This window comes from Littorina saxatilis, linkage group LG17 (assembly GCF_037325665.1).
Source record: "Littorina saxatilis isolate snail1 linkage group LG17, US_GU_Lsax_2.0, whole genome shotgun sequence".
Lineage (NCBI taxonomy): Eukaryota > Metazoa > Mollusca > Gastropoda > Littorinimorpha > Littorinidae > Littorina > Littorina saxatilis.
Window position 1 is genome coordinate 48463719 of NC_090261.1, and position 72089 is coordinate 48535807.

Here is a 72089-nt window from a genome sequence, read left to right on the forward strand (position 1 = left end):
CCCAGAAGAAAGCTAGCAGCAACAAGGGTCGCGCTAATCAGCCATGCGTTGCTCAGAATCACAATAGCCCGCTCAGAGAAAAGTCGCTCTGGATTGGTCTATGCAACGGGCTCACAACGAGGCAAATCGCTTCACGATGGCGACGAAGAAAGCACGATTGCTGCAAGATATTAAAAAAGTTGTACTTCTTAAACTAGTAGACGATTCGGTCAGTGAAATCGTCAGAGAGAATGTAGTTATGATGGGAAATTTAGCTGGGGTAGTCCCTGAACCTTGAAAAGCGGTGGATTCCTCGGGTCACCTCGAAAACCACGCCGAGAAGATCGAAACACGCTACACAGCATCGCAGTGTAAACACCGCCGCCATCTTGGATAACGCGGCGGGCGGTGGGCGAGCATATATACACCAAAGCCGCTCGCCGAGTGCTTCGCGAGCGCTTTCCTGCACTGCCCTAAGAAACGGCTTTTTGTCATTCGCACCGCGAGCGACCCGTGGCGAACCGCTTTGGGCAACTCGTCTCTGGTATGGTTAGGTGTAATCAGCCACAGGCACGGGGCGGGGACGTAGCTCAGTTGGTAGCGCGCTGGCTTTGTAGCCAGTTGGTCACTATCAGCGTGGGTTCCATCCCCACGTTCGGCGAGAGATTTATTTCTCGGAGTCAACTTTGTGCAGACTCTCTTCGGTGTCCGAACACCCCCGTGTGCACACATGCGCACGAAAAAGATCCCACGTTCACAGCGAAAGTCTCAGGGCTTGGAAAACACGAAGACACGCATGCATCATCTCTCGTCTCTGATTATCATGATCGTATTTCGATACTTTGACGAGACAAACCCAATGCTGGTGTGTCGAAGAAGACAGCCACAGCGGGCTTGTTCGAATCAAAGTATCACACCATATCTTCAGCGTATTACCAATACCTGTCCCAATATAGACCAGTTGGTCTAAGAGGACGTTAAAACCCTAATAGTCAGTCTTAGCCACAGGCACTTCTTCAGAATAACAAATGATTTTTATGGGCTACGGCGGCGACACGGAGTTGAGACATGGTCACTTTCTCTGAGTCGGAACATAACGTTGACCCGTGTCCGTATCAGTCCGACCAGGACTCAAAACTGTGTCCCGAACATGATAAGTCCAGTGCTCTGTCATTTGAGTTACCAGATCTTGTTTTTGTGTGTTACATATTTACATACAACTTCTTCCCATTGTTCAAACGATGATATATGTCTTCAACAACAAGTTGCTCCACCAGGACAGCGCTGTGTTCAATGTAACTTGTTCATTGTGTTGCCATGCGTTCACAGACTGGAGCATTGGGATGTGAATAACGAGATGCTGCACGGTTCATGGTACCAAACAAGGGCTGGAGACCCAAACTACAACATGGAGTTGTTCCGTATCGCCCACCACGCAGATCCCAACGTCAAGCTCTTCCTCAACGACTATAACGTCGTGGTCTCGAGTGCCTCCACCGGAGTGAGTTTTAAAAAGACAAACAAACTGACACAGACTGACACAGACAGGGATAGACAGACAGACAGACAGATATACAGACAGACACAGATAGACACAGGCAGACAGACACAGACAGACATACAGACAGACAGACAGAAAGACAGACAGACACACACACACACACACACACACACACACACACACCCGCACCCCCTACCACCCTTCACACCCCCTCCCTCCCGACACACACGCACACACACACACACACAAACACACACACACACACACACACACACACACACACACACACACACACACACACACACACACACACACACTTTTTCAACGAAAGAAAAGATGACAAACCGAAAAAGACGTTTAATCATCACAACTTGAATATTTTCTATCTTCTTCTTCTTGTTCTTTGCTCATGGGCTGAAACTCCCACGTTCACTCATACTTTTGCCCTGGTGGGTTTTTACGTGTATGATCGTTTTTATCCCGCCATTCAGGCAGACATACGCTGCTGTTGGGGGAATATTGTCGATAATCATAGTTTGTTGTTGTATCTTGCAGAAAACTTACAGCGTGTTTTTGAAATACTGATGAATTGTCTTTGCGGACCTATGCATGCTGTTTTGTGCTGGACCTACAATGTTGTTTGATTTTATCAGGACTACCTGGCACAGGCCAAGAAGTACAAGGCAGCCAACGTGGGTCTGGGAGGTATGGGCGTACAGTGCCACTTCCCGGAAGAGATCATGCCTGACGCTTCGGCCGTCAAGGTACGGATATGTTTCGATCAGCTTCAGCTACTTTTGTTTATAATTATATGTGTAACTTTTTAGTTGTAGATTTCTCTTGGAGGTTTGGCATAATAAAGATTTCTGAAAACCTATGTGGATATAAACCAATAGATAAATGAAAAATGTTGCTTGCACTTCGAGTTGCTTTTCATGTACTACATGTACTTACAGACGATCACAAATTCAAGATCTCCATACCTTCCTAAACGAATTGATTGTTCTCTCCTCGACTAACAATCTAAAACAAAATCTAATAAGTCGATTTTTGTGTTGCTCTCCTAGCTCTCGAGAAAAAAAAATAGTTTGGAGGCACATCAACGATTTCAGAAAACGTTCATGCAATATTGGCCATTATCATTGATCTATAACTCACTTAACTTTCTTGTATTTTCAATCAACTCTCTCGTTACCAGCAACGCCTGGACCTGCTGTCCACGGCCGGGGTGCCCATCTGGGTGACGGAGCTGGACGTGGTGGCTGTGGACGAGAACAAGAGAGCGGACCTGTACGAGGCAGCGCTAAGAGCTCTGTACGGCCACCCCGCTGTGCATGGGATCATCTTCTGGGGCTTCTGGGACCAGACACACTGGAGGGGACCCCACGCCGCTCTCGCTAAGGGGAACAATATGGAGGTATGTATGTCTAGCTCCCATGGCTGGTGCGGAGTATCACAAGTAAAAGTATCCTTCATCTCATCTGATCTTAGATCAATGTGATGTCGATAGTGTGAATGATGCATCTCTGAAATACGCATCTTGCGCTTAACGGTGTTGCAGATAAATGCCGATTTTTTTTTACATTTCTGCGTATTACCATATTATATGAATATCTGGACGACGACTATCTACTGGTGGAAATTTCAGTCATAAATTTGATCACGGCAGACACTTGGGGAAATTGTAAAATTTGTGAATTACTTTGCACGAATATCTAAACAATATACGGCGACGGTATGCACATTTCAGTCATCAATTTGATTGTGAAATATCTTGGAATTGCTATATGTATATCTAGACTATACACGAGGACTGTCTACGCAGTGGTGCGAATATCAGTCATACATTCGAACATGACAGATTGAGATACATGCTGACATGCTACACCGCTGTGTATTATCATCCTTGACTATATGCGATGACGTTCTACTGGTGCACATTTCAGTTATGAATTTCACGTGTCAGTTAATGCTGACATTTTACACTGTGACATCGATGTATTTCCCATGGCCATACATGCATGTCTACACTGTACACAATTGCCTTTCTACTGGTGCAAATTTCAGTAAAAACTTCGACCATATTTTAAAACAGAGACTTTTTACTGGGTCACGTTTAATCTTAAAATTCACTATTTGACAAAAACAGTTGAGGATTCTTTCTTTCTTTCTTTATTTGGTGTTTAACGCCGTTTTCAACCATTCAAGGTTATATCGCGACGGGGAAAGGGGGGAGATGGGATAGGGGAAAGGGGGGAGATGGGATAGAGCCACTTGTTAATTGTTTCTTGTTCACAAAAGCACTAATAAAAAAATTGCTCCAGGGGCTTGCAACGTAGTACAATATATGACCTTACTGGGAGAATGCAAGTTTCCAGTACAAAGGGCTTAACATTTCTTACATACTGCTTGACTAAAATCTTTACAAACATTGACTATATTCTATACAAGAAACACTTAACAAGGGTAAAAGGAGAAACAGAACCGTTAGTCGCCTCTTACGACATGCTGGGTAGCATCGGGTAAATTCTTTCTCGTCCCAACCAATATGGGACTCCCCCTAACCCGCGGGGGGTAGTTGAGGATTAAAGTTGCTTGTTCATGTCAATGCTTGTCATTCTCTCAGGTGCCAGGAGACTGGTTCCGCGTAACTCTCACTTACTCTATTACACTTGTCCTGTGCATTCAGAGCTTACTTCCCTTTGTTTATCAGAGCACTATTTGACCGATTTTCTTCGTTTGTTCGTTACACAGCTCACGGCGGCAGGACGTCGTGTCCTTGACCTATTTGAGAACCAGTGGATGACGGATGAAACGCACGTGCTATCCCATGCAGGGGACAACTTCCACGTGCGTGGTTTCCATGGCGACTACGAGGTGCACGTGATCTACCAAGGGAAAGAACTCTCTAACCTTAAGAAATCGTTCACTTTGAACAAGGGCTCTGACCAGAATGTCAGCATCAATGTTCATACGTAGAGTAAGGGTTGACGTCTGTTGGAATCGATCGTAATAAAATCAACAAGTATTTGCAGTTTTCAAAGTATAATATGTTTAAAACAGTTAATTCGATGATTTTTTGAAAGCAATACAATCGTGGAAAGAACATATGATAACGGTTTGTTCAAAAGCGTATAACTGAACATGGTCTACGTGACTGCAGCAACAACAACAAAAAAACAAAACAAAAAACAAAAAACTGAGCCGGCGATAGGAAGACCGTGCAGATATCATCCAACTTTTCGTGCAAAGCGGCGGGGTAAGCGACGGTCAAACTGACCTAATTCACACGACACAGTCTGCCAACGGGCCTTTCACTGAGTCGGGTTGCACAGTGAGCTTTGCCGTGTGTTTTACATCTCACAAAATAGGCATTCCTAAATGTTCCATTTTCGACAGATATCCGCTTAGTTCAGTGGTATCGCGCTGCGGTGCAGTTCCTGAAGTCGCTGGTTCAAGCCCCACCAATGCTATCATTTTTTTATGAATCATGCGCGCTTTTCCTGTTCAGTTTGTAAAATATGCTTTTTTTTTCTTTTTTTCGGGGGGGGGGGGGGGGGGGGGCAAGTTTTATGTGTGCTCATTAATATAAAACTTTTTTGAGAAATCACTCACTGAAACGGACGCAGCACGCGCGCGTGCTTACACACACACCGCACACTGACACACACACATAAAACACACACACACACGGCACACACACACAAAATTCGTAAGAGAAAAGATCGAGCGATGTAGATAAATTAAGAGCTATATTTTGTCATGCAGATTGCGGACACCTCGCTTGGAAAAAACACCTTTTATTGTCACTTTTATTATTATTTCTTCTAAAACGTGCCTGTCAAGATACCCCGCGTACAATGTTCCATCACTCATGGCTGGTCCAAATGGTATTCGCCTTTCAACACAGGCACCAATGTATATACAGTAATACTGTCGTTTCAAATACTTTGCAACTCGTGTAACCCATGTGTAAAACGTGTGGCCGTACCCGTTTAATTGCACATAACACATCCACAAGGAAACAAACAGCTACCAACAAAAATAAATGTTTTAATTGCGGCAATACAAAAGTCTGCAGGGTTAGCATCGAATTACTTCGACAGAATCTCGTTACACAGGTCTAAGAACGGCATCTCTCGCTACGAGTCACTGAGTCGCTCATCAGTCATGTTGCCTAAATACAAGTCTTTCTGCGTCTAAGCCTGATCTAGGTTGACATTTTTGTTTTATCATATCTGATTAAAATGCAGAAAGAATTGACATAATACCAAGGTACTATGTTTTATACCTCAAAACATTTACACTTAGGGGGTTGCTTCAGTGGTTGGTACAGTGATCAATATCAAATCAGTACCTGGCGAGCGTTGGTCAGTATTGCAATTGATCACCAATAATGCTTTGGAATAAAAATGAATAGAGTAAAATAAAACAAAACAAAGAAGAGTAAAAAACAATCAAATAAAATTAAAAGAATACCGCGCTGACAGGGTTCGAACCCATGACCTGTCGACTCAAAACGCAATACGCTAACCGTTGCGCTACAGAAACAATCTTACCTTTTGGGGAAAAAATAAACTAGTAATTCAAAAGAGGTCAGAGGCATAGGCACCCGATATTGAACTCGGTACATTACAGAAGAGGAACTTTTTTTCGTGTTTCTTTCTAGAGTTTTTTTTTCTTTTTCAGCAAGATATAACGTAACAAAGCAGACACATGTTTGGTTGTCTTTATAGAACCTTTTCTTGAACATATATGGGGGGTAAAGACACTGGTGATTTGTAAGTCTTCAAACCGGTGTCTTGTGCCTTTGCTTGTCCCCCAAGCTGTTTTGCAACTTGGAGGGTCTGACAGTGAATGATTTAGGTCAGTCCCTCGCATGGTTTGATATGCACGAGGAAAACGGGGAATGACTGGGGTTTTCAAAACTTTTTCGTCCGGTAGACACTCGTTTTCATATGACACACACACACACACCCACACACACACATACACACACACACACACACATACACACTGACACACAAACACACACACACACACGCGTGCGCGCACACACACACACACATAAACACACACACACACACACACACACACACACACACACACCAAGACCCTCGTCTCCATTCCCCGTCTATGTTAACACATGTAATCTAAAAGTGACTAAAAGTAAGCAAAATAAGACAACCTAGACTGACAACAAGAACATACAAGCCAGAGCATAGGTGTTTTTCTTGACAGAGCACGACTACAGTTAACCAGTCTCGCTGTCTGGTTTTCGAGGAGCTGATGGATGACACAGTTTGAACACTGGCTGAGATTTAAAAAAAAAAATCTGTGCACCACACCGGGCTGACACGTGTGGGGCGATCGAGGTCACTGGGCATGGACATGATTCACGGACTTCCCCCCCCCCCCCCCCCCACGGACTCCGCTTATTCAGTCAACGCTCGTTTTCATATGAATTGTATGGTGTTTGTGTGTGTGTGTGTGTGTGTGTGTGTTCGTGTTCGTTTGTGCGTGCTTGTGTACTCGCGCGCGCATGTGTGTGTCTGTGTGCGTGTGTGTCCGAGTGCGCGTATACATGTATGCTTCTTTGCCAAATGGGAAAAATGATAGCATGCACATACAAAAGTACTACTGCAACAAAAAGACAATAGAAATGCCCGCATGATAAGAACTCGAAAGGCCTCTGTGTATCTTCCATGGGGACACGTTTCACCTTGACCTTACAGGTATTGGAACAATTCTTTTATCCGGGTCACTTGTCCGAACAAAAACACTACCTTAGGTGGTCGTCTACATTTTTGCTTTTTTTCAATAATCTTATGGTTAGATTTCGCTAAAAAGTTATGTCAGATGATAAATGAACCATGGGGAAAAAAGTTATAGAAAAAAAAAATATGTAAAAAAAGATTTTATTTTTGGGTAGCGTGACTCACGCTTCCAATATTTTGTTTTTTGTTTGCTGAGAACATGTGCTTTGCCTAAAAATACTGACCAATCAAATTCATGTCACTATGCTTATAGCCACGCCCAAACAAGTGCAGCAACAGTTTGACACTGGAGCGCTGTCCACGCTTTTTTTTAAACGCACGAAATGCACGGGATTTGAGAGGAGTTTTGCGCTTGGCATTTTCCAAATAAGGATATCCTACTATGAGTACTACGCTGGAATACTACAATGAATTTTCAAACGGCTTCACTGGCGTCGTCTTTCCTGATCGAAAGGGGGTGTATTGTTGATAATTGTAGATAATAGACTGCATTTTAATGATCAAATGGCGATTTCGGTATAAAAATGTAGACAAGGACCTTTAAGTCTTGTTAAAATATCTAACAGTGTGCTTTTAGGCCGAAAGAGCACATAATAATCTTGTTCGACTGTTGGATTGCCGACCGCGTACTTACACAGAAGGCATGTTTTGCCTTGACCTTATTAGTACTGGAACAATTCCTTCGTGTGGGTTACTTGTCCAAATGCAAACTTTTACCTTATCGTCAACCTTTTCAATCTTTGGGCGAAAGAACTTAATATGACGTAATTGACTGTACTGGCATAGAAGACATATTTTGCCTTGACCTTATTAGTACTGGAACAATTTCTTTCTGGTCACCTATCCACAAAAAAACGTTATCTATCGTCAACTTTGACAGGGTTGATAACGGGCGAAAGCTAATATAGCAAACTGATTCGGTTCCAAGTTGTCTTCTTTAAAACTGTTCTTTCTGAGAAAAACACACATCTTTTTGCACACTTCCAACTGTGTATGGAACACTGGGATGATGTGACAATTAAGAAAAATATCCACAAAGAAGAACAATTCACTGGGAAGTTACTCCGCTCTAGCCGTACCGGACCCAAAGTGCTGACAGTATACAAACACAACAACAACCGCAAACAACAACTTGAATTTGGGACACTGTTCTTGAACTTTATCCAAACACCTAACCCTCAAAGGATCGACGACAGAGTGCTTTCAACAAAAACCGTCATGGCGTCTTGGACATCTTGCTTGTTCTCGCTGTTGCTCGTAGGTCTGATTGCCGAGACTGCAGGGGAGCTCTTGAAAAGCGGAGGATTCGAGACTCTAGCCGGCTGGGCGTGTCCACACCCTGCCCAGTGCACACTGACCAACGATAAACACTCTGGACAACACTCGGTTCTGGTCAAGGGACGGTCAGTGAAAGAGAGAGAGAGAGAGAGAGAGAGAGAGAGAGAGAGAGAGAGAGAGAGAGAGAGAGAGAGAGAGAGAGAGAGAGAACTTTTTGAACTTTATTTATTTATCGAGGGTAACAGAATAAGCAAAGTATACATGCTTTTTTTCGTCGGGCCCTCGCCCATTGAGGGTAACTCGATTAATAACAAGAAGAAATAGAAGTTAAGTTAATTACAATACAATTTATATAATTAACATGTCAAAAAATTAAAAAGACATTTCAAAATGCATTATGAATATCAAGCAATGATATATATATAATAAATATCAATTCTACACTTTGGCCTTAAATCAAAGTATTTCCCTTCACAGATATCCCCTTGGGGTTGTCAGATGAGGGTAGTCTCCCATGCCAACAGAAGCTACCATTCAGAGAGTGGTTTGCTTCTTAGTTGGATACCATGGGTTGACAACTCTCGCCATCAGTACCACCTGACCACTGATGAGACACAATAGTGTCGAAACACGTGTCTGGTCTAGGTACAAATACAATGGTTCTCCTCAGGACTAGATTACCTTGCGATACGACTTTTCCTTACTTCTTTCAACTTTAACTATATTATACTGATAACCTCGGCATGTCTTATACATATGCAAACACACATATATACAGGCCGACTCACTGACATACACACTCAGTGACTGAGAGACGGACACACATAATTTTACTCTGGCTACTGTCCTTATATATAGCTTCTCCAAGGCACTTGAGGACAGAAACAGTCAAACAGACAATCCAGTAATAATTAAATGATGTCTCAGCATGCTGGTACCATGCGGCTGCAGATTCATTTTGGTGATGTTTTCTTGACTACTAGTAAGATCTCTCTTGACCCTATGTAGACACGAGACCTACCAGGGACCGTCACAGTTGGTGACACTCCTCCCTGGACATCTGTACAAGATCAACGCCTGGATGAAGTTACTCAACGACCATGCTGACCAGAACTTGCTCATTAATGTCGGTTTCCAGCTTACAGGTATGTCACACGAGAACACGTAGTCTACGTTTTAAAATGTTCTGCACGCATGTTTCTTTTCTGTATGATAATGTAATTGGATTTTCTGTTTTCTTTGTGGTTTTGTTGTTGTTTGGTTCGGTTTGTCTCTGTCCGTCTGTCTCGGTCTATAACTCTGTTTGTCGGTGTATATCTCTCCATACAGACCCACAGGTGCACATGCACGACAAACTCACAAACAGACAGATAAAATACAGACAGACCCACAGGTGCACATAATTATACACCGATACACACACACACACACACACACACACACACACACACACACACACACACACACACACACACACAAACAAACAAACACACAAACACACACACACACACACACATGCAAACTATTCTCTTCCAATAATAGTATTTTCCCTTTTAGATGACTCACACATCTACGTAGCAGCAGCCGGCCATTTTGACGCCAAAGTGTCCGAAGGATGGGTTCATGTCCAGGGCGACTTTGTGGCTCCACACAAACGTAAGTCAAAAGATGATGATGATGATGATGATGATGATGATGGTGACGACGATGACGATGATGTCGACGACGACGACGACGATGATGATGATGATGACGATGACGTTTCCCTTTAGCTGTATTATAAGATGTTTGATGGGTTGTTGACAGACTAGCTTTTTTGTCTGTCCGAGGGGGAGCATATCGTCTTTTGTTTCATATTTATTGACCAAGGCCGAAGGCCGCGGTCAATAAATATGAAACAAAAGTCGATATGCCCCCCCGAGGACCGACAAAAAAGCTGGTCTGTCAACAACCCATCAAACATCGTTTTTGTCATCATTTTGGTAGGGCCTAAAAAAAAAATAGGTGTGGTTACGGTAACCCGACCTACCCTATTTTTTGGGGCCGACCCTATAACTTTTTATTACATTTGTCAAAAAAATACCCCAAAAAACCAAGTAAACGAGTGCAGAAAACGCAATGAAAGCGAAAGCGCCCGAGTCGCACACTTATTTCTCTGTCAAGTAGGTTTAATTTGTACACATTAGAAAAAAAAGTTTAAAAAAAAAAAGTGATTGCCTACCTTCCTACCCTATTTTTTTTGGCTATGTTACCGTAACCACACCTATTATATTTTTTGGCCTAGTGAGAAAACAAGTGCACAATCAACCCAGGACGCCATGCTTTGAAACACGGGTCCCGTGCTGATAACCACACGGGTCCCGGTTTGATAACCACTGGCAATCAAAGATGGCGTGTGAAAGCAACTGTCTGTGTTTTTGAGTTCATTAAATGAGTTGGGATGAATATGTCAGGTTTGAGGATGCACATTTCTGTAGGTTCATCTCGGTATTCCACCCCCTCGGCTTTCTGTTGTAAATACTAAGCTGAGCACGGTGATCGAATGTGGAAGCTACGTTTGGTCAAAGGTCACAGAAGATTTGCGTCGTGCAGCGAAGGAAATAATCGCGATCTTGTTTCCGACTCGGCACCTCTTTGTTTTTCATTAGACCTGTCATTCTGCTTGCTCGGCTTTGTTAGATGTTTGCATATCGTGTTGCTATTTTCTTTGCTTTTATTATTGTTTCTTACTTGTGCTTCGTTTATCGATACAACGTCTTGTGCACGGGTCAAAATGTGTGTGTCAGGTGTCGTTTTACTTGAACTTGACGTTCGTGTTTCTCCGAACGTCTGTGTATCGAAACACAGATACACGCACTCCGTGACTTTGTAAGAAGACATAACATATCGGTAGGTTTCATTTGTTTGTGACGAATTTATTGAAGTAGTTTTGTTTTTGTGTTTACTTTTGCCAGTTTGCCAGTTGGTTTTTGGAACTTTGCAAAGCAGTGTCTTGTCGTCTGTTTAGGTCTGGGGAAACGCCAATGAAAAGAGCCGAAGAATCCTCGAGCGTTTCTATTGGGTTTGCTTTTGATTATCCATGTAATAGGGCTTCCTGCAACTATGGTAACCGGGGATTTATTTCCCGGGGAACATGAGATTTATTTCCCAGGTGCTTGTGAATGAAAAATCGTGAAAATGACTTTCATACCGAAGACTTTCACAACTAATTCCTTCACAGCTCTGAAATCAACACGAATCTACTTTGAAAGCAAACCCTCTGCATCGGTCAGCTTTGAAGTCGATGACGCATCCGTGACGCAAGCGCAACACGTCACGCCTGTAACAACGTCATATCTTAACCAGCAGATTGACCAACACAGGAAGAGCAACATCCACTTCAAGTAAGCTCTGCACATATCTGTGTCCATTGCAGTACACATATGTATGTAGATCACAGTTTCAAAACGTACCAGAGCAGTGAGGATGATGATGATGATGATGATGATGATGATGATGATGATGATGATGATGATGATGATCCTCCTGCTGCTGCTGCTAGTGCTGCTGAATATGATGACGACGATGTCGATGACGACGACGACGACGACGACAAGGACGTCGGTGTCGGTGATGAGATAACGATGACGACGAAGATAGCCTTACATATTGTTCTTCATAATTAACGATCATGCATAACACCACAGGTGTTGACAAGATTCTTCATATGTCCACTAATAAAAGAAAATGTGTTCGATTTTCAGTGTCCAAACAGCCCACGGTGTACACCACAACAACGTCAGAATTCACGTGAGTGACAACTGTACGTCTCCATAAATGGTATAAACATAAGTGTAGTTGAATAGCATCCACTTACAGTCAAAGATTAAATTACCCTGTATATTTTGTTATGAAATGTTCTCGAATCAAGCTCTGGTTGTCAGCCTATGAAGCTTTGCATTGAATAATTGCTACAAAGTGGCTTACAATTATTGATTACAAGCTAACCAGACCACGAAATCTTGCAGTGTTTGCTCGTGAATGCCGCAGAAATACACAAAATTGTCGAAATAATGTTTCTTCGTTTGCTTCAGTTTGTGATGAGATTAATTGATAACAATGACTACATACCGACATTACCTTTGAGTTTTAGTGCTGGCAGGACTAATTATGCCTCAGTTTCATTTCGACCGAATTGTATCAATGGTTTTGGTCAAACAACAGGAAAGGTTAGTTTATGAAACGTTTAAAATGGAGAAAACCCCCACTTTCACAAGCACGGCGACCTGAAGGCCTTTGTAGAAGACAGACATACAAATAACAATGAGACAATCAAAGGAACCAGAACATACTCATTAAAACTGTTTTTGGTCAGGTGCTGCAAACGAAGAAGTCTTTTCCCTTCGGTTCTTCTTTCAACGCCGGAAAGTACAACGCTAACGCCTCTCATGGGAGATACCAAGACTTTATTCACAAACATTTCAACTGGGCCGTGCCCGAAAACGCCCTCCAGTGGTATACCATCGAACATCAGAGGGTAAGCACCACTTCGAATTGTTGCACGACACAAATGCATGAACAGTTTACTGCTAGAGCAAAACAAAAAACTAAAATTATTACAATATAAACAAATAAGGAAAAGAAGACTGTTACCACTGTTACAGGCTCTGTCAGGATATTATCTCCTCAGCTGCATGTCGTTTTCTGTCTGTTCATTATTCAAAATTGCATTGATACCATCGTTTCCTGTTTTCCAACCTGTTTATACTGTGTTTTCGTGCAGAATCACATGAATTACCAGACTGCCCTTGATGCTATCCATGGGGTACGACAGCACGGGTACGTCTCTCTCTCTCTCTCTCTCTCTCTCTCTCTCTCTCTCTCTCTCTCTCTCTCTCTCTCTCTCTCTCTCTCTCTCTCTGGTACTGATTTCAATTTGAAGTAACGCTTTTCCGTGAAGAGCAAAGTGTGAATGTAGACTTGTATTTCATAGAAAGGATATTAATCTAGTAAAGCGATATGCAAGAATTTACCGTTATTATGAAACATCTAACTCCTGTGACAGTGACAACTTGCTGAACGTGCAGGCTGAAGGTCCGCGGTCACAGCCTGGTATGGTCGGCAGAGAAGCACGTGCAGAACTGGCAGAAGAACATCTCGGCCCACGAGCTGCGACACGTCGTGCAGCTTCACATCCAGCAGACCATGCACAAGATGCGAGGACTGTGAGTTGCTCTTTTCTTTTCTTACTTTCTTTTTTCTTTTTCTTTTGTACGACTTTGTTATTCCATTGCTGTGAAATTAGTGTCGTTTCCTTTCAGTGGAAACCTAGCAGCCACAATAGTCACGTTAAACAATTGATTGCGTGTTTTCAGCCTAGCAGAATGACCGAGGTCTTTTACGTGCCATTGTGGAGACAAGGGGTGGGACATGTATATATTGAATTTTAGAAGGGGATGAAGGCTGGCACTACCAATGATACTAGGACGCTGGTATTAAATTCTGTTTTCACTGTGATGTCGTGTGTTGACTGCTAGTGGTAGCAGCCTATTGTTATATCACCTTTTTTGCTTCCATTGCATTGTGTCAACTATGATGTGCTCACAGAGATCAGTTCCCTGTGATGTGTCCACTGTGTTGTAATGTGTTGACAGACTGGAGCACTGGGATGTGAACAACGAGATACTGCACTTCCAATGGTACCAGGACCGTTTCCATGACCCTGACTACAACCTGGAGTTGTTCCGTCTCGCCCACCAGATTGACCCCCACGTCAAGCTCTTCCTCAACGACTTTGACGTCGTGGTCAGAGGCGATGCTACGCTGGTCAGTACACTTTTGATGATTTTGTCGACGGGCGCAGTGGCGTGGTGGTAAGACGTCGGCCTCCTAATCGGGAGGTCGTGAGTTCGAATCCCGGTCGCTGCCGCCTGGTGGGTTAAGAGTGGAGATTTTTCCGATCTCCCAGGTCAACTTATGTGCAGACCTGCTTAGTGACTTTACCCCCTTCGTGTGTACACGCAAGCACAAGACCAAGTGCGCACGGAAAAGATCCTGTAATCCATGTCAGAGTTCGGTGAGTTATGGAAACACGAAAATACCCAGCATGCCTACTCAACGAAAGCGGAGTGAAGCTGACTATGCTCTCAGAGTATAGTGTGGGGAACCCAAATGGGCAAACGAGCTCACACGTAACCAGACAAATTCTGGAACGCTGAAGAAGAAGAAGAAGATGATTTTGTCATCAACATTTAAACAGGAAGATATTTTACGAGGATGACTACAAAATAATTTGATGATGTACGTTTTACACATCTTGATGTTTATTTTATCAGCGAAATTAAATCAGTGAAACTTCCCGCCCATTTCTCTTTTCTTTGTATCCTATTTTCTCATGCCCTTTCAGACAGACCAACATACGCAGAGCGCGACAAATACATTTAAAGAAAGGGACAGACGAACGCAGAAAGAGAGAGAGAGAGAGAGAGAGAGAGAGAGAGAGAGAGAGAGAGAGAGAGAGAGAGAGAGAGAGAGAGAGAGAGAGAGAGAGAGAGAGAGAGAGAGATGCTCTCCCTTTCTCGCCCACTTTCTCCCTCAAACATCTAAATTTGAATCTATTTCGTCTGCAGTTTTTGTTTGAACAAACCCATTGACATAAGCATGCACTCCATTTTTTATCCCCAGCCCGATCTGGGTCCTGGTCCAGAAGCGCAGTGCAACGCATACTGAGATCTTATTTTCTATTTCTTCAGGAGTACCTAGCGCAAGCCAAGAAGTACAAGGCGGCCAACGTGGGACTGAGCGGTATGGGTGTTCAGTGTCACTTCCCTGAGGGACTCACGCCCGATGCAACAGCCATCAAGGTTAATACGTCTTTGACTTGCTTCACCTATGACTGAGTCCTTTCACAGGATTCAATGTGTAAAATAGATTCAAGTCTCTCTGTTAATAAGTGCCCTTGAAGACAGATACTTTGGAGAGAAGAAACAACAAAAGGGAGAGTAGGAAAACATGAGGTAGAGTGTGATAGCTTTTAAACAAAAAAAAAGAAAACCAAATGCAAAACAAAGCATTCAGGCAAACGACACGGAGAGAGAGAGACAAGGCAACAGAGCAGTGCAACAAGTGGACCCTATTTTGTATATGCAGAGTAGCTGGTTTTCTCTCTCCTCCAGTCCTGATATCACTAGAAGCAATCAAATTACCCAGTTCTTGACCAGTGTCATAAACACTGTGGTTCACTACAGCCACAATACGACATAAGCAAAGTTCATTGTAACCGAAAGTTCACTATAACCGAATTTACAATAAACGGATTCCATCAGATCTCAGGGTTAACCTTTTCGTTGTCAGCAACGCCTAGACCTGCTGTCCACGGCCGGGGTGCCCATCTGGGTGACGGAGCTGGACGTGGTGGCTGTGGACGAGAACAAGAGAGCGGACCTGTACGAGGCAGCGCTGAGAGCTCTGTACGGTCACCCCGCTGTGCAGGGGATCATCTTCTGGGGCTTCTGGGACCAGACACACTGGAGGGGACCCCACGCCGCCCTCGTCAAGGGTGAAAATTTGCAGGTAGTATGTTTAAGTGCAGATTGCCCGTTGCAGACTTTGCGCCAATTTACATATTTTTGGAACGAGCAAAGAAAGATTGCACACAAATTATTCTCCAAAGATGTACATAGACTGATGTCTGGTGATTGTAAGTGATTTTTAATTCAAATCCATAGCCGGTTCAATCTCTGTATTTATTAAACGTTTGCGAGCATATCTGCTGAGGTGTTTTTTGTGTGTGCTGATTACATGGTGTTCTTAAACATTTTCTAGGTGTGATTTGCTAGAGAAGATTTGTTTTAAAAGTAACCCGGTCAACTAAAGCAACAATACTTATAAGACACGGAAAAACAAGACTCACTGTCACTTTGCTTGTCGCTTATTCTCGTCATCAAATGAACTTTGCAGTCAATGGATAACACTGTTTCGGAGACGAGCAACTCTTAAGTGCTTGGTTCATTTTTTTGTCGTGTATTGTTGCAGTAGAGTTGATATACACCGTGACTTTTTCATAACTTGTACCCGGTTTGAAGAATTAAATTTAAGCCTTTGCCTATTTACCAAAGGCTGCAAAAAATATAGCTTTCTTTCGATCAACATTTTTTGTTTGGTTATGCAAAATGTATCCCTTCTTGTGGTGTTCTTCTTCAGCTTACAGCGGCAGGGCGCCGTGTCCTTGACCTGTTTGAGAACCAATGGATGACGGACGAGTCACATGACCTCTCGCAGTCCGGAAACCAGTTCAAGGTGCGCGGTTTCCACGGTGACTACGAGGTAAACGTCTACTACCAAGGGAAGCAACATATCAAGTTCAATTTCTCGCTGGGGAATCAGGATGAAACTATAGAACTCATTGTTAATCCGTAGACTGAATTATACATTCGACGATGAATTCATAATTTAACTTTGAAATCTGACACCGTGTGAAGTAAATGATACGCAGGTCAAACATGGTTAACTGAGAGTTATATTACTTTAGTACATTTTTTCCTACGCTCAGAAATAAATAATTAAAGTTGTATTAATCGCTTGGTTTTGTATTTCTCGCTGTATGTGTGTGTGTGTGTGTGTGTGTATGTGTGTGTGTGTCAGTGTGTGTGTGTGTGTGTGTGTGTGTGTGTGTGTATTTGTGTGTGCGCGCGCGTGCGTGTGTGTGTGTGTGTGTATTTTAAAGCAATAGTCAGATTGTTAATTTACTATTACTACAGAAACATGTTCGTAAATGTGGAAGAAGATCAGTATTTTAGGTAGTGTAAGTCGTCCGCAAGTCCATCCATCATATAGCCGTCTGTCTATTGTTTTTGTTTTGTTTCTGTTTTCTCAAGAGAACGCTTTGCATTGCGAAACCTGCTTGTGTGTTTTGTGCACATCAACAAATTAGCAGAAAATAATACGTGGCGCCGATTTTGTTCTGTACATTTGGATAGATATGTTTTGACAAAAATGAGTCTACTTGTTATCTGTTTGTGTGGTGCTGGCATTTAGGGCAAGTACACAATACAAGAATATAAACAGAGTACCGCGATATCAGAACAGACCAAGTTAAAATTTACTTTTTTATCATCTAAATAGGTCAAAGCCGTGTTCATTCGAACATTATATTCCTTTTTGCTTAACCGCGTAACTGACTAGCAAAAAGAACATTGGAGAATTCAGTGCAGACTGCTTTAAAATGCCGGTCGCAAGATTATACAATTTATTACATATTTATGAGAACACGACAGCAACAATAAGCAGGAGAAGCAGTCGAAAAGATGTGGAAATAACCCGTGGAAAATAAGTTATTAGCATTTTGAATACAAACAGACAGACAGAAACGGCGCTCGCATACTTGCAGGCACGCGTGTACGCGCGCGCATACACACACACACACACACACACACACACACACACACACACACACACACGAGCTGTAATGTTCGGATTTTATGCACACAAGAATGAGATAATAGTCAACATCAATGCAGCAATCACACTAAACACCACTTGTATGAAAAGAGAACTGTTACTAAGAAAACTTTAGCACGCTTACAATTTGCTTTTCCTCTTACTTATTGTGATTGTTACTATGTTAACTCCATTATGACACCGCCACAAACAACACCTAAGTCAACCCAAACACAGACATATGTAAGACAATAACCAACATTAAAGATGCAAGATTTTGTCCATTGTAGAAAACCACACACAATTGATAAATTTATAAAACGCCAATGAAGAAGGACGCTCAGCTGTAGAGAGAAAGAAAGAAAAAAGGAAAAAAAAGAAAGAAAAAAAAAAATTAGGGTTTCATTCTTTTCATTTATTTTTCAGCTTGAAGCGGACTGCATGCAACTGAGGCAAAAAAGAAAAAAAGAAAGAAAAAAACATCAATGCAATACAGCTAGTTCATATCAGCACAAATCACTCTTATAGACCAATATATATTGGCAAAATAATTATATCAAAGCAATTATACCTAAGAAAATGGCGCGGATGTGACTGCATGAAATGTATTGAACTATGAGATCATGACCTGAACGTCAAGTTTGCACAATACCCTTGACACATGAGATCATAATGACGTCATCATTACGTTTACACACTAATGTTGATGTAAGCCGTGCTCTTTCCCAAAGTGAACGTTTTCTTCAGGTTGGTCAGCTCTCGGCCGTTGTAGTTGACGTGGATCTCGTAGTCACCATGAAAACCGCGTACAGTGAATTGATCTCCGGACTTGGACAGCACGTGCGTCTCGTCCGTCATCCACTGGTTCTCAAGTAGGTCAAGCACGCGATGTCCCGCTGGGGTCAGCTTTTGGATCAAAAAGGGAAGTGCAAAGTAACTTAGTTCATATAAGTGTTCTATGGGCTTGACTAATCTATATCAGATAAGATTTGAAGGAACAAGTGTGAATTATACATGAGATTGTTAGAACCTTCTTCATTTGATTGTGATAGAGCTAAATGTAAAGAGTTTCAAACACGGAGACCACAATGTAAACTGAGAACGGAGCCCACAACTGAATCGGTCATGCGTAGCCACATCACTGATCTAAATATATGGATAGCGCGTCCCTTCTTATTGGCTATCAAAACATTGACACCACCGGATCCGCCATCTTGGGACACCGTTCGATGCAGCGAAAGAAGACTGCTGTCAACTCTCGAAACTACGATTATTTCCCTTCGACCTATTTGTCAGTGTGGTACGGTGCAGTAAGATGGCGGCACTCTGGCTACGTTGTTTCATTGGCTGTGCGCTATCCATTATTTTCAGATCAGTGAGCCACATAGGTTGAAGGGACGTTACTCTGTACAAATATATCATCGTTACATTGGTGAGACGAACCACACCATACTCCTGACTATTAAAAGTATTCCTCTTTACCTCTACGTTGTCTCCCTTGGCTAAAGCAGCATGGCCGCCAAGCCAATGAGCGTGATCCCAGAATCCCCAGAACAAAATGCCCTCCACTGCAGGGTGGCCGTAGAACGCTCTCAGGGCTTTCTCGTAGAAATCCGCTCTCTTGTTGTCGTCCCAAATCGGACAGTCCAGCTCTGTGATCCAGATAGGAACGTCTACCTTGGCCAGAGTGTCCAACCGTTGCTAGTGAAATAACAGTCAATTTTACGAGCTAGTGTGTGTGTTTATAGAGTCTATGTGAAAAGTAATATCAAAAGGCTAAGGTATGCAAAGTCTCTGTGTCGATAAGAAAAAAGAAAATCGTATGAATGCTTGAAGGCTTAGACTGATACAGAAAGTTAGAATGTCCATTAAATTTGCTTAACTCTTCACAACTTACTTCCTTTTGAACGTCTCGAGACAAAACAAATGCGATGCTATAGATTCTGCCTTATTTTGAAAATAACTGTACCTTGATCACGTTGGGATCTGGTTCTTCGTCAACCCCAAAGTGACACTGTGCTCCCATGGCACCGAACCCAATGTTGGCGGCCTTGAACTTTTGACCTTGTCGGGCATAATCCTGCAACAAGATTCATGTTTTGAGACATCTTTTTATGGTCAAAAAAGAGGGGACACATAAACTGCTTATACCTTTTGCAGTTTCTTACACTAACTGGAATGAGTCTCTCATATTGTTGTGTTTATAATCTTACATTTTTAGAACAGCATTTTGTAGGCGTGTTGGAAGAGAATGAGACAACGAGCTTGGGGCGATTTGGAGCGGAGGGGGTGGGGGGGGGGGGGGGGGGTATTAGGGGGGTAGGGCGGGCGAATGAGGAGGTAAGGTCTCCGTTTCTTTCTTTTTCTATTCTTTTTCTTTTTCTTGGGAGGGAGGGGGGGGGGGGTGGGGGGGTGAAGCATTAAGGTGTTATCAACATATAATCTTTCGGTTTATAAGTATATCCTATATCTTCTAACAAAACCAGAGCATGCTTCTAAAGACTTTGTCGCAGGTCGATTTTATTCAAGATAAACGTGAGTGCAGATCGAGGCGTCAAAGTAAATAGCTTACGGCAGTGGAAATGGGCCACACGACAACGTTGAAGTCATTGAGGAAGAGCTTGATGTTGGGCTCTGCCTTGTGGATCATCTTGAACAGCTCGAAGGTAAAGTTCTGCTCGTGGAGCTGGTCCTCTATCCAGTGATAATGCAGGTTCTCATTGCTCACGTCCCAGTGTTCCAGGCTGTGGGAATAAATCATCAACAGTGAATTTATGATAAAAGTGGAAACTACAAATGATCATTGTTATGTTTATCTCCTTCCACAGACATCCATTCACACCCTTTTATTTCTCAATCTTTCGTTTGTGTGTGTGTGTGTGTGTGTGTGTGTGTGTGTGTGTGTGTGTGTGTGTGTGTGTTTGTGTGTATGTGCGTGCGCGTGCGTGCGTGTGTGCGTGCGTGCGTGCGTGTGTGTAGGTTAAAGGATTGAGTACACAGCCGCATACATGTAATTGTTGGAAATGGGGCACAACAAACAAAGATTATAGGCGTGCTCTTAAGAACAAAGTTACATGCCTCCTTGTTCACGCTATCCTCTTACGTTTGCTTACTGTAAAAGAAAAAACACCGTTTAGTTTGGGATGTCTCAGTAAGGTCACATCAGCTGATGGAAACAATCGTCAAGATACTTGTCTTTGATCTGAATGAACGAACGAACACAAACAGTTACTGCATTGTGGAAAGTTACGCTTATCGCTTTTACAGAGATATCATTCTGTCCTGAAACGGAGTATGACTGCCTGAACGGCGGGGAAAAACGGTCATTCGCGTTATAGCCCACTCGTACACAAATAACACAATTAGTGCATGTGGGAGTTGCAGCCCACGAACGCAGAAGAAGATGAAATATAAGGGTGTTGATAATGGGGGTGGGGGTGGAAGGGTGTCTTTTAAGGGGGGGTAGGAGAGGGTCCATTGTGGCAGCTTAACCACTCACAGTCCATGCGTTTGACCGAGGACCTGCTGCACGTGATCAAGAATGGCCTGACGCAGCTGGTCAGGGGGTAGGGCGTTGGCCCAGTCCGGTATGGCGCCCTTGGAAGAGGATGTCATGTGGTGACCACGCACTTTCAGTCTGTCAAACACATGACGATAGACCTGTTACTGTACGAGTACAATGCTCCCCCCCCCCTGTCCCACATACCCACCATATTACTTATATTTCCTTTTGAAGTTGTACTGTACTTTTTCTAATTTATACAGTGTGCTGTTGGTGTTTTGTTATTGTTTGCATCTTGTTATTTTTTTAAATTTTTTTTATATTTAGTCAAGTTTTGACTAAATATTTTAACATCGAGGGGGAATCGAAACGAGGGTCGTGGTGTATGTGCGTGTGTGTGTGTGTCTGTGTGTGTGTGTGTGTAGAGCGATTCAGACTAAACTACTGGACCGATCTTTATGAAATTTGACATGAGAGTTCCTGGGTATGAAATCCCCGAACATTTTTTTCATTTTTTTGATAAATGTCTTTGATGACGTCATATCCGGCTTTTCGTGAAAGTTGAGGCGGCACTGTCACGCCCTCATTTTTCAACCAAATTGGTTGAAATTTTGGTCAAGTAATCTTCGACGAAGCCCGGACTTCGGTATTGCATTTCAGCGTGGTGGCTTAAAAATTAATTAATGACTTTGGTCATTAAAAATCTGAAAATTGTAAAAAAAAATAAAAATGTATAAAACGATCCAAATTTACGTTTATCTTATTCTCCAACATTTGCTGATTCCAAAAACATATAAATATGTTATATTCGGATTAAAAACAAGCTCTGAAAATTAAATATATAAAAATTATTATCAAAATTAAATTGTCGAAATCAATTTAAAAATACTTTCATCTTATTCCTTGTCGGTTCCTGATTCCAAAAACATATAGATATGATATGTTTGGATTAAAAACACGCTCAGAAAGTTAAAACAAAGAGAGGTACAGAAAAGCGTGCTATCCTTCTTAGCGCAACTACTACCCCGCTCTTCTTGTCAATTTCACTGCCTTTGCCATGAGCGGTGGACTGACGATGCTACGAGTATACGGTCTTGCTGAAAAATGGCATTGCGTTCAGTTTCATTCTGTGAGTTCGACAGCTACTTGACTAAATATTGTATTTTCGCCTTACGCGACTTGTTTATTGTTTTGTTTTTGTTATTATGTTCTTGTACACAGGTAAACATGCCAAAAATATAGTATTATGTCACTTTCGATGCACCAGTTATTAAAAGCACATTTTACTAGACCAATACAAACAAATGATTCACACTGCCGTACGAAATACACTGTTTGATTTGGGGTTCGTAATTATTGCAGCACACATCAGGGATAGTTGCATGCTGAAACGTTCAGATATTCCAGTTTAAACGCTGTGTAAAATTAGCAAGTCTTTACAAACAAGACCTTTTTCATGTACGCCGAGTTTAGTTTTGTTTCGTTGTGTCTTTTTTCGCCCCTTGCAGCAGCGGAACTTTCAATTGATAGCTTCCGGATTTGATTTCCTACAATCCACAGGGTTCACACTCATGTTATTGAAATGGTGAGCGTCTTCAGCTTCCAACGTATATAATTATAAGGAGACCGTGGCTTGGAATTGTCTTTCTTTGTGGCGGTGTCGCCTGTGAGCTGTTTGCTGGCTTGTTTGTTGTTTTGTTGCTTGTTTACCATTCATCTTTTTTTTTTTTAGTGTTTTTGGATAATTTGATTATTTCATCAATCTATAATCGTAAGCAAAACTTAAAGGCCAACATCCACAAGAATTTTTCTCCTGGAGCGACCTAAACTTGAACCCGAGGCAGTTCGCCAAAAAGAACCGCCGATCACGAGAAAAGCATGCGTATCGCATGCGAGACGATTTGCAAGCCAGCCAGCGCAGCAGCGGGTGGGGATTTGGTCTCGGCAAAGAAACAAACAATGCAGTGTTTGATCTCGGTGAGACTGAAAGAGAGACAGAGAGCACGAGAGAGAGCGACAGGGACACAGTGATTCAAGGCGCACAACTCTAGTAAAGTTGTCGTAGCACGTCCGCCTATGGCCAAAGTGATCCGGGTTCGATTCCCGGCATGTGTGGTCTATGTTTTTTTTTTGTTTTTTTTTAATTCTTGTTTACTATTGTTTATTATGAACGTTTTAATGTTTTATTTACTCTAATAATTTTTTTAATTGTGTAAAATAATTTTTTTTTTTTAAATCCACGTGCACAAGACAAAAACTTTCATAGTGGGGGAGCGAGCCAGTCTGAAGAGTACTCGGGTCCAGTGCCAGCGTTTTTACATTTAGTCAAGTTTTGACTAAATGTTTTAACGTAGAGGGGGGAATCGAGACGAGGGTCGTGGTGTATGTGTGTGTGTGTGTGTGTGTGTGTGTGTGTCTGTGCGTGTGTGTGTGTGTAGAGCGATTCAGACTAAACTACTGGACCGATCTTTATGAAATTTGACATGAGAGTTCCTGGGTATGATATTCCCATACTTTTTTTCATTTTTTTGATAAATGTCTTTGGTGACGTCATATCCGGCTTTTCGTGAAAGTTGAGGCGGCACTGTCACGCTCTCATTTTTCAACCAAATTGGTTGAAATTTTGGCCAAGCAATCGTCGACGAAGGCCGGGGTTTGGTATTGCATTTCAGCTTGGTGGCTTAAAAATTAATTAAGGACTTTGGTCACTAAAAATCTGAAAATTGTAAAAAAAATCATTTTTTTCTAAAACGATCCACATTTACGTTCATCTTATTCTCCATCATTTGCTGATTCCAAAAACATATAAATATGTTATATTTGGATTAAAAACAAGCTCTGAAAATTAAATATATAAAGATTATTATCAAAATTAAATTTTCGAAATTAATTTAAAAACACTTTCATCTTATTCCTTGTCGGTTCCTGATTCCAAAAACATATAGATATGATATGTTTGGATTAAAAACACGCTCAGAAAGTTAAAACAAAGAGAGGTACAGAAAAGCGTGCTATCCTTCTGAGCGCAACTGCTACCCCGCTCTTCTTGTCAATTTCACTGTCTTTGCCGTGAGCGGGTGACTGACGATGCTACGAGTATACGGTCTTGCTGCGTTGCATTGCGTTCAGTTTCATTCTGTGAGTTCGACAGCTACTTGACTAAATGTTGTATTTTCGCCTTACGCGACTTGTTTATAATTTCGCTTCACGCGACTTGTTATTTATGTATCCAAAACATCATAGAACGTGGTACAATGCATGAAAACAACGCCGACAGTAAACAAGATGTTATCTGGGCAGTACATTGGGTTGAACTAAAAGAATTCTGCTGAGAATGTACAAAAGAACAAGTCGCGTAAGGCGAAAATACAACATTTAGTCAAGTAGCTGTCGAACTCACAGAATGAAACTGAACGCAATGCAACGCACAGGGCCGGACTAGGCTAAGAGGAGGGGGGGTGGGTTGCCAGTGGTGGTCCAGGGGGATGTTCCCCCTGGCGGGGTCAAGGGGCAGAGCCCCTTGTGGGGATCAGGGGGCAAAGCCCCCTGAAGCTGATGGGTAGGTCATATTCTTAGATAAGAAAATGGTCGCTCCTTGCATGAAACGGCATAAAATAAACAATAATAAACAATGTTTTAAATAAGTGAGGTACATGTTTAGGCTAGGGGGGTGGGGGGTTGCGCAACCCCCATAACCCCCCCCCCGGTAGTCCCGCCCTGACCGGCTGACGCAGCAAGACCGTACACTCGTAGCATCGTCAGTCCACCGCTCACGGCAAAGGCAGTGAAATTGACAAGAAGAGCGCGGTAGTGGTTGCGCTGTGCTGCATAGCACGCTTTTCTGTACTTGGTTTAAACATAAGTTTATTTTAACAAGGGTTACAATCATGACATGTATACAAAGTTCACAGAAACAGCAACAAGCTAGAAGCTTATAGTGGTGTTCCTGCATGACAGTACAACATAAGGCGGTAACGGGTGAAAAATTTGTCTCAATAAACCAAATCTATTAATAACGTAATGAACGTTGCATAATGATTATAAAGATTATAAAGAAAGACAGTAAAGGAAGGAAGGAGGGAAAGAAGATGAATAAAAGAAGAGGGATGGGTAGGAGATGTGCAGAAGTTAAAGTTGTTGTCCGGTTTGTAGAGCATTTATTCTGACTTGCCCAAAGCGGCCAGAACGTTCAATGAACGAGTGTACGGTGGAAAAAATTTTCCTGTTCAAATCTAAAGAATACTGTCTGTCTCCGTTTAAAAGGTGGGGGAGGTGAATTGTGTGATTAGGGAGGGTATGTATAGTTTCTTGACGTGCTTCGCGATAATTTGGACAATCGAATATGAAGTGTTGTACGGATTCGGACGGGAATCCACAGTCACAAGATGCATCTGTAGCAACGTGACGTCTCACTAGATCGTTATTGAGATCACTTATATATAACCTGAGCTTACAGTGAATTATTTGTGACATGCGATCTCCAGAATAAAAATAACACGGCGGACTTAAATCGTTTTTGACAGAAAGTGCTTAAATTCACTTAGGGAATCACTAAGTTTTATATAGTCTGGTAAAGAATTCCAGAGTTGTGTAGTAGATGGGAGAAATGAGTTTCTATATAATTCAGTTTTAAACGATGGAACTTTCCTGTCTAGAGGTCTGCGCCGGTGATATGGGTTATTAGTTGATATCAATGGTGGCAATATCGCTAATAAGTAGTTTGGCACCTTGCGGTGAACGATCTTGTGAAATAATATCAATTTATGACGTTTTCGCCTCTCTGTACCTCTCTTCGTTTTAACTTTCTGAGCGTGTTTTTAATCCAAACATATCATGTCTATATGTTTTTGGAATCAGGAACCGACAGGGAATAAGATGAAAGTGTTTTTAAATTGATTTCGAACATTTAATTTTGATCATAATTTTTATATTTTTAATTTTCAGAGCTTGTTTTTAATCCAAATATAACATATTTATATGTTTTTGGAATCAGAAAATGATGGAGAATAAGATGAACGTAAATTTGAATCGTTTTTATAAAAAAAATATTTTTTTTACAATTTTCAGATTTTTAATGACCAATGTCATTAATTAATTTTTAAGCCACCAAGCTGAAATGCAATACCGAAGTCCGGGCTTCGTCGAAGATTACTTGACTAAAATTTCAACCAATTTGGTTGAAAAATGAGAGCGTGACAGTGCCGCCTCAACTTTCACGAAAAGCCGGATATGACGTCATCAAAGACATTTCTCAAAAAAAAGAAAAAACATTCGGGGATATCAATCCCAGGAACTATCATGGAAAAATTCATAAAGATCGGTCCAGTAGTTTGGTCTGAATCGCTCTACACACACGCGCACACACACACACACACACACACACACACACACACACACACACACACACACACACACACACACACACACACACACTTTGGTCATTAAAAATCTGAAAATTGAAAAAAAAGTTTTTTTATATAAAACGATTCAAATTTACGTTCTTCTTATTCTCCATCATTTTCTGATTCCAAAAACATATAAATATGTTATATTTGGATTAAAAACAAGCTCTAAAAATTAAAAATATAAAAATTATTATCAAAATTAAATTGTCGAAATCAATTTAAAAACACTTTCATCTTATTCCTTGTCGGTTCCTGATTCGTGAAAGCGAAATTACAACATTTAGTCAATCTGTCGAACCCACAGAATAAAACTGCACGCACTGCAGTGTTTTCAGTCACGAGAATAAAACAGCTTCGTCAATCCACGCGGCAAGGAAGTCGCTCAATTTTTGCGTGCAACACGAAGTAAACAGACATGCAAGAATAGCGACGGGTTCAAGTTTAGGTCGCTCCAGGAGAAAAATTCTTGTGGATGTTGGCCTTTAAACACTAAAATAAGGAAATCGTTCGCCACCCACCCGTGTTTCTTTACGCCGTTGATCATGTCAAGCGGCCTCTTGAAGTTGAGCTGTCCCTGAAAATGAAAATGAAATAAAGAACACAGAAATAGATGAAGGATGGCTTTCTTATTACGTTATGTACATCGGCGTGCAGAGGAGCGGTTGGTTGCCCTGGGAAGGAGGAGATGCAATCTTTTTGTACTTTTTAACATAGAGACTGATTTCTGAACAGTTACTTTGGATATGTACTCGGACAGACTGAAAAATCTTTAAACTCAATTCATTTTGAAGTTGAAAAAGACGACGACGTTGTATCTGCTGGTGCTCTTGCTGCCGCTGCTGCTACGGATGCTGACGAAAATGTCGACGAAGCCATAGTCACAACGTAGCTGTCGACAACGACGACAGCGATGGGGATAATGACGAGAATGATGCCGATTGTTACGACCAAGATAAGAACAGAAGCAGTAACAGAAAGATCAGAACAAGGAGAATGAGCCATAGTCACAACGTAGATGTCGACAACGACGACAGCGAGGGGGATAATGACGAGAATGATGCGAGATAAGAACAGAAGCAGTAACAGAAAGAAAAGAACGGAGATGAAGGCGGGGGTAAGAAAAACTATTACCTTCTGTGGTTCCAGACCCCACCATTTGAGGGAGGATTCAGGCACGGCCCAGTTGAAGTGTGTGTGGATGAAGTCCCGGTACTTCCCCCCTGCAGCGTCCTCGTTGTACCTGCCTGCACTGACGGCTGTTCCGAATGGGAAGGACTTCTTTGTCTGTAGCACCTGTACAGTAATCAGCCAAGTTAGAGTAAGAAATCGTAAGTACTTTCGAGTATGGAGTCTTTTTGTAATGTTTATTTGGAGGCTTCTTTTATAGAAAAAGTTCTCCTTGACATATGAATATGCATGTCAGTAGTTTTGTAGAACAAAATTATTGCTTCAAACCTTTGTGCTCGTGCCTTTCCACAACGAATACGTTGCAACACTTACGTGAATATACACATCGTCCTTGCTGACTCCGTGAGTCGTTGTCACGCTGGAAAACATCATCAAACAAATCATGATCAGGCCCTTATGAGACTGATACACAACATCAAACAATTCACAATCAGTCCCTTTTTGACAATGGGAAACAGCATTAACAAAATATCAATCAGGCCATTTAGTTCAATAATGAAACAATAATATTCTCAAGACTAAATGCTATATTGCAATAGTTGTGTTTCCCTGATGAGTAGTGTGTGTGCAAATATTCAGCAATACCCATTCTGTTCATAAAACCTCACACAAAAAAACGAAAGAAAATAATAATCAACTATCCAACACTATTCAAGAGTGACCAACCGGTTACCTCAGTGTGTAAAAGTAACTTTCTTACTGGATGTTAATGTCGCTCTTGCGGAGCGTGTTAATAACATTGTCTGTGGTAGCCTGCCAGGACTCTGAATTGGGAATCTCTGTGATGGAAGTGTCATCCACTGAAAATCTGACTGACGTTGCTGGTCCCTCGTAGTATAGGAACGCTGACTCTATGTCTGTTCAAGAACAAATGTGTCCAAAAACGTTGATCAATCAATCAATCAATCAATCAATCAATCTGCAAATCTTGTGCGTCAAGCAATCATTATCCATCATCAATTTACGGCGGACAAAAATGTCCTTTGCGCATAAAGTATATGCATCCTAATTAGCTCAATAAAATCACAACTTTATTCAGTCTTAAACTCATAAACACTCTCTCCATCTCACCCCCGACCCCTTTAGAAAGCTGAATGAAGTCAGAATATTCGATATGATACCTACCTTTGTTAGGCACAGCAAATATGCCAGTAAGATGGACCCAGCCGTCGGATTTCCGCAAGTGGCTTACTTCTGACATCGTCTGGTAGTTGTCTTGATTTCCTAGCAACACACAAGTACACGAGACATATGAACAAAACACACACACACACACACACACACCAAAGTCGTCATCACCATCACCATCACCATCATCATCATTACCATCATCATCATCATCATCATCATCATCATCATCATCATCATCATCATCATCATCATCATTACCACCATCATCATAATCATCATCATCATCATCATCATTACTCACCCGATAACTTGTAGTGTATTTTCATGGCCACCCACTGCCCGTCAGCGTCACCAGCTACGTCATTCTCCAGTCTGACGTAGCCACTAGCGCGGTATGACACGCCTCGTGTTAGATGGATCCACTGAGAAGGTCCGTCTGACGTGTGCTGTCTGCAACCGGATGCAAAACGTCAATTTTATTACCAGAAAATAACATTTCGATTGTCGGCATTTTTAAAGAAACGAAATCAAAAATGTCATGTGACATTTAAAAACAAATCTGTCGAAAAATAATGCACAAACGTTGATTCAATTTGTACAAAAATCAACTCATGCTTACTTCAGAAATCAAATAACCCATGGCAGTAACTGCTATGAAAATAGACAACAGTGAGTGAGAACAGTCCCTTTTCTTTTTCTCCCAGGTGCCAGGATGTTGGTTCCGCACTGCACTTACTTCTTGTCTGCATTTGGAGTGCTTACTTTCCTTCGTTATTTCCTTTCTTGTCATCAGCTCTCTGTCTGTTATGATTCATCCTTACCTGTCATGAAGAATAATGGCATTTTTCCCAGAGTGAGCCCCGGACCTGATCATTCAGCAGTGGCTGTTACGGCAGCCCCTGCCAGTCAGTCACGACTCGAGACCAACCCTGCCTACTGAACTCACAATGCTCTTTTTGGGTACACTCCCTATTTCTCAATAGTCCTGTATTCTCACCTGCCATGGATGTTAATGGCGGTTTTTTCCCAGAGTGAGCCCCAGATGTCATGATAGAGCAAGGACTATTGTAGCAATCCCAGCCAGACAGGCCAGACTTAGGATCAACCCTACCTACACTGAACTCACAATGCTCTTTTTGGGTACCCTCCCTATTTCTCAAGAGTCCTGTATTCTCACCTGCCATGAATGTTGATCGCGTTTTTCCCAGAGTGAGCGCCGGAGGTGGTGATAGTGCAGTGGCTGTTGTAGCAATCCCAGCCAGACAGGCCAGATTCCATGCCTCCGTTACGCACAAAGTCCTCCAGGATGACCACGTCATCCACAGCAAAGTCCACGGAGGAGTCAGGTCCTTGGAAGTACAACCTGGCCGATGATATATCTACAGGAAAGATGTGTGCAGGTTACACGCCGATTCTTATTGGAATTATTAAATATTCACCGATAGTTCGCGGATCATGAAAAAATGCGAGCTTCGGTGCCATTCTAAAAATAGTTTGTGTGTTTTCCATAGGAAAAGGAAAATATACACCGAGATATCAGTGTGACTCCAAGACGACTACACCAGACTTGGGCACCTTCTTACAGTATTGTCCGCAACAATGTCGGGTTGTCCACTTGAAAACAATGTAACCGTGTGCCGAAACACTACGATCACCTCGGGAAGCGAAGTGCAATCAAACAGGATTGAAAATGTTAGGGCTAATTTCTTAGCCCTATAAAAACTGTTATGCAAACCCGAAGGTTTCCATGAACATACAGACAATCGGAAACCACCAGACCCCATCACAAACAGAACTCTACAATCCACAGGTGTTGACTTTAAAGGCCAACAACTCGGGTGCAGAGTCTGCTGTGAAAGGAGCGGTAGCCCCCCCTGTCACAACAATTCCCGAGAATATGCATGGAACATTTTGCAACACACAATCATCGTCACTATCTTGGTCAGAGGATATCCACGGGAAGTACACCAACAGTGACTTGCTTGCTTTGGGGACACCAAAGGTACCAGAGAGCTGCACCCATCCATCAGACACCGACAGTGTGCGTGGTGAAGCGGCGGTCTGGTAGTGGTGACTCTTGTCTGCACGTGAAACACACACATACACAGCTTTTGAAGGCAATGGCTGAGTCAAGTTGTACATTGTAGTCGATCCACATCATAAGGAGCAAGACCTTCCACGAAAACTACAACAGAAATAACAACGACCATAGTAAATATAATAACACATACAAGTGCGCGCGCGCACGCACGCAGGCACACACACACACACACACACACACACACACACACACACACACACACACACACACACACACACACACAAACTAACATACACGTACCAACAACTGATTGCACACATACATGCGCGCACGCGCATAAAGTCGAGTGCATACAGACGTACCCTGGTATAAAACATAGTCTAGTTCTAGCTGTGCATTCTGCGACGATGGACCAGACAGCAGTTTGATGTATGCAGTCACGTGGTACGTATGACCCGAGGTCAGATGAATAAATTGTGATGGCCCGTCTGACGAATGCTGTCTGCCAAAACATAACAAATACAGAATAAGTCGACTAAGTGACAATAAACCAAAGTTAAAACACAAAGGTATATGTGCTTACACTAAAACGCGAAGCCGATATACGAGTAATATCTCGATATATACTCGTATAATGTTCCGAGAAAATAACACTTGAATAAAACATACTACAAACCCTCATGTTCGTGCAATAAAATGATGACCCGCATGCCGATCAAAATTATTTCATGGTCATTGCTTTTGTCATTGCTTCGACCATCTTGGATTCATCCCAGTCACATTCTGAGCTAAGTCACAGCATAATTTATTGTTGTCTGTTGTGTCCACTTTTAAGGCCGATAGGTCGAAGTTCTTGTGAAAGTTTGGTTTTGTCCTCAATTAGGGTGTTCCAATAATTTAACCTTTCTTACTTATTATCATTTCATGGCTGTAACTTGTTCATCACCTGTGAGTAATTTTGATGCCGTGTCCCGAGTGTCCAGAGGACGTGAGTGAGCACTGACTGTTGTAGCAGTCCCAGTCAGACATAGACTCCATCTCCCCGTTGCGAACGACCACAGCCTCCAAGGAGGCGTCGTCCACAGCAAAATCGATGGACTTATCGGGTCCTTGGAAGTACAGCATCGTGCTCTTGATATCTATTATGAACAGAGAAGACTTTGTTTTTCAACCATCCTTATGAGTAACAATTGCACAGCTTGTAAAATGTGATAGGAACCATTAAAAATGTGACCCTCCACCACGAAATGAATCGCATGTCACCTCGCGCGGTTCTGCGCTAGGCTCAATATAAGCCCAGGGAGTGTCTGGTAACAGCGTGAGGGTCACCTTAGTCACAGGCTTATAACTCTAACAGTTTTCGCTCTTTTCTAAAACGGTTTTCACCACTGGATAGAGCATAAAAAACTCTTTAGGAAAATGTAAAAATATGAAAATTATGCAAAGGTGACATGCGACTCATTTCGTGGTGGAGGGTCAAAAATATGGTCCAATGTCTTGGAATGGCTGTGACCGCGCATAGGTTTCTGTTGCAATTTTAAGTTCAAGTAAACGCCAAACGTGTGGGTTTCATCAATGATCAAAGCTGAATGCAAGAGTAAATTAGTTGTAAATCGGTGTTCCTTTCTATTCTGTTTCAAAATAAGGAACTAACATTTCCTTTCTGAGTTTTTTTATTTTTTTTTATTTCGTAGGTATAAATAAGTCTTACTAACATAGTCCCCGTCAACATGTCTTTATCACAAAATACCATTAGGAACAATATGGTTGGTCTTATTACTTATTTCTTTCATTTTCAAACGACATCGCATTAAAGGACCTCCACTTTTTAAAGACACCCTTAAAGACTTTGCTTCTCAAAACCGTTTGTCAAAAGGTCTTTAAATTTACCTTTATTACACGACTACCTCCATAGGAAGACCTGACGTTATTTGATCTTTGTGATGTCTTGATTCCCCGACTGCCACAATACGTATAAGAAACATACTTTGCTATACACATTTTTTTTTCTGGCAAGCAAGGGGGATTGCATCGGTCAACTTACTGGCGTCAGGGAAGCGAAAGTATCCAGAAAGTTGCACCCAACCGTCGGACGGTGACACGTGGTCCCGCTTCGCTGCACTGCTGTAGTGGTGAGAACCATCTGGAATGTCATTCACAACCATCTTGATTTCATGAACGGCAGCTGAGTTCTATGGGTTTTTTTTTATTACTGCCGGAAAAATGTTCCCTGTAAAACTCCTCCATACATGCATTTCCTGAGATTGTTCCTACCTAAAACATACTCCCACTGCAGGACAGATGTTCAGGCAAAGAGACAAAGACACAGACCGAGACAGACAGACAGACAGACAGACAGACAGACAGACCGACAGACAGACAGACAGACAGACAGACACACACACACACACACACACACAATGAGAGAGATTGAGAGATTGAATTGAATTGAATTGAATCGAATCGCCTGCCAAACGGTTGTGTGACGTGTCTAGTGTGTTGGCGAAGTGTCTTGTGCTTGTCTATGACGGCTTACTAGTGCCAAAACCTCATAATTGTAATTATCAAGGAAAAATTAGTAATTTTCCCTTGATAATTACCATTTTCACGTGTTTATTACTAATTTTCCCAGGAAAATTATTAATTTTCCCGGAATAATTACTAACTTTCACCTGTTAATTACTAATTTTTAGTTTTGGCTCACTTCCTGACGGATTGCTAGTGCAAAAACTAAAAGTTAGTAATTTTCCCGTGAAAATGAGTAACTAACAGGTGAAAACAGTAATTGACAGCGTTAATTAGTATTTATCACGTGATAATGGGTAACCCCAGGTTTTGGCACTAGTAAGCCGTCATAGGGCTTACTAGTGCCAAAACCTCATAATTGTAATTATCAAGGGCAAATTACTAATTTTCCCTTGATAATTACCATTTTCACGTGTTAATTACTAATTTTCCCGGGAAAATTACTAACTTTCCCCTGTTAATTACTAATTTTTAGTTTTGGCTCACTTCCTGACGGATTGCTAGTGCCAAAACTAAAAATTAGTTATTTTCCCGTGAAAATTACTAATTATCCCGTGAAAATGAGTAACTAACGAGTGAAAACAGTAACTGACAGCGTTAATTAGTAATTATCACGTGATAATGGGTAACCCCAGGTTTTGGCACTAGTAAGCCGTCATACTTGTCACTTCTCGCTTTCAGCCCTCACCGCTGGCTAGCACCGTCTGTCCTTTTTAGGACAATGCGAAAAGAGAGCAGAATGCGTCAGTCTCTCCTGCCAGTACAATAACCTCTCCACAACAAGCCCTATGTAGTGCCTCCATCGCGGCGACAGGCGTAAACTGGGTACCGCAAGGCCCCAGGCTAGACTACAAGGACTCGGAGGAGGTTGGCCGCTAGACGTGCGGCATGCGGGCCCACCGGTGTGTGGAAACGCCCAGGTGCTCACGAACCAACCTCCAGCTATGGGTCAAATAGCCGGGCAGGATAGGCTCGTCAACCCTGGCAGGCAGCTATCCTTCTTCTTCTTCTTCTTGGCGTTCGCAGAGGTTACACAATCAGTCCAGCACTGGTGATAAATGTTGTCGTTTTCTCCAACTCCTGTCGACTGCCGTATAGTTTGGTCTGCAAGGGAGTTGGTGACGGCCACACTTCTTTTCGTTCCTCATCTAGTAAGGGACATCGCTGTAAGATGTGTTCCGCTGTTTGGTCCTCTTGACCGCAGGCACAGGTTGGTGATGGCGCCAGCTTGAACTTTCGGTTCATGTGAGCATTGAGCCTGTTGTGGCCAGTACGCAGCCTGATGAGGTTGACTTGCTGCTCTCTGGACATTGTGTGGTAGTCATCTCTGTTTGTCCTTGGCCTCATCAATGCCTTGATGATTGTCTTCTGCTCACTAAAGCTGACACTGTTTTCAGGTTGGTCTTCCACGGCTCCTTCTTTTGCCAGCTCATCTGCCCTTTCATTTCCTGGTATCCCACAGTGTGCTGGTATCCACTGGAGGACAACTCTTCTGGTTTGTCTGACCATCTGTAATGCTTTGGCCAGCTGTGGGAGTTTGTCGTTCTCTAGGGCCTGAAGGACTGAAAGGGCGTCCGAGAGGAAGACAACTTGGTAGCAAGGGTCTGCGGAGTCCTGAACGAAGGAGGCGGCCTGCATGAGAGCTTCTGCTTCTGCTTTATAGTTTGTGCAGTGTTTGCCAGTGGCAACGCTGGATGTAGCTGTATGTCCCCCAGGGAACTGGATGAGAATGCCTGCACCTCCATTGAGCACGGCGTTAGTTGCTGATCCATCGGTGTATACATGGATCCACGCCTCTTTTGGGTACTGTTCGTCGATCAGGGCTAAGGTGAGTGCCTGTCGAGCTGTGTCATTCTGATCTTCTCCTGAGGTAACATGTGGAACACTGGTGCAGATCTGGATGCCTGGTTTCTCTGTTGCCTTGGGGGTTTCCTCTTCTTCTTGAGTCAGAGGTAGAGTGTTCTGTGGAAGGACTTCCCTGTACTGTCGAGAAAGTCTCTTGCTCTCGTGTACAAAACTGCTCCGTTTAAGCCGGTTCTTGGTGAGGTTGCTCAGTCTGTGCTTCATGGGGTGGTCGGGTAGGCACTTGAGCTTCTCGGCCTGTACCATAGTCTTGGCTTCTCTTCTCTGACAGAGGGGTTGGATGGTGGTAAGCTTCTCCATTTCCTTGATGGGCGTGGATTTCATTGCACCGGTGATGAGTCGGAGGGCCTGGTTTTGCACACGGTCAAGGCTCTGCAGGTTTGTCTTGGCTGAGGTTGACCACGCTGTGGAGCCGTACTCGAGGTGGGGTCTGATTGTTCCCTGGTATACTGTCTTCAGTATCTTCTCGTTCGCTCCCCAGGTGGTACCTGCCAGCTTCCTGAGTATGGCTAGCTTGCGCCGGGCCTTCGTCTCTGCCTGTGCAATGTGTGGTTTCCAGGTCTGCCGTCTATCAAAGGTGACACCAAGGTACGTTGCTTCTTCATCCTCTCTCAGAGGAGTTCCACCAAGCCTAATGGTTCCGGCTTTCTGCTTTGGCGACAGTGTGAATAGGATGGTGGAGGATTTCTCCTTGTTGATGGAGACGCACCAATCTTCTGCCCATGCGTTCAGCCTATCTGCCGCTTGCTGCATTCTGTAGGTGGCAGTACTTGCGTGCTCCTCCTTGCAGGCAGCTATCCTAAGAGAAGACCACTCTGAATTCAAAACGAGGGTAGAGGAGGCTCATCATCCATGGAAGGAAACTCGTCTAGGAGAAGGAAAACTCCGAAATGAAACCCACGCAGTCCCTCGAAGACGGAACGGCACTGGCCTTTTTTAGGCGGGGAGCAGACCGGGTGCCTACGCTACCCTCGACAAATGGTTGTGTCATCAACGAATCAACGTGATGGTGTCGTCTTCATGGGTCGCAGCCAGGTAAAGACGGTGCCGGGCCCTCAGCCTCAAAGGGGCCCACCCAATGTGACTGGCGACTCCCACCCATCTGACGTGGCCGGGGATGGGCGGAGTAGAGCTACCGGCTACCAGATCAAAGTCAGAATTGAATCGAATCGAATTGAATCGAATCGAATCGAATCGAATCGAATCGAATCGAATTTATTTTACGAGGGTAACAGAACAAGCAATGCATTCATGCTTTTTTTCATCCGGCACTCGCCCATTGAGGGGTAACAAACAAGAAGAAATAGAAGATAAGTTTAACTATAGTAGGCTACATATTTACCATAATCAACATGTCAAGCAACCAATAAGACATTTTAAGATGCATTGTGATTCTTTAGCAATGCTTAAAAATTATACATAAAAGAGAAATATTTGTTTGTATAAAAACAAAAATCCTTCATGCATTATATATAATCATATATATATATATATATAAAAAACATCAGAAATTGTGTAAGAAACATACATATATATATAAAGAGAGAGAGAGAGAGAGAGAGAGAGAGAGAGAGAGAGAGAGAGAGGGGGGGGGGGAGGAGAGAGAGACAGACAGGCAGGCAGACAGACAGAGGAATTGTACGTTTTATTTACTGCCGGACAAATGTCCCTTGTAAAACTCCTCCATACATGCATTTCCTCTTCTCTATAGGAAAGAATGTTCCTACCTCAATCTGAGAGAGAGAGAGTGAGAGAGAGAGAGAGAGAGAGAGAGAGAGAGAGAGAGAGAGAGAGATTGAGGTAAGGAGAGAGAGAGAGAGAGAAAGAGACAGAGAGAGAGACAAGAGACAGAGACAGAGACAGACAGACAGAGAGATAACACTACCTTGGTACTGGTAGTTTAGCTCAAGCTGAACCGTTTGCGTCGAGTTTCCGCCAAGTAACTTGACGTAGGCCGTCACGTGGTATGTTTGACCCGCATTTAGACTTAGATATTGCGAAGGCCCATCAGAACTGCCATGTCTGAATAAAACAAAAATAGACAAAAACGGGAGGGGGGGGGGGGAGGGGGGGGGGGGGGGGGGGGAGGGGGCGGGGGGTTGCACAGATTTATAGTAAATACTCTGTTAGTTTAAAACAACTAAAGTTAGAATGTCGATGTTCGTCGTGGTATCACTGATGATAATGAACAATCACAACACTTGCTTTTTTGTGCTCTCCTCAGATCCATGCAATCCATGCTGTGCATGTACAATTTCTTGATTTTAATTGCTTATACTTCAAAATCCGGTCTTTGTGGAAATGTGTACATCAAGGTGTGGTACCATTGAAACAGTGGAGAAAAAAGTAGCGGTCAATGTATTTTTGATTTGACTACAAACCCAAAAATGAGAAAAAAAGAATGATTTTATAAAAATCAAAAAAACATATACATAGAACAACAAAAAACGAATGATCTTGTCGAGCGCTTCCAATAACAAACATGCACCTATACCCAATTCCAAAGAGCCTAAGTCACAACACTGCACAGAAAAAGTGGAATACACTGACTCTGTTCATCCACTTTATAATTGCACTTTACCTTCCAGTTATCATCAGCGCATGTTGCCCTGAATGTCTATCGCTGGTGAGTTTACACTGACTGTTCCAACAGTTCCAGTGGTTTTGAGATTCGAACCCTCCGTTCTGTAGCACATTGCCCAGAACGTGGGCCACAAGGGCGCACAGAGTCAACAACAGCAACACACGCGCCATTAGACTGGAGGTGGAAAACTGAGACTGTCTCGGACAAGCGGTTTGCTCTTCCCTGCTTTCTTTGCATTGTTCTTCGGTGACCTAGTTACGACATATTCACTGCAGGTATTGTAGCGAAAAAAGAAGAAAGATAAGATTAGTACGTTTATTTAAATGTGCCAATAGCTTATCTTTATTGTTTATTTTTTTTATATACCTGAGCTTACAGGACTCTTAGTGTTTGTTTTTTCATACGATAGGACTGGTACGCCGAACAGCTGCTGGGGAGCCCACAGATTTAAAGAAGTCGAGTTCTACAAGAAAAGAAAATAAATGCAACATTTGGAGAAAAAAATGGGTTAATGAGCTATAGGCCTCTTCAAGGTTCGCTCAACAAGGTACAAGAGAGAAAGGCTTGCCCCATACATATATATTGACTCGCACATTTTGAACAATGAAATGAAACCTTGGGGTGGTAAAAATATATCAAGAAAGAATTAAATGATGTTTGATCTATATCATAGTCTGAGAGAGAGAGAGAGAGAGAGAGAGAGAGAGAGAGAGAGAGAGAGAGAGAGAGAGAGAGAGAGAGAGAGAGAGAGAGAGAGAGAGAGAGAGAGAGAGAGAGAGAGCTGAACGAAATATGGGTGAGAACGAAGACGTGGTTTTCTGTCTTATGTCATTAAATGAACTGTGAGAGAGAGAGATACATAGGCCTACATACATACATACATACACACACACACACACAGAAAAAGAAAGAGACAGGGACACAGAGATAATTCATGCAAACTACTAAGGAAAAAGTACATCACGCTTTAAAATCTTTACTTTTTATTGTCATAAAATATATTTAGAACCATTCTCGTCTGGCGATGGTTTCAATGTTTTCAGTCTCTCTTCAGCTAACAAAAAAACAAACACTTTCACGAGCTAAAGACAATTTAAGAGACGGACTGCCAGCATGGTACGTGGTAACAGTATCAATCAAAACAATCAAAACAGAATCTCATACTTACCACACACACAAAAAAACCGTAGCAGGTTTATTATTGTTAAAAATCAAGGTTATTTCTGAAAAGCCATTAACTACCGCAGTTTCTATACTACGTTTTGGACGTTGATGCTGACAGTCACATCGGAACCCTTGTAGAGCGTGATGTTTTGCATCAAGTGGGGCAGTTCTCTCCCCTGATAAAGCACGTGAATTTCGTAGTCACCATGGAAACCACGAACGTTGAACTGATTTCCAACTGCTGAAAGGACGTGCGTCTCGTCCGTCATCCACTGGTTCTCAAACAGGTCAAGGACACGGCGCCCTGCAGCTGTTAGCTGAAAGAAAGAATTTCTGTTTGTATCCACAATCAGACAAGTTGTCCTGTCCTGTCCTGTCTGTCTTGTCTTGCAAACAAAATCATTATCATCGTAACGCGTTAACGTTGCTTCAATATCAATCTTTGATGGCACAGTAAGCCACCCGTAAACCATCACAGATACTGTCAGGCTTTTACACACAGTACCAACACCCTTTCATTTAAACACTCACCGCTTGAGAACATCCTAGGTGCCCTCCGTAAAGAGCGAGCAATTTTCAAAGAATTTATTTTTGCGTGGTTTATCTTACCCCTGAGCGATCGTGAACCCGTGTGATCCAGTTTCCCTTTTTCACAATGTAGTGGTCAGTTAGTAATTTGAATGCGACTCGATGTGAGCTTATCTGCAATAGCACGTTATTATGTACCTCTGACTATGCACGAAACAAACGGCTGTGGTTCACAAGAACTCTGGTGATGGCTTTTGACTGTTCAGAGGAACTGGCGATAGGCATAAACAGTCGTCTGCTACGAGAACCACGACCTTGCGTGACCCTGCTTCCGGGCTTTTCTTTTTTCAAACTTTCAAAACTTCGAATTGATCTTGTCTTGATGAAAAAAGAATTCTGTTATGATTTAAGAAGGTTTGTGTAACAAGCTGTCAATTTATCATTTATATGTTAAAAGTTAGGTCTTGCGCCAAAACGCACCACGGTCCGATTGTCTCTGAGACAATCCGCAAAATTAATTCTTTAGAAATTGCTCCCTCTTGACGTAGGGCACCTAGGATGTTTCCGTTTGGTGAGCGTTCAAATGGAAGGGTGTTAGTACTGTGTGCAAAAGCCTGACATTATCTGTGATGGTTTACGGGAGGCTTACTGTGCCTTTAAGACAAAGACAGTTACAAACAAGTACGACAATCTTTCGCAAACGACATGACTGTATTCAAATACGTGCACGTGCTTGTGCGAGTGTGTGTGTGCGAGTGTATATATATATGTGTGTGTGTGTGTGTGTGTGTGATTGCGTGTGTGCGAGTGCGTGTGCTTGTCTGTACGTACGAGTGTGCGTGTGTTCGTTAATGCTCACGTGCGTCTGTGCGTGCGTGTGTGTGTGACAAATACACATGCCTTTGTGATGTGATCTATGATCAGATGACGAGGCAAAACGAATTTCTTTAAAACTCATAGAAAATCGATAAAAGTAACACCACAAAATGTTTTAACTCTCACTTCCATATTGTTCCCCTTAGCGAGAGCGGCGTGGGGTCCCCTCCAATGTGTCTGGTCCCAGAAGCCCCAGAAGAGGATCCCCTGCACAGCGGGGTGACCGTACAGAGCTCTCAGCGCTGCCTCGTACAGGTCCGCTCTCTTGTTCTCGTCCACAGCCACCACGTCCAGCTCCGTCACCCAGATGGGCACCCCGGCCGTGGACAGCAGATCTAGGCGTTCCTGACAACGAAAGGGTTAAAATATATTTCCACATCGAAAAGCATGTCATTAACCCATTTCGAAAGGGAGCCGCTGAAGTCACGTTCAGACATGTCTCTTAGTCTCTCTCTCTATCTCTCTCAGTCTCTCCTTTACTGATGTTATCTCTCATTATGAATCCACGTTTCGCCTGACCCTGGCCAAACTGCAAGGGGGGTAGTACTCTGCCACACCGCTTACAGGCTAAACTGAACAGACAAGAAAGAGAAAAAGCACTCTTAAACGAATGCGAGGAGAAAGGCAGGGTTTATCGTCCCTTCAACAGGAAAGGTCACCACCTGCCACTTCCCTTCAGAGATTGCTGCGTCGCTTACACACAGTCAGCAGCCGCATCAACTGGGACCATGTGTCCTGCCAATGTGGTGCAGTTGGCTACCTCACAGACGTGTTTGAAAGCTGCAGTGCCCTCAAACAGGAGATGGCTGACCTTGTCCAATGCAGAACGCAGAAAGCTGCAGTGCCCTCAAACAGGAGATGGCTGACCTTGTCCAATGCAGAACGGAGAAAGCTCTTAACACTTTTGACTTTCTCCGACCCCACTCATCACTCGGCCAGAAACCATTGATGTTCCTGGCTGCCACCCTGAGCAGGTCATCTGTTGCCAATTGGTTCTTGGGCGCTTCCTAGCATGCCCAGCTTGGAAACAGCAAAGACAATAAACCCTCGCCTGGCGAGGCAGTAGCCGGCGACGGAAACCAAACCAAATGTGGTCAGATGAGTGTTGCCACTGCTCAGTGTCAAACCTCCGACAATTGAGGCAATCTCCAAATTTGAACAATAATTTTCTAAAAGGCGTAAATCAAACCACTAGATCTACAAACTTGAAACTTGGTGAAATTATCATCCCACATCTGAAGGTAATGTACACCAAATATGAAGTACTTTGCTGAACACTTGTGAAAATTATAAGCATTTTAGAGAGTGGCATTTTTGGGGGGGTCACCCTGTATTTTCGGAAAAAAACCGTCTATTTAGCCCCATGTGAGGTTCGTCGTCACACTGAATGAATCTTAAAATGTTCATGCTTCTTTCGCCGTGATACGTATTTCATGTGGCTAATTCTTAAAGTCCTCACCTTAACAAGAGAAGCGTCAGGCATGATCTCTTCCGCGAAGTGGCACTGTACGCCCATACCTCCCAGACCCACGTTGGCTGCCTTGTACTTCTTGGCCTGTGCCAGGTAGTCCTGAAGATACAGGCAAGTGCAAAACAGGCCGTTTAGTGAAAGAAAAGTACACTGCAAAGCAAGTGTTGCACACGACCACACACACACACGATCAGACGCCTTACATCAACGATTCTAAATTATTAAAGTAAATTAGTTTCCCAAAATCTACGAACGATAAACCGGTAACCACGAGTGAAATCGCTTTACCACATTTGCATCCTGTACTGTATATGCGTAAATAAATGAGTATATTCGCCAACGAGGTGTGTGTGTGTATGTGTGTGTGTGTGTGTGTGTGTGTGTGTGTGTGTGTGTGTGTGTGTGTGTGTGTGTGTGTGTGTGTGTGTGTGTGTGTGTGTGTGTGTGTGTGTGTTCGGCTCACCGTCTCAGATCTGGAGAGGCTTTTTAAGATTATCTCTCCGCTTAGTCACATACACAATGTCAATTGAACAACCTGGCTGCTCTCTATGTTCAGTGGGTTTGTTTTATGAATCGATTTCGTTATTTTCAAGAAATAAATTCATTAAAAAAAAAATCTAACTGATAACAATGAGTCAACGTGTCCAATTTTAGTATGTGACCAAGTAGAGGGATAGGCTTATCCCTTTTAAAAGACTGGCAAGATCAGAGATGATGAGCCGAACGGTGTTCAAAAGAAGGTATGTGCCTTTGAGAACATGCCTTTATGCAAAGCTTCTTTGCTGTGGTTATATGTACTTGTATGAGGTACTGTACGTTGCAAAATATTTGTATTGACTCGTTTAAAGCAAAATACTGACATTGGTAAAACCACTCCCAGCCACGACGTTATAGTCGTTGAGGAATAGCTTGACGCTGGGGTCGGCGTGATGAGCGATACGGAACAGCTCCAGGTTGTAGTTTGGGTCTCCCGCTCTGTCTTGGTACCACGAACCGTGCAGCATCTCGTTGTTCACGTCCCAGTGCTCTAGTCTGTGAACACAAGGCAACACAGTGAACAAGTTACACTAAACACAACGCTGTCCTTGTACCAGTGCTCCAGTCTGTGAACACAAGGCAACACAGTGAACAAGTTACACTAAACACAACGCTGTCCTTGTACCAGTGCTCCAGTCTGTGAACACAAGGCAACACAGTGAACAAGTGTTACATTCCTTTTACAAAGCAGTACTCCTGTCTATCAGTGTGCCACATTACAACATAGTACAACTGATGAACATACCAGAGGGGCTAGATGAAACTCCAGAAAATATAAAGAATAGTTTAGAAGAAAGCTAAGTTAATTGAAAGTATACGATCCCTAAACCTTTTGAACCTTTCTCTCTCCCTTTTTCCAAGAAATAGTGAGTGATATGCGGTTACTCACAGTCCGCGTGTCATATTCATGGTCTCCTCGATGTGATGCTTGACCACTGTCTTCAGTTCGGTGGGGGACAGCTGCTTGATCCAGCCCTGCACGTATTTCTCAACTGACCACACCAGGTTGTGACCCCGTACTTTGATGCTGCAAATTATGACATCTTTCTTTATTTGGTGTTTAACGTCGTTTTCAACCATGAAGGTTATATCGCGACGGGGAAAGGGGGGAGATGGGATAGAGCCACTTGTCAATTGGTTCTTGTTCACAAAAGCACTAATCAAACATTTGCTCCAGGGGCTTGCACCGTAGTACAATATATTACCTTAATGGGAGAATGCAAGTTTCCAGTACAAAGGACTTAACATTTCGTACATACTGCTTGACAAATTATGATATTATTTCAAATATAAACCTTTAAAAACTTACGAAGAGCACTTAGTTTTTCACATAACCCCATGAACACAGCAACCATCAAACCTCAGCCAAAGAATTTCAAATTACTCTGGGACAAACAAAGAAGAAACTAAGCCAAACCGCCAGAGCAAACCAAGTCATGTCGTACCAAACGAAACCAGTCCAAACAAATCAAGACCACAGCAACGTCTACCTTCCGTAAATCAACCACTTGACGTCAGCCCATTGCAAAATTTAAGAATGCAGCTGTGCTCGAGACAGACTTTTCAATACTTGAATGGTTCGTGAATTCGATTCCTGGTATCTTTCGAGGAACAAAAAACTACGTCAAAGATAAGTTTTCATCTTCTCATTATTATCTGACGGTATTTTGTTCGTTCACTGGAAGGACCAATACGTGACGGAGTTTGTGAATGGATTGTATCGAATTTTTACTCAACATTGATTAATTTGTTGAACATCTTTTCACGTGTAGAAAGCTCACCCGTGACTTTTCACTCCATGTATAGCGTCGAGTGCCAACTTGTAGTTCATATGACCCTGAAACACACATCAACACACTAGGCTGAATAGGAAATGTTCAATGCGACAAACAATAAAATAAGATTCCAAGATTTCCCTGAAAATGCAAGCTTTCCATCATAGCTGATTATTCGTTTAAAAACGAAACATTTCAAGGGAGAATAGTTTTTTTGTTTTTTGGTTCCAGCAATGTTTGTTTTTAATTCAGATTGATAGATATACTAATAGCTCGCTACTTTGACAGTTATGGTATTGATTAAGTTCTCTAATTCGCATCATTGAAGTTTTTGGTTGGTTCTTGAACTTGCCACCATGTCCTTTTTCTTGCACTGATTTTGTGATTGAGTCGCTGAAAATAGATGAAATCCCGAACAGTCAGTTTGAACTGTATTCACTAACGAACCAACAAGGCACAATGGGGGACAGGTTAAAGGCGGATACAGCTTAAAGTCTTCTGGCTTCAAAAATACTTAGTCGTAACTAGTAAATAAAGTGTTGCAGCTAAACACAATGGCAGACAGGTTACAGGCAGATAAAAGCATAGGGTCTTGTACTTTAAAAATAACACTCGTTAACTAGTGAATAAACCCAAAGAGACAATTACGCCCGACTATTGACACAGCTTCAATACAAAGTTCAAAGGAGTTCCAAGAACGCTTACTCTCGTCCATTCAATGTCGTACCACTGGAGGGCGTTTTCAGGTACGACCCAGTTGAAGTGTTTGTTGACAAAATCTCGGTACTTTCCGTTGGCTGCTCCTTCGTTGTACTTGTGGGCGTTGAAAGACGACCCGAATGGAAACGATTTCTTCTTTTGCAAAACCTGATGAGGGAAACCCATGTGGAACACTTTGAAATGTTCCGTGCAAAACATTTCGGTTTACAATGCAGGCTAAACCATACACACACAGACACAGACACACTCAACCACTTTCTTGTAACTCGGAATATTTAGCTTGAAATATTTGGTTATGATCATTTTATTTATTACGTAAGTGTGTTGTAACAAGACAATCGCACTTAAAAACACTGATCAAAGCAAAATAAACTTACGTGAATTTTTATATCGTTCATGTGAACTCCTGATGCTGTTTTGACACTGCAAGTAAACCGAAAGATCAGTATCATTTATAATTCGGCTGGTTTGTGCATCTCAGTATGTGTCCTATTCATTGATATAAGCACATGTAAGATTCTTATTTGCAGAAATGTGCGTGCAGTGTCGTTAGTTATTTCTCATTGCGCTGGTTCATTTCTTTTAATTCTGATTATCCCCAAACCCATCCCTCTTAAATTTAAGAACACATTTCGAAGCAACTTAAATGAGAAAGGAAACATTCCAATTGAGTCGGTCCCGAGTGGCTAATAGCAAGATCTAGATGTGTCACTTTTTAGCACGTGTACGGGAACGTGTACGGGTAACGTCATCAAATCTAGTGTTTACGTCACGCGTTTGCCAAGATCTGCAGTCTTGGTGGGAGCAAACCAACGTATGATTTGGAACATTGGAGAAAAAAAGTGAGTCACGGGTGACGCAAGATCTACACGTACGCGTACAGGTCTTTGCTACACGTTCGATCATCTAGAACACTATAATAAGTAGGTGAAGGGAAAAGAAAAACGAACAACCATCGAAGCAACTTACTTAAAGTGCATGTCGCCTTTACGCTCCCTGTCTATGACGTTGTTTAGGTATGCATCCGTGACGTTAGTGATGCCTGTCAGTGGCGTCACAGAGGCCTCGTCCACAGCAAACAACACATGCGCGGATGGGCCGCAGTCAAAGGCTACTCGCACTGTTTTAACAGCTAAAACCAGCAAAAAAGTTATGTATTCTTAGTAATGTGAAGTATAATTAAACACTCACACACCGTGGACACACACACACACACTCACACACACACACACACACACACACCGTGCACACACAAAACACGGGGCGAAGGCTACGTACGTGCGTTAGAGAGAGACTAAGTGATAGTAAGTAGCCTAAGTCTACTTTGTTTGTTTGTTTGTTTGTTTGCTTAACGCCCAGTCCACCACGAAGGGTGATATCAGGGCGGTGCTGCTTTGACATTTAACGTGCGCCACACACAAGACAGAAGTCGCAGCACAGGCTTCATGTCTCACCCAGTCACATTATTCTGACACTAGACCAACCAGTCCTAGCACTAACTCCATAATGCCAGACGCCAGGCGGAGCAGCCACTAGATTGCCAATTTTAAAGTCTTAGGTATGACCCGGCCGGGGTTCGAACCCACGACCTCCCGCTCACTGGGCGGACGCCTTACCACTAGGCCACCGGAAGTCTACTTTCTGGGTCAACATCTTTTTATGATATTTAGCCATCACCAAATTTACCAGTGTGAGGTGCAGTAAAAGAACCCTGGATGAACACCCAGCCGTCTGAGGTTTTGGCACTGCCATGGGTTGCCACAGTCTGGTACACGTGATGACCAGCTGAAACACAGCATCGCTCACTGTGCTCATCAAGACCATCAAGAAATACAGAGCACATGACAAGACATACGTCAGAACACAGTATGGCAAAACTACGCCGAATCAGTCCACCACATGTTTTTGGAACAAGCAGCCCGATTGAAAGAAACACTCATATGGACATCAAATGAATCCAAAACGACTTCTATCAGTTTCACGAGATCATGAAACTGTTTGGAAACAGCATTTCATTGATGAAATAAACTTCTGTGATTGAAATGTAATATATCACTCGCGTCACACGGAACTCACTGGATCCTTAGTAGCTCTGTAGAACTACTGAACGGCACTCAAACCATATCCATTTAATTCAATACATTTTAATACATCTTTACTATCTGAATGTGGCGTACACAGAAACTTGTTTGGCTCGCACAGAAAGATTACATCTCAATTTACAGAGAGGAGACGAGTTGGGCTCCTTACACCTATCAAAAACTGGCGAATCAATTTATGATTGTGTACCTTGGTCCTCCATGTCGACATAGGCCTCCATGTTCTCGCCAATGTGGTCGCTGAGAAGCTTCATGTAGGCACTGACATTGTACCTCTGGCCTGGGTTGACCGTGATGTACTGGGTGGGTCCCTGCCACGACTCCGCTCTGACGGACAATACATGTTGAGTTTGTCCATTACAACCCGGCTTCAGACATAGCAGTACTCAAGCAATGTCAAAACAGCCTTGTATGCCTCGTTTGTCGTGTTATTTGTGATCAAAATCCAAAACCTGTATTTCTTCTTCATTCCTGTCTAACGTGTCGCTGTTGAGAATATTAAAGTGTTCGTTTCGATAAGGGCGGTTGGGTTCTGGCAGATGAGCTTAATTCTAAAAATGATTATTTTGCTCAGTCATACTTAATTATTATGGGGGCCAGAAGGCCCTCATTCTATACGGATAGTTTCGAGGTTGACCATGGGCAGCGCCATTTTGTTGTGAAATACGTCATCAGTTTGTGTACACAGGAAGTTGTGACATCCGTCACCCTATGGGAGGGGTGAAGGCAAAATTGGTCATCACTGAGTTTGTGTAACACAGGAAGTTGTGAAATACGTCACTCTATGGGAGGGGTGACGGCAAAATTGTTCAACAAAAACATCATAGGCCGAACTGTGCAGGGTTAACCGCAACAAACTCAAACCATTCATACTACTCTGCATTTGAGTGACTTATATACCAACATTTTTATGTCTTATTTTTAGCACAGGTGTAGGAAAAATCATGAACCAAAATGTTATTTATTTTCTAATTTAACATTTGTTTTACAAATTTGACCATGGTCTTTCAAACATACAGTGACATTAAACATTGTTATGTTAAAAAAAAAGAAGAAAAAGAAAAGCTTTTGTGCACAAATCAGAAAATACATTGTACATTTTACCTACAGGCCAAACAAGAGATCCAAGCAAGTTGTCAAAAACAGGCGCTTGCATTTGGATGTGTCCAATGATAGTAGGTTTGGTTGTGATCAATCAGAATAATGTAGGAATAAAAATGTATGACAGTTTGGTATGATGACATGTAATTCACATATGCTGAAATATAAAATTATACATCATATAATATTAATATGGCTGTTGCCATGACCATGAACCCCAAGAAAGGTTTAATGTTATGTAAATCAAAATACCAAAATCAAGCACCTATTAATCTGATCTACGGTCCGGGAAGATTGAGGCCTTCGTAAACGTTCAACGTTGGCCAATAATGATTTTAACAATGTTGTGTCGTTTTGTATTATGTTGTATTTTGTTGATCACTTGATAAATATGTCTTCCCAACATATTACAAATCAATCAGAAATAAAGTCTTAGAGAACTACAATAATTATTGTTGCCGTCAAAACCTTGCAAGGCCTCAACCGTTCTCACGAGATCAGTTACATTTGTTCTCTCTCTCTTTACCCACCTTGTGTTCTATCGTTGAGCACTGTACATTTGTATCGATATTTCGAAATCGTTCCCTTTTTCCCTCATCCGCCCCTTCGCAATGAACTGTAACTAGTTTAAGCGAATAAAAACTTCAGACTTCAGACTTCTCTCTGTATGTATGTCTTTGTCTGTGTCTCCCTCTGAGTCTCTCCGCTTCTGTATTTCTATGTCTGTCTCTGTCTCATAATGTGTGTGTGTGTGTGTGTGTCTCTCTCTCTCTCTCTCGCTCTCGCTTTCTCTCTCTCTCATCTGACTCTTGGCACACAGGTCAAAGCAGAGGTTAACTTGAGTGCACGTGTACCTAGGAGGGGGGTGATTTCTTAAATTAGCTGATGGCGGAAGGAAATCGCTCACCTTCCACGTCCAAAACGTAGTGATATTGACACGCCAGATTAGTGCGGTAGCGTATTGTGCTAAGCAGGAAAGTGCGCTTTTCTGCCGGTATTCTTGTTAACTTCGCAATTTCCGGAAAACATCCACTTTCACTTTGAGACTGTTCTGTTTACATTCGACACTATCAAAACCACTTTGCAATACTGAAATAATTTTTTCTGTGTTCGAAAGCTACAGCCAATCGTTAGTATGTCCCCTTAGGTACAGTTTTATAACATTATTGGCACATGTAAGCAATATGAATTAATTAATGAACGCTACGAAAAGGGCAGCCTTTAACCTCCCTGTTGTCACTCAGCATTTTGTTTATGTTTTATTCTCATCCACACTTTCAGCACTTCCCCCACCCGCCCTCCCTATCTCAGATGTAATTTGTAAATGACGTTTTCAGCCTTCAATCCACTATTTAACATAGTAAGTCAAGCTTTTTAAACCTTATTAATAATTGCTTTGATGTTTTGCTGATGTTCAGTTTATTATTTAACCTTTCCCGGATGCCGCTTTTGACTACACACGCCTGACGATGCGGGTTTGTCTGAACCCATACATTTGAAAGAGGGTTTTTACCGTTTATTTCTCTAACGACGATGCGGGTTTGTCTGAACCCATACATTTGAAAGAGGGTTTTTACTGTTTATTTCTCTAACGACGGGGTGGGTTCAGGGAAACCCACAGCGCTACTTCAGTGGGTGCATCGAGTTTCTCCCTTCACCGACTTCTTGCAGGGGAGGGAGAGGGGGAGGGAGAGGGGGAGGGAGAGACTGAGAGAGACTGAGAGAAACTGAAAGACTAAGAAAGAGAGAGAGAGAGAGACTAAGAAAGAGAGAGAGAGAGAGACTAAGAAAGAGAGAGAGATAGAAACTAAGAAAGAGAGAGAGAGACTAAGAAAGAGAGAGAGAAAAAGAGAGAGAGAGACTAAGAAAGAGAGAGAGAGAGAGACTAAGAAAGAGAGAGAGACAAAGAAAGAGAGAGAGAGAGAGACTAAGAAAGAGAGAGAGAGAGAGAGAGAGAGACTAAGAAAGAGAGAGAGAGAGACTAAGAAAGAGAGAGAGAGACTAAGAAAGAGAGAGAGAGAGACTAAGAAAGAGAGAGAGAGAGACTAAGAAAGAGAGAGAGGGAGACTAAGAAAGAGAGAGAGAGACTAAGAAAGAGAGAGACAGAGAGACAAAGAAAGAGAGAGAGAGACTAAGAAAGAGAGAGAGAGAGAGACTAAGAAAGAGAGAGAAACTAGGAAAGAGAGAGAGAGAGAGACTAAGAAAGAGAGAGAGAGAGAGACTAAGAAAGAGAGAGAGAGAGACAAAGAAAGAGAGAGAGAGAGACTAAGAAAGAGAGAGAGAGAGACTAAGAAAGAGAGAGAGAGACTAAGAAAGAGAGAGAGACAAAGAAAGAGAGAGACAAAGAAAGAGAGAGAGAGAGAGAGACTAAGAAAGAGAGAGAGACAAAGAAAGAGAGACTGAGAGACTAAGAAAGAGAGAGAGAGAGAGAGACTAAGAAAGAGAGAGACTAAGAAAGAGAGAGAGAGACTAACGAGAGAGAGAGACTAAGAAAGAGAGAGAGAGAGACTAAGAGAGAGAGAGAGAGAGACTAAGAAAGAGAGAGAGAGACTAAGAAAGAGAGAGAGAGAGACTAAGAAAGAGAGAGAGACTAAGAAAGAGAGAGAGAGAGAGAGACTAAGAAAGAGAGAGAGAGAGACTAAGAAAGAGAGAGAGAGACTAAGAAAGAGAGAGAGAGAGAGACTAAGAAAGAGAGAGAGACTAAGAAAGAGAGAGAGACTAAGAAAGAGAGAGAGAGACTAAGAAAGAGAGAGACTAAGAAAGAGAGAGAGAGAGACTAAGAAAGAGAGAGAGATACTAAGAAAGAGAGAGAGAGAGACTAAGAAAGATAGAGAGAGACTAAGAAAGAGAGAGAGAGAGACTAAGAAAGAGAGAGAGATACTAAGAAAGAGAGACAGAGAGAGAGAGACTAAGAGAGAGACAGAGAGACTAAGAGAGAGAGACAGAGAGAGAGAGACAGAGAGAGAGAGACAGAGAGAGAGAGAGACAGAGAGAGAGAGACAGAGACAGACAGTCAGATAGACAGACAGTCAGATAGACAGATAGACAGATAGACAGACAGACAGACAGAGCAACTGACAACAGACATACAGACAGAGAGATACGGACAGACAGACAGAGAGACAGACAGTCTCTTGGAGACAAACAGGCAGACAGACACTGTTCCGCCGCTTTGGTAATTATGGGTGTAGCAGAACCCGCGCCGTCGGCAGAGGGATAGTTACAATCACTACTACTCTTTAAAAGTATGGGTTTGTGTGAACCCGCGCCATCGGTAGTGTTTATGTAAATTATCATAATCAATTAATTTTAATGTTTTGTCATGTACACACTAAAAATTTGCAGACAGAGAGCAAATTAGGTGTGTGAGAGATACTTAAAATTTCAAAACGATACCTTTAATGGTTCCAGAGTTACAATGATTTTAGTGTGTCTCTGGGTACAGGTGAACCCAGGAAGCACGGCAAAGGTTAATAAAGATCTCATGGTTCAAAATTTCATATTGTTTTTTTCAAAAACGTGCGTGTGTTCCATTTCAAACTAACCTCACTGATGTGAACTCCATTATTACTGTCACATCTGTTTTACAAATTACACCCATAATCCAAACCAACGCGCAAACACACACACACCACAACTACACACATATGTACTCGTTACCATTAGCCAACGCTCGTCACAACACTGTCAGTCTCAAGTCTAAATAATCCCGTCGCGATATAACCTTCGTGGTTGAAAACGACGTTAAACACCAAATAAAGAAAGAAAGTCTAAATAATAATAGTATAAATCATAACTAATTTTCTTCACATCATCATAGACATAATGTTGCTTCACATGTTCTTTGTACAATCGTTGGTTTTCACAATAAATATTGCATTACTGTAATTGTCTTCTTTTTCTTTAACAATATCTTTGCAAAACTCAAAGACCACACAAGCTATTGCAACCTACTCCTATCTCTGGTCTGTACAATGGTACCTAAGACTTACATTCAAATGCATACATTTCCATGCTACCCACATTGTCTAAATACCAATAATTATTCAAAACAAATGTTAACTACTACCTAACTTCATTTCAGACACACACCCATTATTATACACACATTTCACATTTAAACCATTAGTCGGCCCCCTGTCGATATTTATCGACTAAGTTCCTTGTGTTTAATACGGCACATTTCAAAGCCCCCCAATATGCTGGGCTTTCCTTTTGGGGAAGACAATCCCGGCTGCGAAGGATATACTGAATACGGAAACAGCACCGTGCACGCCCAGGCCTTTTCAAGTCTCTCAGTATGATTGATTTCTTCAATCTTGTGTCAGTGTTTGTATTCTCATTTGTTCGCTTACTTACCTTGCCCTTGTAAGACTCAATATAATTATTTGTTTTCTTGTGTCAGTGCTTGCACCTTTCTTTGTTCGTTTTCTTGCTTACCTGCTACTTGCTACAACAGCGTGTGATCCAGAGTAAGCGTCCGAGGTCAGGAAACACTGGAGGGGTGCCCAGCACTGCCAGTCCGACAGACTCTCAAACCCCCCATTCTTCAACAGCTCCTGCCCTGCTATTACAACCACGTTGCTCAGCAAACAGAAGAGCCCTGCTCCTGTCAAGAACTTCATCGTGGTACAGCTTTCACAGCGATGTACTGACCTAACTAAGTTTGCACGTCGGAGAGCAAGCGTTTAGTGTTGCCAGTGACAGTATCGTGCCACTTAATGTCATTGGTACATTTTACAACACGAAGGCCTACAAACCTTTGCTTAGTGGGGGAACTAAAGTTCATATGCCCGACTGAAGCACCAATGAAAAGTTCGAGTACTTGCAAACCCCGTCTCTTTTGTTGGTCTCCGCAACCATTGTGAACTTGTACTAATAAGATACATTTGAACAGTCACAGATACCCATAGGTACTGGACGCATGCACAAAGACTTGGTTTATCATTGAGAAGTGACATGAAGCAAGCTAGAGCAGCATAAACAACGTAAAGAATGGCAAAGTTTGGTCCTTTCCTCGGTCCCCGAGACAGGATTCCCCTTTGACCGTGATTGTGCTTATCAAATGGGTTAGTTTCCCAATTCTGTACATTTTTATTATGAGCTGAAAGTTTAGGTTCATCTAGGCCTACTGCCACTGCACCAATACAGCAGAGTTCCAGCTGAATTTGACTTCAATCGGCCAAGCAAAACCATTTATGAAAGATGTGCCAGTTAGTTAGTTAGCTGTTGCTTTTTGGGTCCAGCGGACCATTTAGGCCAAATCAGGACCCCACAAGTTTAACATTGTTTTTTAAAATTGGTTTAATTTAAACTTGTGCTATGTTAAACTTGTGGGGTCCTGATTTGGCCACTTGTCAATTGGTTCTTGTTCACAAAAGCACTAATCAAAAAATTGCTCCAGGGGCTTGCAACGTAGTACAATATATGACCTTACTGGGAGAATGCAAGTTTCCAGTACAAAGGACTTAACATTTCTTACATACTGCTTGAATAAAATCTTTACAAACATTGACTATATTCTATACAAGAAACACTTAACAAGGGTAAAAGGAGAAACAGAATCCGTTAGTCGCCTCTTACGACATGCTGGGGAGCATCGGGTAAGTTCTTCCCCCTAACCCGCGGGGGGTAGTGTGAAGGTCATGAATGTCGATTAAAAAAGGGTGAGTGAACTTTCTGGATTCCGATACAATCAGAAAAGACGGATGTGTCGATTGATAGATTAATTTCAACGCCAAGATGATGGCCCTAAGTTCCGCCGAGTATACCGACGAACCGTTAGGAAGCCGAAGTTGAAGTGGGTGTTGTAATTTCTTGCTAGAAACTGCTGCAGCAGCAGCTGAATCATCCTTTAGAGAGCCATCAGTGAAGATAAAATTCATACCCTTTGTATTTGGAACATTGCTCTAAAAAGAGCTGCCGAAAGACAGTGTCTGAGGTTACATTCTTCTTGAAAGAAGTTTGGGAAAAATTTGCGGTTGGATTTTCCAATTTCCAGGGTGGAGTGTTTGTGGTCAAAGGATCGTCACAAACAGAGTCAATACGTATGCCAAAAGTTGGCGTTTCGTTAGGTTTGGAAAGAAATTTGTCTTTCAGAGTAGGGTTAATAACACACTCATGGGCAGGATTTTCGGGGTTTGGTTTTAGCTTCAGGTAATAGTTCATGGAGAGCCGAAGTCTGCGGATCTCCAAAGGAGGTTCTCCAGACTCAGCATACAAACTATCTACTGAGGTGCGTTGCATAGAGCAAACGATCTGTTCGCGAAGAGACAAAAAGTTTTCATGTTGTAGGAAACACTATGTTCGCGGCGAACTGTTCGCGGCGAACTCAATTCTACCCTCTCTACCTATTTTCAAGTAAATGGACCCATCTCTTCGCTGACAGCCGAGTCAATGCATGTATATTGGGGGCGATCATCCGAACAGTCGCTTTGTACTTGGAACAGCCCTCCCTACCCGCACTGACAAAAGTAGACGAGTCCAATCGCTTACAGCTCAGTCCATGAGTACATTTTAGGGGTGACGGTATGCAGTGGCCCTCAGGATATCTGTGTGTGTGTGTGTTTGAGTTTCGTACCCCACGTGAAGAAGCAGGGGAATTTCCTTTTCTTTTTTTTGGTGGTCAGATTTGACAGTTAGATTTCTTGTCGAGTCCGTGGAAAAGCGTTGTGGTCTTCATTTCATTCAATAAAGGTGAATGTTTAGGAGTAAAAAGCCCGTGTGCGCGGGCTCTCTCTCTCTCTCTCCGTGTCTCTGTCTTTCTCTTTCTGTTCGTCTGTCTGTCTCTCCCTCCCTTTCTTTTTCTTTCTCGATCTCTCTACCTGTCTCTCTTTCTCTGTCTCTCTTTCTCTGTCTCTCTCTCTTTCTCTCTCTGTTCGTCTGTCTGTCTCTTCCTCCCTTTCTTTCTCTTTCTCGATCTCTCTATCTGTCTCTCTCTCGCCCCCCTCGCCCTTCCGCACACACGCGCGCGTATACACACACACACACGCACATAAACAAACACACACACACACACAAACACACATATATGTTTACATACACACATACACACGCGCGCACTTACTCACTCACACACATTAACATAAACCAACAGTGATACACACATAAACACAAACAAGCACGCACACACACACACACACACACACACACACAGCCATTGCCATACGCACACGCAAATACACCCACACACTTCATTGCACGCAGATATGAAGGTGGGGGAGGGCAGAGAGAGAGAGAGAGAGAGAGAGAGAGAGAGAGAGAGAGAGAGAGAGAGAGAGAGAGAGAGAGAGAGAGAGAGAGAGAGAGAGAGAGAGAGAGAGAGAGAGAGAGAGCTCTTTTCCTCTTTATGCCTCATCATAATAACACGCAAGTGTCACTATCTGCACACATTCTTCTCGCTCTGACTTTTTGTGGACGTCAGCCTTTTAAAACTTGACTCAGTCCGATCTCGTGAAAAAAGCAGACAACGCGATCTTGCAGCAAATACAAAATGACACATGCAGTAGCGTATTTTACTACCAAAACACACACAAGCAAAATAATACACCCACACAATTCATTACACGGAAATAGGAAGGTGGTAGGGAGGGGAAAGAGAGAGAGAGAAAGAGAGAGAGCCGAGCGAGACAAGAGACAGAGAGAGACAGAGCAGAGAGAGACAGAGAGAGATAGAGAGACAGACAGAGCAGAGAGAGACAGAGACAGAGAGAGAGAGAGAGAGAGAGAGAGAGAGAGAGAGAGAGCCGAGCGAGACAAGAGACAGAGACAGAGACAGAGCAGAGAGAGATAGAGACAGAGAGAGAGATAGACAGACAGAGACAGAGCAGAGAGAGACAGAGACAGAGACACAGAGAGAGAGAGAGAGCCAAGAGAGACAAGAGACAGAGAGAGTTCTTTCTCTCTTATGCCTTATCACAATAAGCCACAAGGGTCACTTTCTGCACGCATTCTTCTCTCTCTGAATGTTTAGGGTCGGCAGCCTTTTCAATCATAAGTTCGATCTCGTGAAACAAGCAACACACACACACACACACCCTCATATACACATGCACATATATTCACCCAGGAACACACACACACACACACACACACAACCTCAAACACCCCCCCCCCCCCCGACACACACACACATCCACACGAACATATACTTTCACACACACACACACCACCCTTAACAGACACTCATATACACTAACGCACACACACACGCACGCACACACACACACACACGCACTCACAACACACACTCAATCAAGCTAACACTCACGCACACGAACACACACACACACACATACATACTCACACAATCAAACGCGCGTGCGCGCGAATGCAAATACACACACACACACACATACACACACACGTATACACGCACTCACTCACACACATTAGCATGCACACACATACATGCACACACATACACGCACATACACACACACACACATGCATTTATTTATTAAGGAGATTTCTATAGCGCATAACTAAAAGCAGTATGCACACGTGCACACACACAAACCCACACATGTATACACACACACCCACACATGCGCGCCCTCACTCACACACATTAGCATACACGCACACACACACACGTGCACACACACACACAAACACACATAAACAAGCACAAACACACAGACACTCACACATACACTAACGCGCACACACACACATGCACACACACACACACACACACACAAACGCACACATACACGCACACGAACACACACACTTACTACACACACACACACATACATACTCGCACAATCACACGCGCATGCGCGCGCGCGCATACAAATACACACAGACACATGTATGCACACACATATATACACACACACACACACACACCACCCTCAACACACACACACATACATACTAACGCACACACGGACAAACACACACACGCGCGCGCACACACACACAAACATGCACTTACATACACCCAGACACATACACTGACACATCCAGACGCGCACACACACACACACACGCGCGCGCACAAACACTCTCACACACACACGCACAACCTTATACACACACACACACATAAAACACACACTAACACACACACGCAAATACACACATGTATTTATGTGTGTTTGCGCGCGCGCGAGTGTGTGGGTGTGTGTGTGTTTTTGTGTGTGTGTGTGTGTGAATAGAATATATATAATTTGATTGTGTGAGTATGTATGTGTGTGTGTGTGTGTATGTGTGTATGTGTGTGAGTGAGAGAGAGAGAGAAAGAAAGGGAGAGAAAGAAAGGAAGAAAGAGAGAGAGAGAGAGAGAGTCAACCGGAAAGCTCAGTACAGTGCAATAGTTTTTGGCGTGCCACCTCTCAGGTACGTTACAGAATGCTCCAGAATGCTCCCCGCAAACCCCCGTTTCCTAGACCATTCTCGGCGAGCGTTCGCAATTGTTACGCTTCAGTACCGAGCGCTTGCTAACGCTCGCGAGCGCCACAACAAAACTATACGTTGCATAGAAAACGTTCGCAAACGTTCTGTGGCGCTCTGCCTATGCAACGCACCCCTGGTGTTGTGCGGAAAGCACCCAAACAAATTTTCAGACCCTGGTGATGGATTGAATCCAAAACTTTGAGGATATTTCTTTTGGCTGATCCGTAAAAAATACAACCGTAGTCCAACTGTGGACGGGCAAGTGAACGGTACAGACGTAACAATGTTGCTCTGTCAGCCCCCCCCCCCCCCCCCCCCCCCCCCCAGTCCGTGTGACTTATGACTTTCAGGATTTTGAGTCCTTTTTGGCATTTTGCTTTTAGATATTTGATGTGGGGTAGGAAAGAAAAGTTGCTATCATCTTTCTTTCTTTCTTTCTTTATTTGGTGTTTAACGTCGTTTTCAACCATTCAAGGTTATATCGCGACGGAGTTGCTATCAAAAATCAGTCTAAAAAATTTGACTTGTTTAGAAACTTTTATCCTGTGCGCGTTTATAAAAAGAGAAGGCTGAAGAACTTGATGTTTTTTTCCTGTGGAAATGGATACATTCAGTTTTAGCCAATGCAAATTTGAACCCGTTTTCCTGTACCCATTTTTGAATTTTGGATATACACAGCTGAAGCTTCCTTTCAACCCCAGCTCGTGTTTTTCCTTTGGCAGAAATTTGAAAGTCATCAACAAAAAGAGATTTGTCGATGTCAGACTTGACGTTTTTAACGATGTTATTAACTTTAATGTTAAAAAGTATCGGGAAAAAATACTCCCTTGAGGAACTCCCATCTCCTGTTCAAAAGAATCGGAGAGGGTGGAACCTACTCGGATCTTAAACTCTCTTTCAGCAAGAACATTTGAAATAAAAATAGGAAGGTTCCCATCAAAGCCTAAGGTTTTTTAAATTTAATAGAATACCGTGCTTCCATGTTGTGTCATATGCCTTTTCCAAATCGAACAGGACGGACACGACATGCTCTCCGTTTACCAAAGCATTACGAACAAATGATTCAAAACGAACCAAGTGATCGATTGTGCTTTTATGTTTTCGAAAACCGCATTGGGTTATGTCCAAAGCACCAATTTTTTCTACTTGCCACAGCAACCTCTCATGCACTAGTCTCTCCATGTCTTACACAGACAGCTGGTTAAGGCTATCGGCCGATAATTGTTTGGGTCGAGTGATCCTTTCCAGGCTTTGGAACAGGAATAATTACAGCCTTTCTCCAGTCGGGAGGAAAAGTACCAGTAGACCAGATATGATTAAAAATGGTTAAAAGAACTGTCAGGACGTTTTCAGGTAGATGAACCAAAAGTTGGTAATGGATATCATCCGGTCCTGAGGCGGAGTCATTAGATTTTAAAATGGCGTCCTTTAACTCGGTCAACGAGAAAGGGGAGTTGTAATCTTCTAAATTTTCAGATTCAAAGGAAACGGGTGACTTTTCAGATTTATCTTTAACTTTTCTAAACTCTTCAGAATAGTGTTCCGAAGAAGAGTTGCGATTTATTGTTGAAGCCAAGATATTGGCCACGTTTTTCTTTTCGGTTATCACTCGGCCGTGTTGTTTTAGGCACTGGATAACCTCTCTGCGATTGTTCCCTTTAATCTTTCTAATAATCTGCGATACCTTCCTGTTCGAAATTTTAAAGTTGAGTTTGGAGCAGAAGTTTCGCCAAGACGCATGTTTACTCTTTTAATATATATAACGGCTTTGAGCTCGAAGCTTTTGGTGAGCGATTTTATTGGCTACCGTAGGGTGTTGGAATAAGTGGCGTAGAGCTCGTTTGCGTAGGTTATTGACAGCTTCACACTCCTCGTTAAACCAAGGTGTTTTGGGACCTTTGGGTTTAGAAGAAGATTTAGGTATACTGTCATTTGCACACTGTACCAAAAGGGAGGAAAAGGTTAAAGCCGGATCTTCAGAGTTTAGAATTTCTGAGGTTAATTTGCTTGAGGTGGAAAGACGGAATAAATCCAGATGTGCCAGTTATTTTGACTTTGTGATCACCGTGTTAGTTAGTTAGTTGTTGCTTTTTGGGGGTCGGCCCGCTATTGCGCGGGCCGCTATTGCGCGAATCTTTTGGGTTAGGGTTAGGGTCAGGGTTAGATTCGCGCAATAGCGGCCCCGCGCAATAGCGGCCCCGCGCAATAGCGGCCCAGCCCCGCTTTTTGGGTCCAGCGGACCATATAGGCCAAATCAGTGATCACCGTGTATGAGTGTGTGTTTGTGTGTGTGATGGAGAAAGAGCGAGAGATTGTGTTGTGTAGGTGTGCGTGTGTGACATGTACGTGTAAGATTACGTTATTGTACGTATTCAACACGTTTCAGTGTTGCTCTTTGTTGTAGTTCGAGTCTTTTATTCTTTTTCTTTATTTGATGTTTAACGTCGTTTTCAACCACGAAGGTTATATCGCGACGGAAGTTCGAGTCATATGGAACTGTATTTTTGAAAAGTGTGCTTCTGCGTGGACGTCCTTGATAATTGAAAGCAGTGTAGTGTGTACTGTTGTGCTCCGGGGGAACTGAACACTTTGAAAAGAGCCTTTGGGACTTTCTTTTTGCCTCGGAATAGACGTTATTCAGAAATACCTCTGTAGCTAAATTTCACAGCTGTGAATAGTTTGGCTAATTGGTCAGCGGCGGACGTTTTAAATGATCTCTATAAAAGCTTGATGGCAACGGTTATATCAGTTGTTGACAACGATTACTCATAATTATGTGTTAATATCTGCTCAAAGGACGTTTCCAACCGTTGTGGTTTGAGCCCTGTATACGTGAACATGTATCAAATCAATAGAGAAATCGTCAAATGATGTGCAACTATTTTTGGTAGGGTAGTTAAAAAACTTTGGGAAAGTGAACAGGTCTGCTGGAGTGTGTCACATTTCTTTCTTTATTTGGTGTTTAACGTCGTTTTCAACCACGAAGGTTATATCGCAATGGCGAAAGGGGATAGAGCCACTTGTCAATTGTTTCTTGTTCACAAACGCACTAATCAAAAATTTGCTCCAGGGGCTTGCAACGTAGTACAATATATGACCTTACTGGGAGAATGCAAGTTTCCAGTACAAAGGACTTAACATTTCTTACATACTGCTTGACTAAAATCTTTACAAAAATTGACTATATTCTATACAAGAAACACTTAAAAAGGGTAAAAGGAGAAACAGAATCCGTTAGTCGCCTCTTACGACATGCTGGGGAGCATCGGGTAAATTCTTCCCCCTAACCCGCGGGGGGGCACATACATGCATGTTAACGCGTGAAGACACATAATCAAATCTCTCAAACGCAATCACACATTTACACGCTTGTGTACACATGAACACACGAAACACATAGTTCAAACGCAATCGCACATTTACACGCATAGTCACACATGAAAAAACAAAACACATACAGCTAGTTCATTTTTTTTAAGTCTTTATATCGGCAAGAAGAACATGTCAATCATTTGTAGCAGGGTGGAGATTCACGATCATGGTCCATCCTGAACTCAGGTAAAATGAGTTCCTTCGGGTCTCATTTATCCCTGACTTTATGCCTTTGTTTTCTCCCTCTGGAGAAAAAATCGTGTGGTTTTTGTTATAACATATTTAGAGCTTTTCGTAGTGTATAAGCAGATTCGCGATCTTCGATAATGATTTTTCATGGTGTTTATCTTTCGCGGATGTATTTACTGTGCAAACAACTCTAAATATGACAAAAGTGTCACGTGATAATAAACTTTTATTTCACTTACCAAAAGTCTTCTTTTCCACATCCTTATTTCTCTGTGGTCTCCTTAAGACCCAGCGTGTTTGCCGTGCGCTGCGACCTGTACCGGTTTGGGCTGGTGACCTGATGATTGAGGGGTCTACTTAGTTGCGACTTTGTAGCGCCAACACATCATTTTGGCCCAGTCTTTATCTAAGACAGAAGGTTGAAGAAGGCTTACCCGCTTCAACCAATCGGCTGGTCAAGTCTGGGTATAGGTCATGACCATATTGCTTCGGACCTCTAGCTGAAGGAGCAAGCGGCGGTAGGAGGGGGCGGCGGTAGTCAGGACGAACATTATGCCAACTTGTTACCTAACCCGTTTCCGCTTGGAAAGAGTTAAAGCTCCTATTACAGATTTATACCATATGTTTCCTCTTATCGTCGCGTATATCCATCTGTATCCTTGGCGCTCTGAAGTTGGATAACCGCTCCACCTAAGCGTCCCTTTGTTGGGCTCCGTGGTGGGTGGGGATCAGATGCGATGAAGACAAACTCTGCAAACATGACTTCTCTGGCTCCCTCCAAAAAACCGTGCAGGAAACGTAAAACCTACATAGATTCATCTGATGGTAAAGACACCGATAGTGAAACGGAGGTCAGGACTGCTGCTGCTGCAGCGGGTGTACAGGGTGCCTGGCCCCGTTACTTAGTGGTACAGTTTGAAAATGAAATCGGAAAGAAGGTGTCTTAGTCTAACTCCTCTGTCGCAACTCATAACTGGAATTGATCAGATTGCTTAACATTTATGAAACTTGGCATAATTAATAATAAAGTAGTTGTTATTGATTTCTGATACAGAGCCATTGCAAACATTCGATATGTTTGAAGAAAATAATACTTTAAAACCAACACTTGAGCAGACGAACTCGGATCAACAGCATCAGCAGCAAATGGTTTGCAAATATAAAAGAAAGGGAAAAAAATATTTATCTGCTTTGAAACATTAGCAGCAAATGTACATATATCGTCAAAATATTTATTTGGCATGTTTACCGCTTCGTTTCTTTTATAATTACTCCAAAGCATGATCAATACCGCAGTTAAGCAAATTTCAAAATGGCCGCCTTCGCACGAAGCAAAGCAACTTGAAATCGCCCAAATGAGTTTGAAAGTGTTTATCGTTGTTTAAGTAGGTGACATGTCGTTTCACTCAGAGTGTGCCAGCACCGGCCCTCTACCCGCCAAACCCCCACTTGGCAAGGAAAGTGGTTCGACCTTGCATGAATGCAGGGCAAGTTCGAGTTTGCTAGCTAAAATTGCTGCTAGTGCTGCCTTGTCTAGATCTGGAACTTTTTCAATTGGATTTTTTCTCTCTATTATACTGGAATAAGTGGGTGCTTTTCTAGATCTAAGCATCGACCGAATTAGATAATGATGTTCCTTGCATTGCATTCTCCTAAATCTGTTATTCTAACCAGTTTGTTTAAAAATATAATTGTTCGTTTTTGACTCACATGCGAAGCAAAAGTGAGTCTATGTACTCACCCGAGTCGTCCGTCCGTCCGTCCGGCCGTCCGTCCGGCCGTCCGGAAAACTTTAACGTTGGATATTTCTTGGACACTATTCAGTCTATCAGTACCAAATTTGGCAAGATGGTGTATGATGACAAGGCCCCAAAAAACATACATAGCATCTTGACCTTGCTTCAAGGTCAAGGTCGCAGGGGCCATAAATGTTGCCTAAAAAACAGCTATTTTTCACATTTTTCCCATTTTCTCTGAAGTTTTTGAGATTCAATACCTCACCTATATACGATATATAGGGCAAAGTAAGCCCCATCTTTTGATACCAGTTTGGTTTACCTTGCTTCAAGGTCAAGGTCACAGGAGCTCTTCAAAGTTGGATTGTATACATATTTTGAAGTGACCTTGACCCTGAACTATGGAAGATAACTGTTTCAAACTTAAAAATTATGTGGGGCACATGTTATGCTTTCATCATGAGACACATTTGGTCACATATGATCAAGGTCAAGGTCACTTTGACCCTTATGAAATGTGACCAAAATAAGGTAGTGAACCACTAAAAGTGACCATATCTCATGGTAGAAAGAGCCAATAAGCACCATTGTACTTCCTATGTCTTGAATTAACAGCTTTGTGTTGCATGACCTTGGATGACCTTGACCTTGGGTCAAGGTCACATGTATTTTGGTAGGAAAAATGTGTAAAGCATGTGAGTCGTATGGGCTTTGCCCTTCTTGTTTGTTGATAAGCTTACAAGATTTTTTCTTTTTTAAGTAAGTGGTTTCACACGTACAACATGAGACCCACATGCACTAGACAATGGAAGTTGAGGTCCTCGTTCAATACCACAAATGCCAGTATTATACTTCAGACTCCTTTTGGAGGAATGTGTGGGGTTTGGGTGTTGAACTTGAAGTGGCAGATTGTTTGCACAGGTATGAATGTTCGTACGTTCGTACGTGCACGCATGTATGCAGGCATTTGTTTGTCAAGCAGGAACATGCAACATTTTGTTGACCGTATGTGAGTGCGTGTGTAATAAAACCAACGACAAACAATACAAAAAGCTCCAGCTCTGCTTCTTCACCAGTCACAGACGCATTGCGTTGTTCAGCTTTCCAGAAATATATTAACTCAGTCAGAACCGGCTTCATGAATATTTTATTTCAGGTAAAAGTCAATCGAATCTACACAAAAAAAGGTTATTGCGTTGTTCTGTCTTTGAGATAGAGAGAGAGAGAGAGAGAGAGAGAGAGAGAGAGAGAGAGAGAGAGAGAGAGAGAGAAATGGATGGTTGGTGGTCCTGAAATTTCACGTATCATCCAAGAGTTTGGGGCATCGCTTGACGACAAAAAGATACACCCAGAGGAACATCACCACGAACAAAGCAAGTATTTCCAAGAAAACTTCAAGAGTGATGTGTCAAAACTGACAACTGTGGTTCAAGCAGCAGGCAATCCCTTTATGGAGAGAAGCACAGATTTTGTCACTATCCACAGCAAAAACATCGTCGATCCTGCTGCTCATGATGCAATGAAAAAGCTTCGTAATATCGGCGAAGAACAGTATGAAGCATTTGTCAATGATAGATTTTCTAATCAAACGAAGAAGCTGTCAGATCCCATCAAACGCAACAATATGATGATGATTTCTGGAACAAAACGGAAGAGAAAATCAGGACAATTGCAGCAGATTTCAAGACTGAAAAGTGACTTATCTCTTCTCCCGGCTCTACATTGCTTGCCAGACTCGCAGCGGTGGGCTTGATGATTTCTTTAAGTACGAGAATCACCCCTTTCCTCCATCACTGGCCTGTAATGGAAAAATGAGATCAACAACAAAAGCAAGCCTTCTGGAGTGCCTCGAGCCACTTTTGCAGACTACTGATATGGTACCTGACATTCCAGTCATGATCCTGGATGGAGCAGTGGTAGTAAACATGCTCACACCTGGAACAGCAAGAACCTTTGGATCATATTCAGAGGATGTCTTCCTTCCATTTATCGCACGTTCACTTCAAGCTGTTTCTCGTCTTGATGTTGTATGGGATAAACCAGATAGCTTGAAAAGCAGCACAAGAGAAAGTAGGGGATTTGGAAAAAGGAAAAGAGTTACTCCTGTCACAGCGATCCCGCAAAACTGGAGCAGTTTCCTTCGTGTTGATGCCAACAAAACAGAGCTGTTCAACTATCTTGCTCAATGCGTCATGACAGCGGAGACAGAAAAAAGTATCATCACCACTCAAGGTCCCATCGGTCTCTCCAACCAACCGATGGATTTGACTGGCATATCGCCATGCAGTCATGAAGAAGCGGACACGCGGATGATGGTCCACCTTGCCCATGCAGCACAGGTTAGCAATCGTGTGTTGCTTCGTACTGTGGACACAGATGTGGTCGTCCTTGCTGTAGCAGCTGTGACAGAACATCCTGTACTGGAAGTGTGGATTGCCATGGGAGTTGGCAAACATTTCCGGTACATCGCTACTCATGACATCGCAAAGGCAGTTGGGATAGACAAAGCACGTTGTCTGCCTTTCTTTCACAGCATGACCGGCTGCGACACCGTTTCCTCGTTCAACAATGTTGGGAAGAAGAAGGCATGGGATACATGGCACAATTTCAAAGATATAACAGAAACTTTCTGCCGTCTCTGCACATACCCATTCAGCCTCACTGCAGTCGACATGGTGGCTCTTGAACGATTTGTTGTGCTCCTGTATGACAAAACAAGCAATTGTGTGGATGTGAACAATGCCAGAAAGCATCTCTTCACCAAGACTGGGCGTCAGATTGACCACATCCCACCATCCAAGGAGGCTTTAATACAACATTGCAAACGTGCAGTCTACCAAGGAGCACATATCTGGAGCCAAGCATCCAATCCAACCCCACCCCTTCCTGATCCATCTGACTGGGGGTGGCAGTTTGTGAAAGGAAACTGGCATCCATTGTGGACAACCCTTCCACAGGCTTCAGAAACCTGCCAGGAACTCTTGAAATGTGGTTGCAAGACGGGCTGCAGCAGCAAACGTTGCAAATGCTTCAAGACTGGACTAAAGTGCACCGCTCTCTGCATATGCAATGGTTGCTCCTCGACTTGTCAGAATTAAGGTAGGAAACCTTGCTATTTGTTGAAACCGTTGCTGCTGATGTTTGTTTTTAGTTTTGTTGTTGTTATTTCATTTGACTCTCCACCCCCCCTCTCTCTCTCTCTCTCTCTCTCTCTCTCTCTCTCTCTTATGCGGTCTGCTGCACCGCCTCCCTTCCAAAAAAGCACCTTCCGCGGTGTTCGTCATTGTTGCCATTTCCAACATTGCAAATGAATTGTTGCCATGGCAACCATGACATCCAGTCATAACACACCCCATGCCTCAAACTGTCTACACATCAAATTTGGATCGATTTGGAGCAAAATAATGCCTTCGGTGTTGCCAAAGGCACTCTTTGCCAGTGTTGCCATGGCAACTGGGGTAAATGTAATCCGGCCCCATGTCTCAAACTACCTCAACCAAAAATGTGGTGCAATTTGGAGCATAAATGTGGATTTTAATTCTGTACATAGAGGCAGACACCAGAGAGAACCATAGCCAATATGTGACGTTATGGCTGGTGGGGGGGGGGGGGGGGGGGGTAGGGTTAAATAATAATATTTCACAATGGCTCTGTATCAGGATTTGTTCAGAACACAAAACTCTCTTACTGTGCCAAATTTGGTATTTGTTAAAAGAAATGATCAATTTTGCGACAGAGGAGTTAGACTATCTCCCTTTGTTTTGGAAAAGTGGTTTGAGGGTGTTTCCCGATTGATCAAGACCGTGAAAAGGCAAAGAGATGGCAGCTACTTGGTAGATTGCTCTACCAAAAAGATATCAGATCTACTCCTGGCCCGCCACGATTCCCAACTGAAAGTCGGTTCTGTTTGTTTTGATATCTCTGTGTCAAGACACGCATCCTTAAACACCTCTCGAGGTGTTGTCCGCTCATCCCAATTCTATGGAATGGGATGTGCGGTTGGTTTTTTTTTTGGGGTTTAATGTCTCTTCAGCAGATGCTAGCTGCTATTCGAGACCGATGCAGTTATTTTCTTTTCCCTTCATATGGCAAGTTCTACGTTTCAGACTATTTACATTCAAATCTATCACTGTAAAAGAAGGTTCTAAAAATTAATAATTTTCACTTCTGGTACTTTAAATCTTGTAAAAAATCTTGATCTCTTTTAAAAAGTTAAAAATCTTGTCCGGGGGAACATCCCGGAATAAAACCTTCAGTGTTTCCGCATTGTAGTGTTTGTCTCGAAATTCTTGAACGTCTACACATTTTGTGAGAACATGTTCTAATGTCCATGGTTCGTCACATCCAAAACAGTATGGTGGATCTTCACCTTTCAGCAGATACGAATGTGTAATGTGACTGTGCCCAATGTGTAAGCGACAGAGAACTGTCTCTTCTTTCCTGTTGAGGCGACATTGGGGTAGGCTGTCCGACAGCTGGGGAACGATCTTATGAAGTTTATTTTCTTCACATTCGTCCCATTCACTCTGCCATAGGTACTTTATGTACATGTTGGTGCGAGTTCTGAAATCTGAATGCTTTGTGTGTTTGTCAGTGATGAGTCTTTCTCTGGCTTCTTTAGCAGCTTGATCAGCTGCAGAGTTGCCTCTAATTCCAACATGGGATGGCACCCATGCAAACACAATCCTTTTGCCTTCTTCAATCAGAGATGCATGTAGCTCTTGGATTTCGACCAACAGTGGGTGATCTAGCTGAATTCTCTTCACGGCGGTAAGAGCCGATAGGGAATCCGACAGAATCAGGAAGTCTTTCTTTTTTGACTGATATACCTGTTTCAGAGCTAGCTGTAAAGCTTTCAACTCTGCAGAAAATACAGAACTGTCATCCGGAAGACGGGCCGAAAAGGCCCTATCGAGATTAGGACCTGTGACAGAAGCTGATGCCACTTTACTTTCAGCTTTGGACCCATCAGTGTATATTCGTTGATGGGAAGGAAACTCGGTACAGAACTGGCTAAAACACTGTTTAAAAATCAAATCATTTGTCTCTGACTTCTTTAACCTTGTCAGATCGAGTCGAACAACTGGATCTGGCAATGTCCATGGTGGTGTTTCTGTCCATCGATTTTCACTAACATGATCGAGTTTTATCTTTGATTCGGCCAGATGTGACTGAATCCGAGAAGACAGAGGTGCTCGATCATTTGGGTGACTTTCAAAAAATTCAGAGCATTGTGGTTGAAATACGCATTGGTAGGCTGGATTTGTAGGCATAGCTTTCAGTTTCAACACATAATTTAGGGTGAGTTTCAGGCGTCGCAGCCTCAGAGAGGGTTCTTTGGCCTCAAAATATAAGGACTGTACTGGAGACGTCCTGAAAGCTCCCAGACAAAGACGTATACCCTGGTGGTGTATTGTGTCTAATAGCCTAAGGTTGGATTTTGCGGCTCCACCATAGACGACACAACCATAGTCCAACTTGGATCGGATTAAAGCACGGTAAAGTCTGAGTAGGACTGTGCGGTCAGCACCCCAGTCCGTATGAGAAACCACTTTCAATACATCCAGAGCTTTCAGACATGATGTTCTTAGATACTGGATATGTTTAAGGAATGTTAATCGACGGTCAAAGGTCAGTCCTAGGAATTTAAATTCTTCAACAACCTTGACAGGATTACCATTCAGGACCAGAGAGGGTTCTGGCATGGCTCCCCTTTGTTTGCAAAGATGCATACAGACAGTTTTGCTGGTGGAAAATTTGAAACCGTTCTCCGTTACCCATTTTTGCACCTTGTCTATACATAATTGAAGCTGCCTTTCCACTCTATGTAGGGATTTGCCACGCACACAAAGTGCAAAGTCATCAACAAACAAGGATGACTCGGATCCTTTCAGTACTGCCTTTACTATGTTATTGATTTTGATGTTGAACAACATGGGTGATAGAATGCTTCCTTGAGGAACACCCATCTCTTGTTGACAGAACTCTGATAGGTTGGGACCAACCCGTACTGTAAACAATCGATTACTTAGAAATCCTTCCACAAAAACAGGGAGACGTCCACGAAAACCCATTTCATGCAAATCAGCTAAAATACCGTGTTTCCAGGTCGTGTCGTAAGCCTTCTCGAGGTCAAAAAATATAGCTAGTACATGTTCAGATCTCGCAAAGGCCTCTCGAACGAAGGTCTCAAAACGTACCAAATGATCAGTGGTGCTGTGTCCCTTTCGGAAGCCACATTGCACATCACTTAAGAGGTTTTGTTTTTCTAGGTACCACACCATCCTAGCGTTGACCAATCTCTCCATGGTTTTACACAGACAGCTGGTCAAGGCTATCGGACGGTAGTTGCTGGGGTTTGTATGATCTTTACCTGGTTTTGGAATGGGGACAATCATCGCTTCTTGCCATGAAGGTGGAAAGGATCCACTCTCCCATATGTGGTTAAAAACCTTCAGCAAGACCAGAAGACAACTTTCTGGTAGGTGTGTGAGGAACTGATAATGTATTCCGTCCAGCCCCATTGCTGAGTTGTTGCATTTTTGTAAGGCTTGTTTGAGTTCAGTTATACTGAACAACTTGTTGTAGTTCTCCTCATTCTGAGATGAGAAGTTTATGGGTTTACGTTCTTGGGTGGCTTTGATTTTTTGAAAATCTGTGCAGTAATTTTCTATTGATGAGTTTTTTTCCATTGTTGAAGCCAGAACGTTTGCTACTTCATTCTTCTGGGTTATAAGGGATCCATTTACCACAAGGTGGTTAATTGATGCAGATCCTTTTTTCCCTTTGATTTTACGAATAGCATTCCAAACTTTACTTGATGATACCTTAGAGTTTAAGTTTGAGCAAAAAGACCTCCAGGATGTTCTTTTAGAATGTTTTATGACAGTGCGACTCTTAGCGCGAAATCTGAAGAAAGTCAACTTCTTGCTAAGGGTCGGGCATCTGTAGAACCTGTGTAGACTTCTCTTTCGCTCAGATCGGGCTTCTTGGCATTCTTGATTAAACCATGGCACTTTAATGCGGTTGTTTGAAGATGTTTTTGGGATGTACTCAGTGGCAATGTCTTGTAGAGTGTTTGTAAAAATAGATGATGGGTCGTCACTTCCATCAAAGACAGTGTCTTCTGTGAGTTGGACAGAACATTCGGCAGTAAAAGACAGCCAGTTTGCCTTGTTCAGGTTCCATCTCTGGGGGGAAGCTTCTTCCAATCCATCTATTTGAGACATCAAGATAGGGAAATGATCGCTACCACATGTGTCATCATAGACTTTAAATTCAAAGTCTAGAACAAGAGAGGTGTCGCAAATAACTAGATCTAGTATGGACTTGCATCCTGTTGCTGGATGGAGATAGGTTGGTACTCCATCGTTTAAAACGCATAGATTACGATTGTCTAAAAAATCTTCTAGAATTCGTCCTCTCGTACTTAGAGAGTTGCTGCCCCATAAAGGGGAATGAGCGTTAAAATCTCCCATTAAAACAAAGGGAGCTGGAAGCTGATCAATAAGATTTTCAAGATCGTGCTTCGTGTAACATTTTGATGGTGACAGATATACACTGCAGAGAGTGATGGTTTTATCTAATGTCACTCGTGCTGCGACAGCTTGAATGTTTGTACATAGGTTGATCTCACTACAAAGTACACTTTTCTTAATCAAAAGAGCAACTCCCCCAGACGTGTTATTGTCTGAATGGTTTCTAAAAACATTGTATCCAGATACATTAAAATCTTTGTTTGGTTTCAGCATTGTTTCCTGTAATGCTGTAGCAACAGGATGAAATTTGTGTAAAAGTAGACATAATTCTTCATAGTTAGCTTGGACCCCTCTACAATTCCATTGAATAAAATTGGCTATGTTTGTTTAGTTTTAAGAAGTTTCTGCCTCCATACCCTCTTCGTCGGATAAACTCCCAAAATGATTGTATAATGTGATGGGATTTCTCTCCATTTTTGGGGTGCGAGGCGATCTTTGGGGCAGAGTAACTTTTCCCTTGTCCGGAGGTGTTCGTGGTGTGGATTTAGTAAGGTCCACTACCTCCACAACCTCGACGGCCCCCTTCCTGTGAGTTGCCCTGTGAACGGGCTTCTGGGTTGGGGTGGTGAAGCGAACCTCACCAGGAGACCCCATAGGGTCCTCAATTGGGGTGGTGAAGCGAACCTCACCAGGATCCCCCACAGGGTCTCCAGTTGGGGCGGTGAAGCAAACCTCACCAGGAGACCCCATAGAGTCTCCAGTGGGGATAGCCCCACCTGTGCTTTCATCTGTCTGTGTACAAATACTTTTGTTTCTTGTGGGCTCTGTCCTTTTCAACATGGACGGGCCTGCCTGGACACCCACAGACCTATACGAAATACTGGTCTGGGTGGGTGTTGACTTTGTTGCAGGTCTTTGACTGACTGCTGCCGCAAAACTTTTCTGGAAGGAAAAAACATTCGTTTTTTCAACCTCCTTCCTGGCGTCTGAGAAAGACATCTTTTTCTCCGTTTTTGTTTTTTGAATGGCCTGTTCAAACTTGTATTTTGGACATTCTCTGGAGGACGGGGAATGGTTTCCCTTACAGTTTGTGCAGGTGGGTGGTGATGTGCAGGGACCTTCGTGAGGATCTCCGCCACACCTCTCGCACACTGCCTTCTGTTTACATCCAGCCTTTGAATGTCCAAATCTTTGGCATTGGAAACATCTCATTGGTGATGGAATATACAGAGTCACTCTTATTTGAACAAATCCCACTTTGATTTTCTCAGGGATGGTTGGGGTACAAAAAGTGACGAAAAGGGTGTTGGTGGGTACTCTGATATCGCCCTTCCTGATCAACACCCGGTACACATCAATGACACCTTGATCCTTTAGACCTTCTTTTATTTCAGCCTCACTGAGGCCCTCCAGCTCTCGGCATCGGATGACTCCTTTGCTGGTGTTCAG

General features: G+C 42.7%; 4 protein-coding genes and 1 non-coding gene across 5 annotated transcripts in view; 2 read left to right on the top strand and 3 right to left on the bottom strand.

The window, feature by feature from the left end:
* LOC138953636 (uncharacterized) overlaps window positions 1–4510 on the top strand; it is a 17629-nt gene extending 13119 nt beyond the window's left edge. The window contains exons 9-12 of the mRNA XM_070325511.1: window positions 1309–1480; window positions 2134–2244; window positions 2679–2897; window positions 4235–4510. Of these exons, the coding sequence (XP_070181612.1) occupies window positions 1309–1480; window positions 2134–2244; window positions 2679–2897; window positions 4235–4459 (727 nt within the window). The 3' untranslated portion in view covers window positions 4460–4510. The remainder of the gene's footprint in view (window positions 1–1308; window positions 1481–2133; window positions 2245–2678; window positions 2898–4234) is intronic.
* Window positions 4511–8130: 3620 nt separating this feature from the next.
* On the top strand, window positions 8131–17040 carry LOC138952807 (uncharacterized). Its single transcript, XM_070324540.1, has 12 exons — window positions 8131–8660; window positions 9544–9680; window positions 10093–10191; window positions 11756–11918; window positions 12279–12324; window positions 12890–13051; window positions 13298–13353; window positions 13602–13739; window positions 14169–14340; window positions 15267–15377; window positions 15868–16086; window positions 16717–17040. The coding sequence occupies exons 1-12, from the start codon at window positions 8251–8253 to the stop codon at window positions 16930–16932; spliced, it is 1929 nt and encodes a 642-aa protein (XP_070180641.1). The 5' UTR covers window positions 8131–8250; the 3' UTR covers window positions 16933–17040.
* Window positions 17041–17978: 938 nt separating this feature from the next.
* LOC138953638 (uncharacterized) lies at window positions 17979–38430 on the bottom strand. The gene is made up of 18 exons (XM_070325512.1): window positions 38190–38430; window positions 37494–37630; window positions 33264–33362; window positions 32166–32358; window positions 31582–31721; window positions 31161–31259; window positions 30356–30557; window positions 29480–29628; window positions 29173–29271; window positions 28748–28904; window positions 28360–28405; window positions 27991–28152; window positions 27378–27433; window positions 21452–21589; window positions 20525–20696; window positions 19922–20032; window positions 19435–19653; window positions 17979–18858 (listed from the first exon to the last, which is right to left on the bottom strand). The coding sequence occupies exons 1-18, from the start codon at window positions 38360–38362 to the stop codon at window positions 18643–18645; spliced, it is 2568 nt and encodes an 855-aa protein (XP_070181613.1). The 5' UTR covers window positions 38363–38430; the 3' UTR covers window positions 17979–18642.
* Window positions 38431–39158: 728 nt separating this feature from the next.
* Window positions 39159–53275, bottom strand: LOC138953639 (uncharacterized). Its single transcript, XM_070325513.1, has 12 exons — window positions 52904–53275; window positions 47553–47689; window positions 46950–47048; window positions 46233–46395; window positions 45641–45686; window positions 45249–45410; window positions 44550–44605; window positions 43658–43795; window positions 43092–43263; window positions 42220–42330; window positions 40887–41105; window positions 39159–39673 (listed from the first exon to the last, which is right to left on the bottom strand). The coding sequence occupies exons 1-12, from the start codon at window positions 53086–53088 to the stop codon at window positions 39443–39445; spliced, it is 1719 nt and encodes a 572-aa protein (XP_070181614.1). The 5' UTR covers window positions 53089–53275; the 3' UTR covers window positions 39159–39442.
* On the bottom strand, window positions 46825–46898 carry Trnat-agu (transfer RNA threonine (anticodon AGU)). The gene has a single exon. It is a non-coding gene; the product is annotated as a tRNA-Thr (tRNA).
* Window positions 53276–72089: the final 18814 nt, after the last annotated feature.

Excerpts from the sequence above, each read along its gene's own strand:
- LOC138952807 (XM_070324540.1), top strand. The coding sequence starts at position 8,251 with ATGGAACACTGGGATGATGTGACAATTAAGAAAAATATCCACAAAGAA. Across the intron at positions 9,681-10,092 it reads TGTCGGTTTCCAGCTTACAG|ATGACTCACACATCTACGTA; the intron begins GTATGTCACACG and ends TTTCCCTTTTAG. Across the intron at positions 12,325-12,889 it reads ACAACAACGTCAGAATTCAC|GTGCTGCAAACGAAGAAGTC; the intron begins GTGAGTGACAAC and ends GTTTTTGGTCAG.
- LOC138953638 (XM_070325512.1), bottom strand. The coding sequence starts at position 38,362 with ATGGCGCGTGTGTTGCTGTTGTTGACTCTGTGCGCCCTTGTGGCCCAC. Across the intron at positions 28,905-29,172 it reads ATTTGCTGTGCCTAACAAAG|ACATAGAGTCAGCGTTCCTA; the intron begins GTAGGTATCATA and ends GTTCTTGAACAG. Across the intron at positions 28,406-28,747 it reads AAGAGCGACATTAACATCCA|CGTGACAACGACTCACGGAG; the intron begins GTAAGAAAGTTA and ends GATGTTTTCCAG.
- LOC138953639 (XM_070325513.1), bottom strand. The coding sequence starts at position 53,088 with ATGAAGTTCTTGACAGGAGCAGGGCTCTTCTGTTTGCTGAGCAACGTG. Across the intron at positions 44,606-45,248 it reads ACGACATTGAATGGACGAGA|GGTCATATGAACTACAAGTT; the intron begins GTAAGCGTTCTT and ends TGTGTGTTTCAG. Across the intron at positions 41,106-42,219 it reads CTGACGCTTCTCTTGTTAAG|GAACGCCTAGATCTGCTGTC; the intron begins GTGAGGACTTTA and ends TTTCGTTGTCAG.